At 39.9% G+C, this 72,089-nt stretch overlaps 1 long non-coding RNA gene across 4 annotated transcripts; it reads right to left on the bottom strand.

Moving 5' to 3' along the window:
• Window positions 1-28,615: 28,615 nt before the first annotated feature.
• LOC124248354 (uncharacterized) lies at window positions 28,616-46,025 on the bottom strand. Of its 4 annotated transcripts, XR_006890999.1 has the most exons (5): window positions 35,134-36,655; window positions 34,021-34,179; window positions 32,021-33,469; window positions 30,518-30,580; window positions 28,616-29,938 (listed from the first exon to the last, which is right to left on the bottom strand). It is a non-coding gene; the product is annotated as an uncharacterized LOC124248354 (long non-coding RNA). The 4 variants fall into 4 exon arrangements; XR_006891000.1 differs by lacking the exons at window positions 28,616-29,938; window positions 30,518-30,580 and adding an exon at window positions 44,743-46,025 and having other exon boundaries at window positions 30,677-33,469; window positions 35,134-35,491; XR_006890997.1 differs by lacking the exons at window positions 28,616-29,938; window positions 30,518-30,580 and having other exon boundaries at window positions 30,677-33,469.
• Window positions 46,026-72,089: the final 26,064 nt, after the last annotated feature.

The raw sequence follows: 72,089 nt of genomic DNA, 5'->3' as shown, positions 1-72,089 counted from the left end.
CCAGGGCTGGCTTTTGAGAAATTATGAGGGCTATAAACAGTAGCTTCCATAATTTTGAGATAATGATGATCAAAATGGTCATTTTTGTTCAATATTTTTCAGTTTTTATATCCTACAATAAAACTCTGCAGTAGTTAAGTCAGGTTTAAATGCCTAAGGAAAGGTTATACTAATTATTGGCCATAACCAACCAACAAAAAGAAAACAACTAAGAAAAATAAGTATTATCATCCTGTGCTTATCCAGTACTGAATTTTTCTGTGCTGAATCTTCCAGAATCTCTCATGACTCAAGTTGATTCTGAAATGCACTCATGTAACAGCTGTGTCTTGGGGTTTTGGAGCACACCTCCAAGCCACAGTTGCCAAGAATGGCCCATCCACAGAGAAGCCTGAAGGAGCAGATGCATTTAGTGTTTGGGTCTTTTAGGACCCCGAGGAAAGCACTGGGAGAGAGGACAATGGCTTTGTTGAATAGCCCCCACCAGCCAGCACCGCCTCATGTCTTGCCCGCCTTGTGATGCACCCATTGCTGCACAACCAGAGGTTAGGTTAACACCAGTGCTGGCACCTTTCCCAGGCTTGACAGTCCTTTATGCTCAGAGAAGATAACAGGAAAGTGACAGAGGGAGAGAGAAAGGAGTTAACCTAGACATTTAATTTTTATTCATCTCTTGACAAAGTAAATCACTTCTTAGTGTAAGAAATGGAAAGATAGTCATTGTTTTGAACCATTTTTGCCTGTAATTCCATGATGATAAATCATGTCCGTTCAGAGGACCCTTGATCGTCTTAGGAAACCTGGCCCAGTCCAGCCGTGTCATGAGGGCTCTGTCTTTTCAGTTTACAAACTGGTGCAGGAAATAAACAGGGACCATTAGTTGGAACTGCCAGTTTATTGAGGCTTTTCTTACTTGTGGAGGGTAACAAATTGACTGTGCTTTAAGTGAACGATGGAGAGCGATGGATGATTCAATAACTTTAAATTAAAAGAAGCTTTATTGAAAAGCGGGCCATGCCATAGCAGATTTCAGTCCCCTGTTAAGCAGCAGATGGAGGCCCTGTTAGTGCCCGAACGTCACGGCAAATCCAGAAGCGAGTCCATGAAAGGAGGGAGCCTCTGGCCTGACGTGGACTTTTCTTTGGAGCCGTCAGGATGCAGAGCACTGAGCCTGTGAAAGACTTGAAAGACTCTGTGAGAGAGGAATGTGAGTAGGGAGAAGAGAGAACTAACTACACTGTCTGTACCCTCCAAGATACAAGAGTAACAAATACGTAAAGGAAATTCACTGTGTTTTTTCTCTATGCTCAGAATACATCTGTACTCCAAATGTGTGAGTTTTCTACACCATCTGATTCTCCAGTTCTCAGAAGATGCCAACTGGGTGTCCTACAATTCAATTGAGTTCAGACACTAATGACCTGGGGTCGGTGCAGACCCCACAGGTTACGGGCTCAGTCCCACAAGACTGCCCCCGCTTCAGAGGCCAATCACAAGTCCAGGTTGTCACTTATGCTTCTGACCTACTGGCTATAAACTAGAGGCTACCACAGCCCCCTCCTCAGATTTGGTAATTTTCTAGGATGGCTCACAGAACTCAGGAAAACAGTTTATTTACTAGATTATGCGTTTATTTTAAAAGGATATAACTCAGGAAGAGCTAGATGGAAGAGACATGTAGGGCAAGGAATGGGGGAAGAAGTGCTGGCCCACTACCTGCCCCGCACCTCCATGAGTTTGCCAACCCAGAAGCTTTCTGAACCCCTTTGCTTAGGATTTTTATGGAAGCTTCATTACATATGCACGATTGATTGAATCATTGGCTGTTGGCGACTAAGTCAATCTGACCTCTCTCCTCCTTGGACACCGGGTGAGTGGGAATGAAAAATCGCCAACCCTCTAATCACATGGTTGATTCCTCTGGCAACCAGCCCCCCATCCTTAAGTGATTTCCAAAAGTCTCTTCATCAGCATAAACTCAGGTGTGGTTGAAAGGGGCTTGTTATGAGTAACAAAAGACACTCCTTTCACTTTTATTGCTCTTATCAGTTAGAAAATCCCAAGGGTTTTAGGAGCTCTGTGCCAGGAATGGGGATGATGATCAAACATATATTTCTTATTAGAAATCACAATATCACATATGGAATATTGTTAAAAGAGGGTAAAGACATCATTCCTTTTTATTTTCTTTCATTTTGTGGTAAGTCGTTATCATTTCAAAGAATGTACTATAGGAATATAACTGAACTTTTGAGCTATGTTTCTGGTCTGTTGGGGGTTGACACATGTCACTTAGAGTTCACACTTGTGGCTGGTCCATCTGGGAAATGAGCCCCACTCTCAAGGATCCTGGAAGATCTGAGGTTCTAAAAGCCCCCAATGATCTGAGCAGCTGCACCTTGAACTAGAAAGTTGTGGGCTGTGGGTGTACTCAGGCTGACTCAAAAGTGATCTGACGTGATCTGATCACTCTGTAACATTATTATTATAGGATCACACACAAAGGTGCACAATTTTTATATATGAGTGTTGGGTTTTCTTATTGAAAGAAAAGTTTCTAACAGATAGAAGTGATAATTGGCATTTAAGACATTCCAAGAATAATTTTGAAGATGAGAGTTTTTTGTTCCTTTGTTGTACCTGACAACTTTCTGCAAGGTAAGACACTTGTTACCCTACTGCTAGAGAAAAATAGGTGGAAAATCTATGATTTCTCTCTCCAGAGAAAGGGAAAGTCAAATGTCACAGTGGGATGACTCAAATGCCGGGGAACTCGTATCAGCTGTGGTCTGCACAATGGCCCCTCAGCTCTTTCTATAGAAAGTGAAAAAATAAGGAGAAAGCTCAAAGCAATGGCCTGGTCACAACCTCCCCAGAGGTCAGGAATGGCCAATAGTGTTTTTGCTTTCTGGTGCTTCTCTACATCTCGTGTACCAATTCTGATTGATTGGTAGTGGCTCCTTGGAGCACTATGTGAAGAAGAATTCTAAGGCGTGAAGTAAACACTCAGTAATTGTTTGCTGAATGTTGAATGAATGTCTGTCTTGGGTGTAGGGGAAGGGAGAGGTATTACATGTGCCCTAGGGTTGCCTGGTTGCAGCAAGATAATCCCAAAGATGTCCTAAAGAGGAGGATTGAGGAATGGCAGGTGGTATTTAAGGATGTAGTATTGTAGTTGCTGTTGGGGAAGAGGAAGGACATGACCCATCTTAGGTAAGCCAAAATTTCTGTTCCTTCTTATTCTCAGAACAAAGATGGGTGTTAAAGCTTGTGAGTTATTCTCCTAACAGATGAAGTCTGTCCAGACCTCAGACTTCAGGACAATTGAGTAGTCAGTTAAAGAATGCTACATTAATTTGGCAATGTGCATCTAAACTTTCAAAATAATGCATATCTTTTGACTCCACGTCCACCTTCACCCCACAAATCTAGTTCCAGCAATTTAACCTAAGGAAATAATTTAGGATGTGTGCAAAGACTTAGCCACAGCGGTGTTGTACAGAAAGATTTCTTAGTTGGAAAGATTAGAAGCCCATAGACACTAATTCAGGGTAAAGAGGTTAGCATAAAGCAGGGTTTCTCAACTTCATCATTATTGATATCTTGAGCTAGCTAATCCTTTGTTATGGGGCCTATCCTGTACATTGTAGGATGTTTAACAGCATCCTTGACCTCTATCTAGATTACAATAGCAGCCCCTCACCAGTTATGACAAACAAAAATGTCTTCAGACATTACCAAATTCCCCTGGGGGCAAAATCACCCCTAGTTAAGAATCGCTACTGTAAGGGTATAAAGGTAGATCATGGGACTCAAGAAAATGTAAATACTCAACACCTAGGAGCTGAAGAACTTGAGCATCTTGAGGGCCACCAACTCGCACATTCTCATCTCTCCATCTCCTGGCCTCCTGTTTGTTCTGTAGATCTGTTCCATTCGCTCTCTGACTCTCTTCTCATAACTACAACGTGCATGCAGGGCAATAATGAACATCCCACATCTAACTTTTCATGACCTTTCAACTCAATTATTCACCATTGACTGGTAACTTCTTTCTGTTTCTTAGTTTAAAATAAGAAAAGATGGAGCTGATTGGTTCAGCTTATTGTGAAAAGTCAGGCCAAATATGCCTTAGGTAACTGGCCACAGAACTTTATCTGGTTCCCAATCTGAGGCTGGTGTCCACATTTGACCCACTCAGTTGTAACTGGAGGAATATAGAGAGCTTCAAAATTCCAATGATAATGTTGCTCATTGCACTACGTTTTTCCTGCTTCTTTGTATGTCTGGCAACTTTTGATAGGATGCTAGACGTTATGATTTACATGGCTTAGCATGCTGGATCTTTTTATAATCCTATGAATTTTCTTGAGCTTTGTCCTGGGATGCAGTTAAGTTACTTGAAAACAAGTTGATCTCTAGCCCTAGACTACTCTAGTCCCACCCAGCAAGCCCAGTTTAGATGTAATTATTCCCCACTGCTGAGATAAGACCCTCTGAGTACTCTACCCAGTGCTCTGTGCATTATGAAGTTTTCCAATCTGCCAAAGGGAACAGAAATTATTTCTGGCCTTGTGTGAGCTCCAGCTACTGTTGCCTCTAATTCTTTTATGTGGTTCTTTCTCTGGACTTGGATGGTTTCCTCACATGCATCGTCTGATTAGTACTCTGCTGAATACTGGAGGAGGGCTCTGCAGATCTCCAGAGTCTTCTCTCCATGCAGCTCTCTCCTTTCTAATTCTATTCCCAGTGAACTCCAGCCACTTTGGTCTCCCTGGATGCCAACTCTTTTCAACTCAGGGAATCTGCCAGGCTTTGCCCAGGTTCCCCCTCTGCAACCATGAAATCCTCTTAAGATTGTAATCTTGGGTTCATCTTCTTTATTTCCATCTCTAAGAGATTGCTTTCCTTCACTGTGTGATGTCCAAGGTCTTAAAAAACATTGTTTCATATACTTTGTCTAGTTTTTATTTGTTTCAAGTAGGAGGGTAACTCTCATCACTGTTATTTCACCTTGTCTAGAAGCAAAATACCACAGTGCACTTTTTATAGAGAAAAACTAGAAACAGTAGAATAATTCAATCAACAACTAGAGTATACAACTATGCACTGGGGGGCTTTGAGGAGAAGGAGAAGAAAAAAAATAATTCAACCAAAGAGGATTGTGTATCTATAGGATATTGTTAGAATGAAATTCCATTCAGTCATTATCAATGATTCTGTAGGTAAATATTACTGATATATAAATATGTTGTAACCTTTTTTAAGTGAAAAATTAAAAAATAAGTGTATGTCCAGTTTGACTTTATTTTTGTATGCATGTTCATACATATATACAGACCATGCATAAATATTACATATATCCATATCCACACATATATTACTATACACATTTACATATCTCTTTCTATATACATAAAGTTATACATACATATATTACATCATAATTCCTACAGAAATGCTCTCTAGAGTTGAAAATAAATTTTTTTCTTTTTGCTAATCTTTATTTTACAATTTTCTACAATAAATAAGTATTACTTTATAATTAAATAAATAAATATTAATTTAAATGTACAGCTAGTAAAACTATATTAGTATATATGTTTAATAAAATTCTAATTTTTACTTTTATATTTACTTGATGTTTGAAATAAATTTATAAAAAGTCTTCCTACCACCACAGAATGAAAAGACAGCCCACCAACTGGGAGAAAATATTTGCAAATCATATATCTGATAAGGAGTTAATTTCCAAAATATATAAAGAACTCATACATCTCAACAATAAAAAAACAAACAACAGCTCGATCGAAAAATGAGCAGAGGATATGAACAGACATTTTTCCAAAGAAGATATACAAATGACCAACAAGCACGTGAAAAGATGTTCAACATCACCAATTATTAGGGCAATGAAAATCGAAACTACAATGAGATATCACCTCACATTCATCAGAATGGCTATTATTAAAAGACAAGAAATACCAAGTGTTGGGGAGGGTGTGGAGAAAAGGGAACCTTCCTGCACTGCTGGTTGGAATGTAAACTGGTACAGCCACTATGGAAAACAGTAGGGACATTTCTCAAAAAATTAAAAATAGGAATATCGTATGATCCAGCTATTCCACTTCTGGGTATTTATCCAAAAAGCAAGAAAACACTAATTCTAAAATATACATGCACCACTATGTTCATTGCAGCATTATGCACAATAGCCAAGAACTAGAAGCAACCTAAGTGTCCATAAATGGATGAATGGATAAAGATGTGGTATATATATATATATATACAATGGAATACTCAGCCATAGAAAAGGATGGGATTGTACCATTTGCAACAACATGGACAGACCTTGTGGGTATCATGCTAAGCGAAATAAATCAGACAGAGAAAGACAAGTACTGTATGATTTCACTCAATATGTGGAAGATAAACAAACAAACCTGCAAATACAGAGAACAGATTGGTGGCTACCAGAGGGGAGGGAGGAGAGGGGAGGGTGAAAGGGGTACAGGGGCACATTTGTATAGTGAGGGATGGAAACCAGACTTTTGATGGTGAGCACAATGCAGTCTATACAGAAGCCAAAATATAATGATGTACATCTGAAATTTACACAATGTTATAAACTAATGTGACCTCATCAAAATTTTAAAAAGCCTTTTTAAAATAAAAACTCAAAAGTCAAGTTAATTACTATAATAATAAAGCTTTGATAAATATTATTGGGTTTCTACTATTTTTGAAAATAATGTTTCCACCTTACATGGCTATGTATTTGAGTTATTACTCTAACTTATGAAATATTTGCTATTAAAATATTCTTAGGCTTTCTTCTGCATGCTTTCATTGAAATCAAATACTCGAATGAAGGATAAATGTAAAAGAAAATACGATGTTAATATATAGGTCCAGGCCATCTGAGCGAGCAACTCTGAAAGACTGATGCACTAAAGAGGCGGAAAGGATGGGAGGGCGTGGCCATTCCCAGCAGTTTAGAGAACTCTTAACACTCTTTGAATGAATAAACCTACCAGTTCTCACTACTCAGCAACCAGAGCTGATATATTTTCATCAAAAAACCAAACAAATCACTCGTTTATTCCTATTTTCGATCCCAGCAATTCTATCTTTTCATCACTACTCTCGGAACTGCAGAAAGGTGTATGCGAGTGTGTGCATGCGTGCATGTGAGTGGACACGCGCCCCCTGCAGCATCCGAGGTCTAGAAGGTCCCATCTAGCCTGTGGTGGGGAGCATGATGAGGGCTCCGTTCCTGTCTGCCTCCCACGGAGACTGCATCATCTGAATGGTGATTTTACAGTTGTTCCCAAAATAACACCCTCCACTGGGGACCTGAGGATGCACACCACAAAGCAGACCTCAGCAGGCCTGCACCGGGCACTGGGAAGGAACAGATACACAACAAAATTCCGAGCGAACTCATTGCACGGTGAACTCTGAGTACGGGACCCCGGAAGCACTGGACTGGGAATTACAATTCAGACTTCGATTTGAAACAGTTCCTCTTTCTACAAAATTCACTGTTTCCCATGTCAACAGCCAAGACTGCCCAAAACAATCACCATAAAACACAAGCCTGTTGAATATGTCTAGAAGTCCAAAATTTTGCTTCACGCTATGGAAAGTGATAAAGAGGTTAAAGAAATGGTGTCACTTCATAAGGAGATAAGCCTAATTCACAAGAAACAAATGGGACTATTAAGATTAGGTCCAAAAGCAAGCCCATCACGGGCACTGTGAGAAACACTTGCACATGTGTTTGTGCAGAGGTGCGTGCAAAAGCAATTCAAAAAAGAGGGAAATTGGTAATGGAGGGAAAGGAGTTAGAGTCCTCACGAAGGAGGAAAGACTTGAGTGGACCATGAGATATATTTTTAAAACTTTCATTTTGTGGAAATTTAATCACATGACAGAAAATTTAAAAGTTCAGAAAAAAAAGTCACTTCATTTCAACAGTCTTTCTCTACGTTCATCGAAGCTTTATTCGTAATAGCAGAAAAGGACAACAGTCCAAATATCCATCCACAGGAAAAGGAGTAAACAAATTAATAATATCTGCACACATCGGTACCCTAACTCCTCAGCCCTGAGGAAGAACGAACTGTTGATACAGGTGGCATTAGGGATTAATCTCGAGTACACCAAGCTGAGTGGAAGAAACCAGACAAGAAAGAGTACATTTAGGCAAAGTTCAAGAATGGGCAAAACTATTCCATGAAGAAGCGAAATAGTAGTTGCCACTGACTGAGGAGTGCCATTGCATGGAAAGGGGCACGGAGAAACTTTCTAGGGTTGATGTTCTCTATCTTGATTGGGGCATTGGGCACGTAAGTATATACATTTGTCAAAACTCATGCAACTGTACACTCAGAAGCTGGGCTTTTTACAGTATGAAATTATAAAGCAAAAAAAATTTATTTATTTTTTGTGAGGAAGATTGGCCCTGAGCACATCTGTTGCCAATCTTCCTCCTTTTGCTTGAAGAAGATTGTCAATGAGCTAACACCCATGCCAGTCTTCCTCTATTTTGTATGTGAGACAGCACCACAGCATGGCTTCATGAGTGGTGTTAAGTCCGTGCCTGGGATCCAAACCAGCGAACTGTGGGCTGCTGAAGCAGAGTGAGGGAACTTAACCACTACGCCACTGGGCTGGCCTCAGCAAAAAAAACAAATTTTAAATCTACTTCCCTAAAACTGTGTTACCCAGTCTTTTCAGTGTTTCCCTTGAAATGTACGTATATTTTCCTGGCTATAGTTGAATGTGGATAACTCCAACCTGCAGCGTGGACCTACGAGAGCCAAAGACAGGAGCACGTTTGGATCCTGTTGTCAGGGTCTTTGAATCAAGACGAGCCACTTATATTCACTCTGTGTTTTCGCACAAAGATGGCGGAAGAGTTATAGACAGAGGGAAATATTCACAGTTGCGTGACTGCACAGAGCGTCTGAATAAACAGTGTGAGATGAGGCAAGAGAAACGGGGTCAGTCACCCAAAAGGTTAATTTTTTTTCAATAAGTAGTGACCACTTTTGATAAGAATGACTCCAACTCTACCCTTTTATATCTAGAAATAGAACACCTCAACTGTACTCGAGAGTAAACGGAATCAGTGTCTGGAAAATAATGACTACTTGCTAACACTTATTTACTTACTACTCCAAGCCCGGTGCTTGCCATGTATTAATCATTTATCCTTGCTACAACTCTTTCAGGCAGGCAATCTTACCACTCACATTTTTTCAGAGCACAGATAGCTTTAGTGACTTGCCTCAGGTCACACAGCTAGCCAGAGGAGAATCCAGATCTAGGCATTAATTGGAATGAGGAATAGGGAAGGAGAAAGGAGTATGGAGATGGACAGATGGAAAAGAATTAAAGACTTTACTGGGGCGGGAAGTAATTCAAAAGGATATTGACTATTGTCAAGTGAGCTCTCATTACAGATAATGAAACTGAGGCCCAAACAGGCTATGTGACTTTCCAAAGTCACTCATCTAATTAGGGGCAGAGCTGAGACAAGAAGCCACATTTAAAAAATCCCAGCTCAGGGCTTTTCTATGACATCAAAAAAAAAAAATTAATTGATTTTTTTTTCAGATCATGTTCAATTTTGAAATCTACCCCCAAGGGGATTGTTGGTTAGATATTCATAGTATTATAAATTTGAGTATTGGAAATGGCCTGGAGAGATCAGACGGCCCTTGGCCCCCAATTTAAGCAGCATCACACTTAAACCATCCCGTCCAGATGAGAATCTTTCCCAGTTTTTAAAGCCTTCCAGATGTATCTCAAGTGGATTTCTTCATTTATTTACCAGAGCAAAAGAGCAGAATTTGGAAAACAGCCTGATATGCATAAGCCATTAATGGCTTCCCAGGAGAGAGATGAGCCCAAACCCTGGACGTCTCCAGCATTTTAATTCAGGATGCAGTGCCCCGAAGCCCTGGGGATTATTCTCATCAGAGTCGACTCTGTGAATATGAATTACTTTTCATGCCGGCCTCTTTTACCAAGAAGGAAATCTTACACAAGATTTAACATGGGAACAAGTATTAAAATTTAGGGAAAGAGGAAAGGACACTGGAATGAAGGTGAAAAATATTTCCACCTTTCCCCAAAAGACTTCAATAAGCTTTTCACGGCTTCCCCTTTCCTTTCCTTTCCTTGCCGTCCTAAAAAAAACACCCAATTCTCAATCCGATGTCCTTTGAGAGGGCCTCCAAATTAAGTCCCAGGTGAGTGATCACTCCTGAGTCTCCAGCTGGTTCTATTCAACAGCTGGGTTTGCTGCAATGAAAAGATGCTTGTTGAAGCTGGGACATCCGGAAGACCAGTAAGTGAAGGAGTAGTTGCTATGCATTGTCTAGAAACCACCATTTGGATCCTTCCCCACCCTTGTAGAAAATACTAAAGAGTCACTTTACCACTTATGAAAGGACTCAACAGATGATTAAAAAGACTTGACAAATAAAAGCAGAGAGTTATGATGCTATATGGAGTGATACAGAGCTGTCGGAGTGTAGCCCAAACAGGCCATGGCAGTTTAAAGCCAGATAACCTATCTGCTTTGGATAGAAATATTCCAGCCACTTGTGTATGCTTCATCAGGGAAGCGTCTTCCTCTATTTGGGAAGGGTGTTCAAGACTAGAAATGATGTGCACGGAATTTTGAGAGAGGAATCTTGCCTACCTATCAGATCAGGAAAATGACTTCTGTCAATAGCATAGTGACAGGTTACCCTCATATTCACTTTGGATCAGTCTCTGGATGCCTGTTTGCAAGCTCAGGTGGCTTGTCCATAGTACATAGCAGGCAAGGAACATTTCCATGAAGCAGCACGCCAGGTAATTTCCAGTTTCCAGGGTGATGAGCTGGCTTCATCTGCTGCCGGCTGACCATGTGTGGCTTGAATTGTTGGAGGAAGTGGTCAAGAGAGCACTCAAGGGCAGTATTTGGTTCTCGCAAGGGCTCAGGTAAACCCCAGTGTCTTGGTCTGCCATGTCCCTTCAGAGCTACCCAAGTTAACGGATTCCCTCAGCTGGCCCTTTATTCCACAGTTTGCTCAGTTCTGGGAATAAGCTCTGTGTGGCTCTTCAGGTGGAGACTACAGAAGACCTCTAGCATGCGCTTCGTGTCTCATATTCTGTCTCCAAAGGCTGAGAGCAAAGAGAAATTTGCAAATATTTATTAGAAACCTATTATGAGACTTCTGCTTCTGAGTAAGATGGAGACTTGTGGAAGACCAACCCTTCCAGTAAGAATGACGAGGTTAACCAGATGAAATCCAAAAATCCCTTGTTTTAAAGGCACCAAAGAGCTTCTTAAGTGATGCCAAATAGAGGGGACAAGATTGGGGAGAGGGGAGAATCTGCAACAGCTTTTTATCCCAGGGCACTGCGGATTCTCAGCGAGGGCGCACAGCCCAGTGTCTGCGCCATACCTTGGAAGAGTTACAGAACTAAACAAAAGCTCCAACATGGGATGGATTTCTCCTGAAGACATCCCTGAATTCTCAAACTGCACAGAGGAGGAAATAGAGAAGCTAAGCTGAAAACATCCGAGGAGCTAAGTGGAGTTTTCTGCAGTCTGGAGATGCTACGGAGACAAAGGTTAGAGTTCAGCACCCACTAGCGACAGGATCTGTGGGCACAGCAGGCTCAGTGGAAGCCAGAGGGCCACATCAGGGGAAGAGGGGCAGATCAGAGGAGGCTCACCAAAATGAAAATTAAAGGTGAAATAGAAGAATTTCCCTTTCAAGAGGTGGAAAGAAAGGATGCCTGCTCTCAGCATTTCTCTCCAATGCTGTCCTGGAAGTCCAAGCCAGCACAGTGATGCAAGAAAACACATCAAAGGCAGAATAATTGGAAAGGAAGGAATAAAACTGTCGTTAGACATAGATGAAATGATTTTATATGGAAAAAATCCAAAAGAATCCACAAACAAATTTAATAAATCTGTTTAATACAGTCTCTGGATTTAAGGTCAATATAGAAAATCAGCTATTTCTGTAGATCCTCAACAAAGAGAAAATGAAATCTTACAGTTATATCATTTGAAATAGCATCAAGAAACATTAAATACCTAGGAATAAGTCTTTTAAAAATATGTGAGACATGTATACCAAAACTACAAAGCATTTTGAGCAAAATTAAAGACCTAAAAGTGGAGGGACATATGACATTCATAAACTGCAAGACTCACATTGTAAAAAAGGGCAACTCTCCCTAAATTTGTCTATAGTTCATGTGATGCCAGGAGATTGCATGTGTGTGTATTTGGAAATTGATTAGCTGATTATAAAATGTATATGGACATGCAAAGGACCAACAAGAGCCAAGGAAATCTTCGGAAGAGAAGGAGGTCAAGGAATGCTTCGTGGACAGATATTTGAGTTAAGTCTTCAAGGGAGGGGATGATAAGTGGAATTTTGTTAGGAACTGGAACCATATCTACTTTGTTGGTACAATCCTAATGCCTATCAGAATGCCTGTCTGATGAAAAGCAAATGCTCAATAAATATTTGTTAAATGTACATATGAATGGATGGATGGATGGATGGACAGAAGGATGGATGGAAGGACAGAAGGATAGATGGGTGCTTGAGATAAGAACATTGCAGGTTAAAAGGACAACAGAAGCAAAGGTAAAGAAACATGAAAATACATTAAAGTGAGTAGTCAAATATGTCTTAATCTTGTGTGTGGGGTATCAGGCAAGGAGGCTGGAAAATTAGGATAGGACCATGCTGTGTCTGAATGCTAGGCTTATAGGATTTGGACCCTATTATTTAAGCATTTAACAGTTTAGAAGAATGTAAAATGGTTGAAAGATTGGAAGACGATTGGACCAGTGACAGCAGAACACATGAAGCCTACCGTTCACTTCTCTGAAGTACATCCTCTTTGCTTTCTGTATCAAGCTCTGGTAATAAAATTGGAATTCTCTGCTAAGGTGATTATTCATATATTTAATATAAAAGCATCCCTAAATGCTTAAACTGATAGCCACTCAATTAAACAATCTAAGCGCTCAATCACAGCCTTGAGTATGCCAAAAGCAAAGAACTGTGCTATCAAGAATGTAGTGGGATTTCCTTACTGCAGTGCCTTTTCAAAAACCATTGTAACAACGGGGGCTGGTCCCGTGGCTGAGTGGTTAAGTTCACGCGCTCCGCTGCAGGCGGCCCAGTGTTTCGTTGGTTCGGATCCTGGGCGCGGACATGGCGCTGTTCATCAATCCACGCTGGGGCGGCATCCCACATGCCACAACTAGGTGGACCCACAACGAAGAATATACAGCTATGTAACGGAGGGGGCTTTGGGGAGAAAAAGGAAAAAAAAAAAATCTTTAAAAAAAAAAAAAACCATTGTAACAACCACCACTACTTCTCTGGAGATCCTTACATTCTGCCCTAGTGATTTTTTTTTTTTTTTTTTTTTTTGGTTAGGAACAGAGGTCAATGACTTCTGCTGGTCCATACCTCTTAGGATGGGGTTCAGCTGTATGTACAGAAATTCCAAGTAGCACTGTTTTAGATGCACAAAAGTCTATTCGCACATCAAAGAAGTCTGAAGTAAAGTGGCTCACGATGATTATGGTAGTTTCATGCTATCATCTCCTAGTGAGCAGCCCTTCTAGAAGTTCTACTCACATCTCATGGCCAGAATGAGGTGACATGATGCCTAGTTTCACCAGAAGCTGGGAAATGAAGCGCATGGATGCTCCAAAGAAAAACAGGGCTTTGTTAATAAGGAAGAGTATTGGTGACTATTGATAGGCAACAGGCAGTTATTGCCACCTGATCCATTCTTCCATTCTAAGACAGAGCCATCTTAGAGAAAGTGAGAACTTTGAGAATTTCTTCTCTGAGAATTTTTGTTGTTGTTCTTGCTTTATTATCCTCTTTCTCTCCTAAGGAAGGTTGTCTGGGGAACTGGAGTTCTTTGCTTCTGAAGCTGGTTGAAAAGATGGCTTAAAGTCTGGACAGCAGAAAATAATTATTTTTCAGAAGAATAAGGGGGAAAAAAACCCCAGGAGGGCATGAGAAGGAGGACAAGCAAGACCAACCATCCTGTGGCTGGATGGAGGGAGCGTGTGACAGGGGCCTGGAAAAGGGAAAGGTGGTCTGTTAACTGCTGCTCAGAGGAGAGAAATCTCAAACGAAGTCTGAACTGAGGGATGAAAACACCTTCTCTACACCAATAAGACATCTTCATTACGTCTTGACACAAGTCTCATGCAATCGGTGCAGCTGGCTGCTTTTTGCTTTTGCTTCATGGTTATGATTGACAAGCAGTGAACACTTTGACCTTTTCTTGGGACAGTGAACATATGGGTTTCCAGGCCAATCAACAACAACAACAAAAAATCAAAAATTGTATCAAGTAAGAATTTACTCAAAGAAACCTTGAAATGCATCATAAAGCTTGATTACATAGAACACGGTCGTACTGGTTTAAACAACCAAACAGACCAATGGTACAGAAGAGAGAGCAGTGAAACAGAATTTAATGTGTGGGTGAAACGAGCACATGAGAAGTGAAACTCACATGTGGATCTCTGAGGGAAGCCTCGTGCTACCCCCAGTCAAAGTCAGGCGCCCCCATTATTCTCTGTCTCCCCTATTCTTTGCTTCCACAGCACAAATTACAATTCACAAATATATATTCATTCACTCAATATTTATCTCTCCTATCAGGCTATAAGCTCATGACGAAAACATTCTCTGTTTTTTTTATAATTTTTATATTTTGGTTACTATGTGATCAGAGCCTAACACAGTGCTTTGCACATAATAGGCATTCAATAAATATTTGCAAAATAACTGAGTTAATGAATTACTCAACAAGTGTACTCAATAAAATTGTATGTTTGCAAAAACTTAGATTTCTCACTTTCCATCACACAGGACACATCAGATAAATTTTAGATGCATTAAATATGCATTAGAAATCACAGAATAAATATTTTTAAATGTAACCGTAGAAAATAACAGAATATGGGCAAGACTATTGCAAATACAAAGCCAATAAAAACAGTGACAAAGGCAAAGAAATATATATTTGACTTCCCAAAACATTAAACTTGCGTACGTAAAGTGACGTCATGAAGAAAATTCAAATGACAGCAGCAAATGGGGAGAAATACTCATAATAAATATGAAAGGAAAAGTTAGTATCTTTAATGTGTTAAAATTCTTTTCAAACCAATAAGAAAAGAACTAATATTCCTAAAATAAGATGAGTAAAGTACATGATTAAACAGTTCGCAGAAGAAATACAAATGACTCAAAATTATGATAAAATAGTATCCTAGCTAACTCTGCTTTTTTGTTTTAAATTAAATTGTAAAATATTTAAATAACTATAACACTCAGTACTATTGAGTTTGTGGCTCAGAAGAATAATTACCAGACCTTTTCTGGAAAGAGATTAAAAGCACATGTAAAGAACCTTCTAACATTTTTAGCATTTGACTCGGAAACATGACATTTAAAGAACTTTACTAAGTGTATGATATTTTCACAGATCATGAAATTGAAGGGTGCAAAAAAAAAATAACCACAAAACCCAAACACCTCTTTTATTTTTCTGTGACTAAATATCTTTCTGAGTTCTCATAGCCCCTGAAATCAGAAAATACAACCCAGTCAATTTCAGTTAAAACCTGTCACTCTGCTTTTCAGGCATTTTGGACTTAAGCTTATTGATCCAGGAGTTTTGCCTGTTCCATTCCCCATGGTAAAGCATTTCATCTCTGGGAGGGGGACAGGGAGAGGTAAGAGGCAGCAGGACATCGGGAGAGGGGCCTGGGTGCTTGGACATGGCCTTGTATCCTCAAGGCAATCTGCTGTGACCTCCATCTTACCCTTGATCTCTGATAGTCAGCAGCTTCCCCATTGACTTGAGCTGACATGTTCTGACCAGTCGAGTCTCCCAGCAGTCCTTTCGCTTGGTGATGGCATCAACCGAGCTGGTACAGCACCCTCTCCAGGACAGCAGACGAACGATCTACATCACTCCTTCTGCCATGACATCCTCCCAACCGATGCGGAATAGTCCTACACACCTGCTGCCTCAGACCCTCTCAGCCGCTCGGTACCTCCATCTACTAACCACTCCCATCCTTCTGGAAGGCCAGCACTCCACAGGGCCATGCTCAGGCCCACGTGCATAGGCAGCACAGCCTGCACTCAGGTACAATGCCGGGCTTGGCTTTTCCCCAAGGCTCACCCCACTTGAGGTGAAAGCCTGGCAAGTGAAGCACACATTTCCTCTATTTTTAACATTCTCCAAGTGTAACTGGAGTGGAGGTAGGGTAGCATATGTACTACTTGCTTCAGACACAAACACACCCCCCAGTGGAGGAAGATCTCCTTTCTCAAGAACTCACCTCCAGTACCTGCCTCTATTTCTCCCGAGTCTGATGCCTCCCTCAGCCAGTCAATCTACCTAGTTTTGAAGGAGAAGCCATCTGCTCTTCATCGCCAGCAGCTCCTAACTCTTTTTGTGTCATGGACCCCTTTGGTGGTTGGATGAAGCCTGTGTGCCCTTTCTCAGAAAAATGTTTTAGATGCAAAAATAAAATACATAGGGTTACAGTGGGAAACAAATTATACTGAAATCTTGTTCTATTCGCAAACACTAGGCTAAGAACCCCTCTTCCAATATTTTATTTAAGACACAAAGTCTGTGCCTTCATTCCTTTAAGGTTTGACTCTTTGAATATAAAACAAGAAACAAAAACTCATCTGTCTCAAAAAAGACTGTTCCTGAAAAGCAAAAATATAGATGTTCAAAACTAGGGTTTCTGCTGTGAATTTTAAAACTTAAAAAGCAAGACTCTGCCTCTGCTCTCTGTTTATGGTTTTGGTTGTCCTCTGTGGAAATGCGTGATGTGGACAGAAAAGAGGAAAGAACGTTGGATACCTTGAAGGATGAAGAAATTTTGTTAATTTTCACCCCACATTATAAGAAAATAGCAGTGGGGCCCGCCTGTTGGCACAATGGTTAAGTGCACACGTTCCGCTTTGTTGGCCTGGGGTTCACTGGTTAGGATCCTGGGTGCGGACATGGCACCCCTTGGCAAGCCATGCTGTGGTAGGTGTCCCACATATAAAGTAGAGGAAGATGGACACAGACACGGATGTTAGCTCAGGGCCAGTCTTCCTCAGCAAAAGAGAGGAGGATTGGCAGCAGATGTTAGCTCAGGGCTAATCTTCCTCAAAAAAAAAAAGAAGAAAATAGCAGTGCCCAGAGAAACTTATGTACAAGGACAGTCATTGCATCGTTATTTTAAATTAAGAAGCAGTTAGAAAAAAATCCAGCATTTTGAAGTATTTATTTCATCTTTTTCTAAATATAGTCTTGTTTTTTATTTTTTATTGAGATATAATTGACATACATTATATTAGTTTCACATGTACAACATAATGATTTGATATTTGTATACACTGTGAAATGATCAACACAACATCTCGTTACCATTCACCGTATGTAGTTACAAATGTTTTTTCTTGCGATGAGAAATGTGGTTTTTGTTTTTAAAAACAGTAATAAAAACAACCATTTGACATTACACTTTTTATTTATTTTTGTATCCTGCTGTGGTTTACCTTAACACATTAAGAGCAGGGTCAAATGCTGTTAAGAATTATTTGAAAACATAATTTTAATGGCTCTATTTTTCTGATTACTGTATCATTCTTTTATTTGAAAGAGATTTTTTTTTTTCCCCAAGGAAGCTTCACCCTGAGCTAACATCTGTCGCCAGTCTTCCTCTTTTTGCTGAGGAAGGTCCGCCCTGAGCTAACATCTGTTGCCAATCTTCCTCTTTTTGTATATGACCCACCACCACGTATGGCCGGTGACAAGCGGTCCAGGTCCCCACCCAGGAACCAAACCCAGGCCGCTGAAGCGGAGCGCAAACTTAGCCACTAGGCCACAGGGGCTGGCCCTGAAAGGGATATTTTTAAGTAAAGAAAATTTGCTGGAAAGTTGAGGTCTTTAGAGGCCCACAAAGGTAGCCTATAACAGATAGCTGTGATTACGGAAAATAACCAACAAACGTTGCCACAGATTACCCTAACAAGAAAAAAAAGACAGTCAAACGTTCACTCCTGATTTGCTTATACCCTGAGTCAAATCTTGCCGCGGTGTGTTATGTAGCTCCGTATGGTGCATCTGGCCATCACACAGGAAGGCCCCTCTGGGTGTTACCCTACACCAGCTCAATTATTGTTTCTGAGCATTGCAAACCACAGAAACTATATTCTACTATTTTTCTCCAACTCACAATGTGTTTACACCACACATTATGATACCGCTATTTCATAGCAGCAACTTGGAAAATTCAAATGAGCACAAATTTTAGCACACACTATTTTGAATCCAAGATTTGAGCGTGTTCATCCCCGTCGGCTTGGATCCTGATGTAGGAATGTAGGAGTCAGAGAACTCTTGGTCGGGGCTCCTTTAAAACCTTTGCATCAGAGCCAATAATCTCAGTGATGAAAGGTTTTCCATAACTGTAATTTGGAGAAGCAGGCTGGGGTGCCACATGTTTTCTTCCATTTGAACGGAAAAACATTTTTTTTTCTAAAAAGTCCTTTGAGGGTAAAATGCGTAGATTTCAAGGAGCCAATGTCACCCAAAGAAAAATGAACAGTGTTTACAGTTAAAACTGCCAAGCCCCCCACTCACATGGCCTTAAAGTTTGTCCGAGAGGTTCATGAAAGCGAAGAGAAGAAGTTCTTACATACAGATTCCCCGATCTTTCAGGAGACACTCGGATTAAAGTTTCTGCCCTTTGCTGAAATACAGACAGGTGTTTTTGACAGATTAACGACAACACTTTCAAAGCCTTCCTTGTGTGGGTTGTGTGGTTTTATTAAAATACACTGTGTGGTGTGAAGAGGAGGGGGCTATAATCTCTTGGAGTTTTTCTGGCTTGGGTTAATTTGTATTTTTTTCCCTATGATTTACTAGTTTCAAGGCATGAATGATAGTTGGGAGCTGGGTCTGTATTTTCCTTTTTCATATTCGCTGTGGCCATTCCACTGCAAGGATTAAATTTGCCTTCTTTCATGAATGAAAGTAATTCTTTGCCACAAACAACTGGACAATTGTTTGTGCAAGTCTTCATATTTTTAAATAAAATAACTGGATTGACAGTGCCTTTTTATTTTCTGTATTTTGGATGCTCTGATGTCTGGGTCCTTGCTGACCCTGGGGGACTGCCCTTCCCAGGGCTGGCTAATTCCTAGAAATAGCAAATAACTCGCCTGGGAGTGCATCGTTCAAAAGCAAACCAACCAAGGCAGGGTACACACCCCAGCCACGCCCTTTCTCAGGCTCTCACATTCAGGGCCACTCTACACCTGCTCTGATCACCGCAAAACTGGGTACCAGACAACTAGGGACAGCTCTCATGCCCAAGAGCCCACTGAAATTATTCAAACTAGCCAATCCTCAGCTTGTTTATGCTGCCTCACCCATTCCTTCCTACAGAAACCACAAGGAAGCCTCTTGCCTACATTTTCCCCTCACTCCCTCTGCCTCCCGACCATCCCTGGTCCAGCCCCATGTGGCCCTGTGTAGCACGGTGTGCCCCCTCCTCTTGAGAACTGTAACAACCTACCTTTCCAATGGCAGACGTCTCCTGATCTATTGGCCTCACCATACCTGAATAATAGTAAAGCCTACATTTTAAAACCATAATCTGCATCAAGTGCCTGGTATAGTTCCCGGTAAGGAGCAGTGCTGAATAAATGGTGCTTATTCTATCTTTATCGCTAGGGTGTGTTTAGGACTACTGGTGATGTTTCCCTTCTCCCCTCAAACCCCACCCCTACATGAATTCTACAAACTTGGTGACTCTGGCTTTTGTGCCCGAGTTCACCATAAGAGGTAGGAAGGACACAGCCTACTTCTCAAAATGTTAACTCTGCCACCTGAAGATGTACCAAAAGCCATTCCCATATTCCAAAGTCTCCCTTGAAAGTTTAAAATTCTGGGACTGGTCATATTGCCCTGCAGTATCTTAATAATAAATTAGGACCTGATACAATTTGGTTGGCACCTAATTTTATATATGTAGATATATACACATACTATGGATTGAATGTTTGTGTCCCCCACCTCCCTAAATCCATATGTTGAAGCCCTAACCCCCATTGGGATGGTATTAGGAGGTGGATTTTTGGGAACTAAGTAGTTTTAGCTGACATCGTGAGGGTGGAACCCCCATGATGGGTTAGTGTACCAATATAAGAGGAAGAGCCCCCTTTCTCTCTGCCACGTGAAGACACAGTAAGAGGGCAGCTGTCTGTGAACCAGGAGATTCTCACCAAGACGCCAACCATGCTGACACCTTGATCTTGGACTTCCAGCTTCCAGAACTATGAGAAATAACGTTTTGTTGTTTAAGCTCCCCAGTGCAGGGCGTTCTGTGATAGCAACCCAAATGGACAGAGACAACTCATTTCAGAAAAGGTGACTCATAGAGAACAACTCCTGGGGGAAACTGGGGCAGAAGAGAAGAAATGCCATTGGGAAAGTAGCTTGAACTCTGCCAAGAATCTGCTTCATTGGCTTAAAAGCTTTGCCCAGTCACTCAGAGCCAGTTCATGAGCCCCAACAGCCCTGAGAATCACGAGCCAGTTGAGTCTTTCAACAACCATTTGGATGTTGAATTACTCTAGGAAATTGGGACACTGAACAAGATAGACAGGGCTCCTTCCTTAAGGTGTCAAGTAGAGCTAAGGAAAGGAGATGATTGGGAGTGTGCATTTGTGCGTGTGTGTCTGTGGTTGGTAGGGTTGAGGAGGGGAGACCGCACCATTTACGAAGATAATCTGAGTTTGAGAACCTTTGAGAAGTTGAGATCTGAACCGAAGGAAGTTGGAGACGGCAAACGTGGTGCATAGAGTCAGTAACACAAAATCTCCGGCTTGCCAATCCAGGTGCTGTGCCTTCCCTCTGCACCCCATCTCCTCCTGCATGTTTAGTTATTACTGATCCTTTAACCACAGAGCAAGTTCTGTTTTAACAAGATTATTCTACATGGCTCCCAGGATGTGATAATTTAGACTGTACAAATTTTAGAGATGCATCTAATCTGAGGGTTTGTAAACATATTTTTTAAAGCTGTAGAATCATTTATTTAAAAGAAAAAACCTCTCAAGGGGAACATAAATAAAAAATGAGTCCTCTCTGGGCAAAGCCAGGAGTCTCACCCCCAAACCAGCACTCTCCAAGGCAGATCCTGAAGGCCCCTCCTTGGAGCACACTTGAAAGGCATGCATTTACTCTAAGCATATCTGTCTATGAGAAAATTGATACCCAGACAGGTCAGATGCCTTGTCCAAGGTCATGGAGAGCATAAATCAGTCTTCTTCTCTACATTTCTCCTTCCACTAAGAAATGTCACCTCTCACATTAAAGTATAAATAAATCTTTGAGATAGAAACAACAGTCTTTCTTGCAAGCAACTTACACACTCAGTTTCAAAAGTCCTGACATTTTGCACTGTAGTATATTGCTCAGAGATTTATGATGGCATTTTTCTTAGTTTTCGATCATTTACAACAATAAAGAATTTTCTTGGCAGTGAAAGAATTAATTCTTCCCATTTCAATCTGCTGGAACGTCCCTCTGATGGTAGTAAATGATTGAGAAAGGTCTTGATGATTTCAACTTTTAAAAGATTGACCAATAAAATTGGACGGAATTAGATGTTGGACCCAGGTCAGAATTAGATGTGCAAAACAGTCTTAACAAAATAAAGCTCTGATAGCATAGGTTCACTTTACATGCTATTAAAATCTTAAATCAAGTTCTTTGGAAAATTCTTTAAGACTTATAAATGGTTGTATCGCACCCAAAGTGGAGGAGTTGGATATTTAATCAATAGAGCTACACAAATTGAGTAATTTAGGTACAAAGTGGATGAGAATAGAAGTGTGGTGGGGCGGCCTTAATTATCTTGTTTAGCAGGTCAGGTTGATTAAATCAAGTAAATCATAGTCTATTCTCCCTTTACATCAGAATATAAAGAAATAGGGCTAGGTTTTTTCCACTTTGGGAAATCTGCTTGCTCCCAGTGGGACCATCGGAACAAGGATGGGCTGATGAGCACTGCTTCTTCATCAACCATCTTGGGAATTGCTTTATTAATTCAAGAAATTAATCACCCCTCTGGCTTCAATGATAACTTTAACGCTGTGTATTCCAAGTCTTGACACCCAGCTCTGCTCCTTCCCTTGACCTCTGAAATTTCCAGCATTCTGCTGCATTTCTTAGCTACCCATCTACCATCACCTCAAACTTAACTTGTCCAAAACTAAACATCACTTGCAACTCCTTGATTTCTCTTAATAGAGCTAACATTCCTCTAGTCACTCAAACTAAAAACCCTGGTGTCCTCTTTGAATACTCACCACAATAACTCCTACATTCAATAAATTACTATGTTCTATAAACAGGTGTCACACTCATCTTTTCTTTTCGATGACCACTGTCAACACATCAGTTTGGGTTGTAAACTCTTACCTGGACAGAAGGTGCAGCGAGGGGTTGGGGCGTGAGTTGTATGCACATAAGCAGTTATATTTGTTATGCATCAGTGTGACAATTAAAATTCCATGGAGAAAAGCACCCAAACTATGTCCTACTTGTCTTTTCCCCACTACCTACACATTTTAGTTAAGTTATACTAAATTACGGCTACCATCTGAACTACTCCATTCATCTCCCAATTCTCCTCTTTGAGATTAGTTTCCTCATAACCCATTTATATACTGCCGTCGGATTCATTTTCTTTAATGAGGAGCTCTGATGCCTCAAACATGTGCCAGAAGTAGAGACCCGTCCTAGCCATCAAGGCTCTTCAGAAGATGACCCCTATTTTCTTTGGTAAATTGTAAAAGGCTGTACAGATATGTATCACCTTTGCTATCATCATCATAGTCCTCCTTTACTGTTGCTCATGAGGTCCAAGCAAAACTTAACCCTGTTTTCCATATCTTTCCTGTAATTCCCATTACTACTTCCACCTCAGTAACTCAAGAACTTGCTGTTCCTCCCAATAGACTAGAGCTTCCTAACACTCTTTCTGTCCGCTCCATCACCATCTTTCAACCCACTTACACATTACTTCCAGATTCTTTTTTTTCCCCAGACACTGCTCTGATTATGTCACTGCCTTGCTCAAAAACAATCTTTCCACATTACCTAATTAAGGACAAATGTCCTTTCCATTCTTCCCTCTCACTAATTCCTTTTACGCATTCTGCACTCCAACCAAAGTTCTAGAATGTACTCCTACTTTCTGTTCCCACACCTCTGGCATTTTCCCACTCACCATCCTTCCCAGAAGTATTGAACTCCATCTAATTAAAGAGTCCTTTCCCTGTCTCCCCAACCATAGCACCCAGTTTAGAAATTCTGTGACACACTTTTCATGTTCATTTGTCCAGTCATTTATTCATTGAGCACCTCAGTTCCTGCCTATGAGTTTATTCCCAGAGAGAGAGATTAAACACTATAAAGTACTTCCACATACAATATTTCTAAATGGTCCAGTGGCCTAAGTAGTCTTATTATCCCCATATATCATTGAGGAAACAGACAAAGAGAGTTAAGTGACTTGGTGGAATTCAAATCCAGTCATCTAATTTAAGAATCAATTACTTTTTATGATTATCTTATTATAAGTTGTTCTTGCCTTCTTTTATGAATTTTCCAAATTATCCCTTCTAGGTATCAGTTCTTTGAGGTCAGGAGCCATATATTAGAGCCGCTTCCACAGTGTATTTGCATAGAATGTTTGCTCAGCGAATGCTTGTTGCATTGAACTGAATTGTATTGATTTGATTTGAATTCTGGAGCTTACCCTTTTTTAACGACATGTTTTCTAACCTAGTCACAATCTCTTCTGATCTTCTGTTCTTTGTATATTTGCTAGAAATATTTCTGCTAAATACTCTTACCCTCTGGTGTGGATTGGCCGCATGTCTTTCTATCCGGTCATTTGCTTGGTATCTCTGACTAGACTTACTCTTTCAGATATTTCTTTCTCTGAACAGGCTGCTTTTTGTGCTTAATTACTTTACACATCATGCCATCCATCAATGTTGCATCCTTATGAAAATATTGACTAAGCAAATTCTAAGATGAGATACAGTGTAAATAACAGCAAGAAAACGACCATCACTCATTTCAGATTCTGAGAAACTTTCAGGGCTCTAGATTAGAGATAGAACTATTTGTAAAATCAGATGTCTGTCCTCTTGAAGCAAATTTATAATAGAAACTTAACAAGAGACTGTAGTTTGGGCTCAAAAGTACATATTTGAGAGACACATCTATTAGTGTGAACATTTGCTAGCCTGTCCCATGATTCCTAATTGGTCCAGCCTCAGATGGACTTAGATTTACAGTCTCCATAAAATGCAGATTAAGTCAAATCTATCTAGAGTCATCCATAGTGTCAGAGATCATATCATTTTTAAATCTCTCGAGCTGGCCTTAATTCAAGGACAATAAGCAAGGGTGTTGGTGAAGAGGTTATAGCTTTGGCTAGATAGTGCCAGAATCTGCAGAGAGAAGGGCTTTATGGAAAATATGCCTGAATTCCAGCCTCGTGGCGTCTCATTGTACTTCAGCTTTTTTCAAATTCATAAAAAAAAATGTGATTTGTATTAACAAGACATCAGCCAACACAATTTCAAACAAATTAAACATATTTTCTAAGGAAGACGAAAACTGCAATATTGTGAGTGTATGTTGTTCAGTGAACAGATGTGGCGAGAAAACTTTGATGGCTGTGTGGTTGGGTGGAAGGAGGGAGCCAATGTCAACAGTAGTAGCTTCTGAGAGAGAGAAGCAACTTAAAAAGGACAATCGTTTGTTCTATGCCTCAACTTTATAATCCCAAACAGAAAATACTCCTACTGAAATGAATGGGAAACGTGAACAGTTAGAGAGTGTGGAATTCAGCCTTTGATTCGCTTTCCCTTTGATATATAATCATCATTGCCCACAGCAGGTATGAACTTTATTAACTTAATTTGCCATTAGTTCAAGAAGTTATATGTTTCCTCAAAATAAACTCATTTTTAAAGCTGAAAGAACATTTCAAGCCTTAAAAATGCAAATATGTCATAGTTTGGCTGCATTCAGAATCAATCAGCTGAAAACAGAGTAATGCTATTACTGAAGAGGGAACTGAAAGCATGCAAATTGAAACCAGGATAAAAAATAAAACGTAAAAGAAGGATTACAGAATCTACAGAAGCGTCTTTCTTGTATGACTATGATAGTATAGTAAGTTAAATATAAAACATAAATAATATTTATATGTAATATTACACTATTTTTCTTGACATGACATAAGACATTTAAACTAGTCCAGAGATGAGCTTAGTTTATTAAGCAATGCATATCCTGGATCTGGGTAAGTCAGGATAACAATAATTTACAAGCAATAACATTTTCTATTTTACAAAATGTTTCATTTTACACACACACACACACATACATACCCCTAAGATGTAAGTGGCATAGATACAATTATTTTCATTTTGTAGATAAGGAAGCGAAGGTCCCAAATTGAAGAGCCAGTGAGAGGCCCCTGAGAACTCAGACTGCTCCACGGTCCTGAAAATTGCACCGCACTTTTCCCACCACCTGCAGGAGACTAGAAAACAGGACACTCTCTGTTTAGGATGTGGCTGCTTCTCTGGCTTCATGGCCTCACTCAGGCCCCACAGCTCTGGTTGAGGTGTGATCTTTCCCAACCAAAACACGGATTATCCAGCTTTTATGGGTTTCAACTGCTCACCTTGTGGCCTCTCAGATAACCTGAAGATTATTACTAACTTGGAGGCGGGCATGTGGAAGGAGAAACAATGGCCTTAGACTCCTTAAAATGAGAATGATCTGGCATCATGGTAATTTACTCAGCTTCATTTTTTGAGTATGGTGGTTAAGAATTTGGACCCTGGAGTTGGGAAAGCATGGTTTCCACTCTCTGCTCTGCTATTTCTGAGCTGGCTGAACTTGGGCAAATTACATAACCTCCTGACCCTCACTTTTTTCATCTGGAAACAAATTATCAGACAAATCAAGTGGAATGTTGTATCTAAAGCGTGTTGCACAGTGTTAGAGACCCCAAGACTATTAGCTGTTAGGAGTTCTCCATCCTTTGGAAATTACGAGACAGGCCAATGTCATGTTATCTTTGGTGGGAAATTGAGTGGTTCTTGGATATAAAGTGAAACTTTCTGTCCTGTGAGTTTGTCTATGCACAGAGCACTCTGGGCTGACAGCGTGTGTGGATTCTCACAGGAGCTACATTAGAGTGAGAAGCTCCAGGAGCAGATGCATTCCTACCTCTGTATCCTCTGTGCTTCGGAAAACCACAGGTGCCTGGGAGGAACAGGAGCAGATAAACAGGTTGCAGAATGAAGTACAAAACTGAGCACTAAAACAAACACCGAGAGAGTCAAGGGCCTGCGCAGAAGTTGCTAAATCAAAGAAGACTCCCTGTAGGAGATGACATGAGAAGCTGACGCAGAGCTCCCAATGTGCATCTTTACGGTGCCATGTCTCTGGCAGATGTCGTAGGAGATTCCCAACTCAGTGAATTCTCACATCACTCGCAGAGGTTGAAAGACAGGATTCTCCCGCCAAATGACAAAATGCTGGGAAAGCCCCTCCCATCTCCCCCACCCCTGCCGCCACAGGTAGATAGAATCCATAACGTGGTATGTGCCAGATCTCCCTAATTTTATAGGTAGCATTATCTTACCAGAGTGTATACAACGGTCTTCCTGTTACCATTTAGAAAGCCCTTTCATACAAGCAAACAAGATTGCATTTAAGGGGTGATTAAAACAGAATGGGGTGTGTGGTACTTGTCTAAATGTAATCTAACTGCACTATTCATTTAGCGAGGAGTATAATTACTAGCTCCATAATTACACTACTCAAGAAAATTGTTTTAGTGATGGTTTTATTAAACTAACTTGAGATAATTTTTTGCACCAACATGAGCAGAACAAATGGAATTTAATTTCAAAACAGGGGCAAAGGAAGGTTACCCTGGTGAAGAAAACCTCATGAGCTGGACTGTGGATTTAAAAACTGGTGCAAAGTGCAGTTGGAAAAGGAACAGGCGAGATTTAGGCAGCCATTAAGCAAAACTTCCTGACTCAGATTTTCAAGAAAAGAATTTCCAAGGGAAGCTTCATAAGTTCTAACTCTCAGATTTAAGTGGCTCTACAATGATTCTTTCTTGCTCATTCTACATGAAACCCAACTCAAAGTGGTGGGGTGGACCAGGCCAGCAGCGTGGAAATAACCTGGGAGTGTGTTAGAAATCAGAATCTCAGGCTTAATCAGAATCTGCGTTTTAAACAAGCTCTCCAGGTGAACATATGCGCACTAAATTTGAGAAGGACTAGTGTAAATGACCGTCTTGCGGTTGCAAATTGAAATTTTAATTTTTTTCTGTTTTTAACTGCAACATATGCTCAGTAAAGAAAAAACGTGCGTGATAATATAAAAAGGAAAAACATACCTGTAATCTTACTTCTCCGAGAGGACACCTGTTAAAATTTTGGTTATTTCTCTTCCAGGCTGTTATGCATATTTTTGAACATTTTAAGCTCAGCCTATAAATACAGCTTTACTTTTTTTTAATTGAATGCTGTAAATGTTTTCTATATCCCATTAAAATCTTGTTGACATTTGTCTGCATTCTACGTTGTGTGCTAATTCATTGTTAAAAATTTATAGCCTCTTTTTGTTGTTGTAATTATAAATAATCACTGATGAAAGTTTAAATTTAAAAAGATAAAATTTTTTATCATTTCATAAGAGTAAATTCCTAGGATATAAATATATTTAAAGCTTTTAATAGTAATGATCTCTTCTAATCATAATATTTCTTGAAATAAGATAAATTTTGTTTTAAAGATTTTATTTTTTCCTTTTTCTCCCCAAAGCCCCCCAGTACATAGTTGTATATTCCTTGTTGTGGGTCCTTCTACTTGCGGAATGTGGGACGCCACCTCAGCGTGGTTTGATGGGCAGTGCCATGTCTGCGCCCAGGGTTCGAACCAACAAAACACTGGGCCGCCTGCAGCGGAGCGCGCGAACTTAACCACTCGGCCACGGGGCCAGCCCCAAGATAAATTTTTTAAGAAGCATTTGAACGCTTAATTTCCTGGATTTTTTGGAGGTGGTGAGAGGGTGCTAATTTGTTTAATTTTGGGGGTTCCTGACAAAGTCCATTTTCACCAAAGATGATCAGCACTTTGAACCATGGACCATCCTGTTTTCTAACACTTTAGGCCAGTGGAACAGAGGCATCTAGTGCTAAATTACCACTGTTGAGTAAAAAGCCGTCATCGACTTCACTTTGTAAATAACCACTCAGTTTCTCATGGGATGTGTCTGTTGCATCAATAGGATGATCACTGGTTTAAGTTCTGCCTTTATCCCAAGGCTGTGTGACATCACATAAGTCATTACTTACCCTGTTTGGACAATAATCATCTCATTTATAAAGTTTTGTTAATAATGCCTCCTTCACTGAGTTAATCAATGCATCATAAAAGAGATGTTAAAGGCCCTAGCACAGAGCATAGGGTCTGCCACAGAAAACAGTTTAATAAATGGTAAATGTTATTCATTTCCTCTTTTACGTACTGGTGAGTTGACCCCATGTCAGCCATTTGAATGATAGAATCACCCCTGAAAACCATGTCTTTAAAAATGTGTTGAACTTTACTTAGGGAAATTCAGCTTGGTTTCACTTTCTTCAATTCATACAAAATTCACCTCCATTGGCAAGAACATGGATAACTCATCCTTGAATGCTTTCCCTCAGTTGATGGAATAAGCCCCTTTCAGTCAGACTAGAATGTTCAAGGGGGCACAGGTCGAGGGGACAGGGACCATCTTACATGGACTGGTGGCCTCAGCAAGCGGGAAGAATTGGCATTCTCAGGCACGGGGTTCTTACTTACCTCCCACTGACAATGAAATTCACTTAGTGGTGTGAATCAAGTTTTGTCTGACTCCTTAGAGCTGTGGGTTCCTGACTTATGGGCATGCTTGAATTTCAAAAGCTTATATCTCTCATTCGTAATTAATTAAGAATTGAGCTTCAGCTGATTTTTATATATATTTGTAAATAATAGACAGAAGTTCACAATCTGTGTTAAATTAAAAATCATGGACATATATATACATTGAAATATCAATAGGGAATTTATCTGGGCAGTGGAAGGGTGGGCAATTTGTTATTATTATTATAAAAAGTTATTAAAATCTGTATTTTTTACTTTTCTCAGACAACTATGCATGACATGTGTAATTAAAACATAAAGAAGATGTGATGGTTAATTTTGTGTGTCAACTTGAATGAGCTAAGGGATGCCCAGAGAGCTGGTAACATTATTTCTGTGTATGTCTGTGAGGATGTTTCTAGAAGAGATTAGCATTTGAATGGGTAGTAAAACAGAAGGCCCTCCCCAGTGTTCCGGTCCATTGAAGACCCCAATAGAACAAGAAGGTGGAGGAAGGGCAAATTCACTGTTTCTGGTGAGCTGGGCCATCCATCTTCTCCTGCCCTCAGACATCGGAGCTCTTGGATCTTGTGACTTCACACTCAGATTAAGACTTACACCATCAGCTCCCAATTCTCAGGCCTTCAGACTGGGTTGGAATTACACCACGGCTCTCTCGCTTCTCCAGCTTGCAGATGGCAGATTGTGGGACTTAGTCTCCAGAGCTGTGTGAGCCAATTCCCATAATAAGTCTCCTCTTATACAGCTCTATATATCCTATTGGTTCTGTTTCTCTGGAGAATCTTGACTGATACACAAGCCAAGTGACTTAACTGAAATTAAGAAAGATAACCCTTTATGATAGAATTGTAAAGAGAAGTTCTATGAATTTGTTAATGAGTCTTTGCACTGATTTTTGATCTTTAGCCAAAGGGCAGACCATTGAATCATCAGAAAAGAAATCTCCTCTAAAATCTTTTTGTCATGTGTGCCTGTGCCAAGCCCCCAATTCAAAGGTTGGGGAGCAGCAGGTTTCCCCAATGATGCTGGAAGGTGGATGAAAGGCACTAAATTACAAAGATGACATTCTTGTTAAATTATATCTCCTATACGCATAGGAGCTGAGGGAAACCAGCATCACTTGCCAACAGAAATTTCCCTGACAAATTAGTTTTGAGGTACACAGCACCTGTGCAGTGACAATGCTTCTATTCTGGCAACTCCAGCACTATTCTCTCCGAAACTTCAGTGACACCTTAAGACAAACACCAGCGTCCCAGCCCAGGTATGAGGCCTCTTCAGGAGAGACTGAGCCCACCCACCAGAGTCCTTCCTCTAGCATTTAAAGCACGTTTATTTTATCATGTGACATTCATTAGGGGTGGAGAACAAGAAATCAAAATGAAACGGACCTCTGTCAGGAGCTCAGCCGAGCTGGCGGGAGATCAGGAACTGCCAGGCATTGGAGCAGTCAACTAAAACCAAGCCAATATAGAAGAGTTAAACTTTTAATCATTTACAGTAATAATATAAGCAAGAAGTGAACACAAGAAGAGATGCCAGCTCCCCCTTGTTCCATTTCCTCACGCCCACCCCACCGCTCCGTAGAATGGCATGCTGGCGAAGGGTCAAGTGCGGACAGGAGAGTCATCTCATTGATGAAGAACCTGAAACAAAGGCTTGGGCAGTTTTATGAACCCTGAGGCTAGGGGATGAGTGGGGGTTGGGGGAGAGCTAGGAGTGGCACAGGGGGGCCCAAAGAAGACCTTGGCCAAAGGTCCAGATAAACAGACCCAGAAATGAAGATACCCGAGTTAGGGGTGCAGTTATGCATGAGAGCATGGCTACCCAGAGGGACCTGAGTCCCAGACTGCAGCTCTGTTCCGCCTGGACTGCTCTGGCTGTGCATGAGTTTGATGTGGAGAGGGCAGCTTTCCCCCATGAAGCCTGCCGGGTAAGCCTTTGTAATCGTCTATATTTGGGCTTCCAAAATCGCATAGGATTTGGGCCCGAAGCTGGAGGACTCAACCTCATTGACTAGCTGTGTGATTTGGGGCAAGTTACTTAATTCCTATGTACCTCTGCTTCCTCAGTCTGTAGATTATGGATAATATTGATTGCTTCATAGGTGTTGCAAATATTAAAGAAGTTAATACATGTGAAGTTCTTTTACAAGCGGATCTCGAGAGCCCACGATGAAGCTTGGCCATGAGTGGTAGCCCTCTTGATGATGTGATAACATTAGTTTGTGCATTTTCTTTCCTCCATGTTTCCTTCATCTCTTTCTGGTTTTGATGAATAAATAGAGGTTTGGGGCCTGTTTGCTTATTTTTCGTTTTTCCCTCTGGTGTGGCTATTCTCACTCCTGCCTACTTCCGAGGTTCTGGAATCTTGCTAATCTGACTACGAGAGTTCATCCACTTGTGTAGCCATGTTCACTGAGAGTCTTGACAAGAGATTTCACATTTTGAGGTACATAGGGTAGCTATTCTTGTTCAAAACTGATTCGGCTTGAACTAAAGAAACCTGACTTATGGCCAATCAAACATACATTGTACATCCGCTTTAACCATTAGAGTAAAGAATGCACTCTCTTCAGATAAGAATGCATACTTCCCCTCCTACAAGCCAGTACTGGTAATGCCCTATGGCTACACTGTATTAATACTCTTGAAGATAAGTTCCCTTTCCTGGACATCAGGGTCATGTTGACCTGCTAATTTGCAACTGAATACCTCTTTGCAACTTTGATGAGTATGTATCCTGGGTGTGTTTAATGTGTGTTCTTTGTTCTAAAAAGGTATAAAACTGTACTGAAAACCAGGCTTCTCCGGAACACTTTCTTCCTTTGAGAAACTGCCTTCCTGGGTTGTAATCCTTACTCTGACTCAAGTAAAACTCACCTTATCTCTTACCTATAGAACAGTTATTGGTTATTTTGCATCAACAGTCTGTGATGGGCTGTAATCCCAAGTATGCTGGTTCTCTTGAGCAACCACACACATGTATTGATTTGCTGAAGGAGTGTGTGATGAGCCCCCTGTGTTTCTATGTGTTTATCTGAGACCAAACACAATAGCCACGTTATGTTTCCTGGGTGAATACTTGAATTGGTTTCCATTTCTTTTTCAAAGGAATACAAATAAATTGTTAAAATGTATTTGGGAGCTCCTAAGTCTGGCATAAACTCTCTCTCAAGGTGCCTTCCTGGATATCCGAGAGAGTAAATGCTTTCCAATTTACTTATCTTTGAACGTTTTTCTCTCTCAAGCCAGTCTCTTTTGTCTTTTTAACTGAGGCCTGTTTCTCCTCAGGTGACCACTGCCGAGGGATTACAGTGGGTTCACGGTGATAAGAACAGAAAGACTTTTTCTTTTGTTCATCCTGGTCTCTGTTCTGTCCCTTTGGTTCCTCAGGGTCGAATGCACGTCCTGTGTGTGCTCATGACATGGATTCCCTGGCTCTTCTGTGGTACGTTTCCATCCTACCACTCCCAGCAGTGGTTCCTCCAGCCCAATGTTGCTGCCAGATGCCCCTTGATCTCTCTTGTGGGCCATTTGGTTCTGTATACGTATCTGTAGTCAGGACGAGCTACGTAATTTGTAGAGCCTGGCGCAAAATTAAAATGTGGGCATCTTGTTAAAAAAAAACAAGGGGCTGGCCCAGTGGTGTAGTGGCTAAGTTCATGTGTTCTGCTTCTGTAGCCCAGGATTCACCTATTCAGACCCTGGGCATGGACCTATGCACTGCTCATCATGCCATGCTGTGGTGGCAACCCACATACAAAATAGAGGAAGATTGCCATAGATGTTAGCTCAGGGACAAGCTTCCTCAAGCAAAAAGAGGAAGATTGGCAATAGATTTTAGTTCAGGTCCAATCTTCCTCTCCAAAAAGAAAAAAAAAACTGTTCAAACTTTCAAGATGGTCACAGCAGAGCATTCAACCAAGTACAAGGCCATTCTAAGCACACTGCACAAATTGCACGCCCATGAAGCTGCCCTGTCCACAGTTCTTTCTCATTCTTGAGTTCTGGCGCCATCGATCTCTTGGCCATGAGTAGGATGTCCTCTGCGCCTTCCACTGGTTTGGTGGTCATTGCACTGAAGTGCAAAATTTGTGCTCTGCACTACTTGCATGTATGAGGCCACACAGCAGTGTTCCTTGTGCCTTCGGTTTCTTATAATTTCACTGTCTTGGACCAACCAGCATCCCTGGGGCTGGGGTGGAAGCAGCTCATACTGTGCAGCCCCAATGATTCCACGCCCTTCTTAACAGCCTCCTTTAGAGCAGGCTCTGAAGCCTTCCATCCTTGTCAAGAGGTACCATCACCTGAAGCTGTTCCCTCCCATGTTAGGTTGTGTTTCTGTGAGGAAAACAAGGAATATTAGTATATTCTTTGTATACCAATCAGAACACTATTCCTTGTTTAGTAACAGGAATATCAATATTCAACAAATAAAAAGTATATTTGGAAAATCTTGTATTCCCAGCATAATGCTAGGTACTCGAATAATGACCAAAAAAGGATAAGACAGAATCTGTGCCTACATGGATCTCCAGAGAACCTTTAGTGAATACCGATATCAAATAAAGGGAACACAGATGGAATGTAATCAGCTTGTAGGCTTTATAGACTATGAGATTAAGAGAATTCCTAGAAGATAAAATTCATTGTGAGTGAGGATGGAGAAGGGAGCATCCTGAAACTATTCACAAACGAGATAAGGTTTGAAGTGGTCTTGAAGGATGCGGGATAATTAGGTTGCAGAAAGGAAAGGAAGATGCAATATACTGACATATAAATTCAATTTCAGCTCCGAAATAGGACAACCCTGTGTCTTGTTATAAGGAGTGGCGCTACCACATGAGCAGAGTCAGGGACACAGTGAGTTAAGAACTGAAAGGAGAAGAGACCTGACGGATGCTGAAAAGGTCAAAATGAACTGGAAGCCACTTCATAGAGGGTCTTGAATTCCAGGCTGAAGAGCTGCACACTCCATCCCGCATTTTCAGGGGACACCTGCAGGTCGTTGACTAAGATGGTGACAGCCATGTGGTGCTAGGAGGGTCATGCTTTGGAGGAAAGAGAAACCTGGATCAGGGAAGCCCGTATAATGACATTGCAGGTGGCCCAGGAGAAGATTGTCAGGAGAGGTTACACAGAGTTAATAAATAGATCCAAGCCAGAGTTTTCCTCTTCCCCTTGTGACTGTCCAGGGCAGGTCTGGGTCATTCAGCACAGGAGGGAGAGCATGGACTCTGTCATATATACAGGGACTTGGGCTAGGGGTAGCTAAATATTTTTCAATTTTAGGCAGTAAAGAATGCCAGTGGAAGCGCTAGCTGGAGAGGTGAACCTTGAGCTCTTCAAATCCAGCTCAGTTAGCAGCCTACGTGTTGAACCAAACACCTTCCCAAGCCAGCTGAAAGCCTTTGGTGACTCTTTTTGCTTTAAATCAAGGCCAAGGGAAGACTGGTGAACTTCAGGTATGGACAAAATTTATTTTTGGTATTTTAGGCTTGAAAAAACCTGAAAAAGAGCTTATACAACAGATGTTAGTTCAGGGCTAATCTTTCCTTGCAAAAAAGAAAACGATGTAAAAGAAAAAGGCCACTTAGTGGATGGGGAAACTGAGGCCCAGAGAAATGAAAACCTTGTCCATAGTCACTCACTGGTGCCCAGTGCCCTTCCAATGTTTTCATCCTTCTGCTCATTAAAATGCACACCTGGTAATTTGTCATGTTGAAAATAATTCGAGCTACAAAAATCATAACCTCATGTTAATGATTTAAAACAGGAATATTTTTCATCTTTAAAAATGAAGCTCTAATGGCACTGTTTTAAGCATTGTTGACAGGTCAAAAGAGGAGGTATTTATGGTATTTGGTGGAGAGTATGAGGGGGACCTGGCTAGTTCTTGACAATCACATAAGGTAGTCAATGCTTTCCAGCCTTTTGCTCATCATGGCACCCATTGACCATGGAACGCTTTGTCAAGCACATTGGCACAAACTGAGATTTCTTACCGTGGAGACAGCTGTCTGGGGGCTCAGATTGTCGCAGGTGCCTCTTGGCTGCTCTCTGCAGACACATCCCTTCTATCCAGAGCACACTAGTGGGAGGCTCCAAGGTAAAGCGCCCCCTAGTTGACCTGCCCATCAGGCCCACTTTGTTTGATGATCTAAGGAAATCCCACTTGTGGCTGTAACTCCCGGAGGGATGTGACCCTTTGCTGTTACCTGGAACTAAACACTGAGTTAGTTGAGTTGAGAAATAATCCAACCACAGCCATAGCCCGCCTGCTCGACCTACCCGCAGGACTGTTCTCAGAGATCATGGGTGTTCATTCCTGTGTGGACGCTCTTCCGAGAGACGTATGATGATCTGAAACGAGATTTATGAAGCATAGAAATTCTGGGCTAACTGGGTCAGCTCCTAGTGGAGAGTGCAGAATTTTTTGCTACCATTTCTCCCCAGCTTTCTACCTTGTTCAATTTTAAATTACTGAAGAGATGGTGAAATGAGCTTGTCATAGCTGCATAGTCCTGCATGGAATCACATGGCGGGGGCGGTCTGACCCGCCTGCCTCAAAGCAGAGGAACAAAAGACAAAAATGTAAATACAAACAGAACAGATTCCTGGAAAAACGACAGTGAGTGTTCACGTGGTACTAAAAGACACCAGACAGATGTGGACTGCAAATAAACAGAATTGTGATCCTGAATTTAGCTTAGTACTCTCAGTACTCAACTCAAGATCCACTAGGAAGTCACAGTCAGTCTCAGAGACTCAGTCAACAAGTATTTATGATACTTGCTTTTATTTTACTAGTGTATTTTTATTTTACTAGTGTATTAATTGTTCTTAAGTGCAGATTATGTTCCTGAGTGAAATTACCGTGCTTTTTATACAGCTTTGGTGTTGGTCTTTTTTTCGCTTGGAAAGATTCGCCCTGAGTTAACATCTGTTGCCAGTCTTCCTCTCTCTCTTTTTTTTTCCTCCCAAAGCCCGAGTAATAGTTGTATATTCTAGTTCTAAGTCCTTCTAGTTTTTCTACGTGAGTCTCCTCCACAGTGTGGCTATTGACAGACAAGCGGTGTGGTTCTGTACCCAGGAACTGAACTCAGATCACTGAAGTGGAGCATGCAGAACTTTAACCACCAGGCCATCAGAGTAGGCTCAGTTCTACCCAACGTCTTTAGAGGCACAAGATGTAGATGTTTTTCCCAGGGAAAAATAGCCACAGGAGCATAATATCCTATGTTCTTCGGCTGCTGTTAGCTCACTCGAGTGTTCACACATCTCTCTGCACCAACTGACTTTGAAGTCCTTGTGGGGACCAAGGATGATGTTTTATTCACCTCTGTGTCCTCAGAAACCTGCACAGCTCCTGCCAATGAGAGCATTCAAATGTTGGTTGAATAAATTAATGAAAGAATAAGTGTTCCAAAGAATTGTCTTTAAAAAATGCACCATATTTTAGGGATGGTAAAAGAATCATTAGAGAAAAATTTCTAAATGCTATTTTTAAATCATGGAAGCTTAGGAATTGGGAGGACCATTTCAAATTCCCCTCCTTAAGCAAAATCATATTTATAAGAAATAGAAGCAATGTTTGGCTCTCCCGTTTTAAATGGTTAAAAGTTGTCAACATAAGTATAAGATAAAAATTAAATTTGTAAGATCTGAGATATACGTATATGAGGTATATGTGTATACACATACACAAGTCCTTTTTGCATACAGGTCAAAAATTAAAATTATTTCTGTCCTAAAAGTTCTTTTTAACCAGAGCTGGAAAGAGGGCCTTACTTAAGGGTACTTTTGAGAATTTACTAACTCAGATAGTGTAGTATAGATGAAAAGACCTGAGTTAGGGTCAGGAGACCAAGTCTCACTATAACCAACTTGTTCTGTGAGCTTCTATCTGTTCAGTGTAATTCAATAACATTTAACAGATAGTTATTACAGCAAATTGTGCAAATATTGCACAAAGCCTTGTGCTCAGTGGGTCATTTAACCTTTCAGCATCTTGGTTTTCTAATCTGTGCGAAGGTATAATAACACCTGTCTAGCTCATCCCAGAAGAACGTTTTGAAGTGATGTTGAAGCATCTTACAAATAATATTGCTAGTATCTATACATAAAAGACCAGCATTATTATTAAATTGTCTTGAACCTTACTGAATGATCTGATTACTTGGGTAAGAGTTGGGTGGAGCAGAAGGATGCTGGCACAGCTGTTTTTCTCCGTTCATGAGCTTATTTCGTCTCAAGAGCGCTTCTGATTTTTCATATTAACTACAGTGACTCAGATGGGTTGACAATTTTTCCAATTAGAAAACTCATTTTTCCTACCTACTAGATTTATTCTGGTCTGATGAATTCACCCTAGACATGTAGGACCGCATGATAAGAGAATTGGAAAAGAGCTCATCCGTCTGGTCCAAAATTGCAATGAATTAGTGGGTCGTGAGATCTATTTACGGGTTGTGAGAAACATTTAGAAAACTGACTGGTTCAGAAAATGTCAGAGTTCATTCCACGTAGTAGAGCAAATTGTTTTGTTTCAGTTACGTATGTATGTCACAGTGTGAACTATGTTTTTGACTATCAGATATTTTCAAAAAAACGCAAATAGTTCCATTTCTGTATCTGACAGATGAAAATAATGAAGCCCAGAAAAATCAAGTGTTAGGTCATCTATTTAGAGACATCCAGGATAAAAATTTTAATGTCCAAACTTCAGAAGACTTGGCATGATACAATAGAAAAAACCGTGAAAGACACAGGTTCAAATCTGCCCCTTAAAAGCTGTGTAACTTTGTGCAAATTGCTAACTCTGTAGGCTTCATTTTTCTCATCTCTCAAATAGGGTTAATAACATCTGTCCATTTCCTTATTGGATAAATGGGAGAATTATATAATACAGATGAAAGAAAAAAATTGCAAAATAAAAAAAACTACAAGTCAACTATATATATATATAAAATTTATATATTTATGTAACATATTCACATTTATATATATCTATATATAAAATTACTCTCTTCTCTTCTTTCCCCCAGACACAGTTTTTTTCATACTTAGCTTCCCTGTTTTTTTTCTACCCCTTAATTTGTTTCTTGTCTAAGTCATTCTTTCACTCACTCATCATTCTCTATCTTTGAACATTGTCCAGATAGGAACATCATTATTTCGCATTTGCTAGCATGTCATAACTTTAAAAGAATTTCTCCTTAGATTATCCTACTTGATAATGCTTAACAATTCATAATAAGTTGAAATAAACTCAGTATACCATATACGTGAGAAAAGAATGAGACAGGATAGTTTTGGTCAATCTATTATTTCAACAATTTCTTGTCCTATCCAATTTGTTTTCAAAGTAATTACTTTTGACCAAATTGCTTTCAACCTGATTATTTCTAATCAAATTGATAATTCTAATCCGATTGATGGAATCTACTCTAAAATCAGCGATTTTTGCAGTCTACACCTGCTGATTTACTCAGTCACCTTCTCTCCTGTATTAGTTTCTTCAGCTCACAGGGAAATTGGTCAGGACTATTGCCTTCAGGTCAGCCTTGCATCCCTCATCTGGCCTTCTGCAAGATGTCACCTGCCAGATGCGGTATTAGCCCCTCAAGTCCAATATGGCAAGGAAGACACTCCACTGCATTTCATTAAAGAAAAAAACCAGTGGCTTCCTCCATCTTCACCAACACAGAGCTGCAGAGTGTTCTCTGTGCTCAGCTTTCTCTTTGCCATGACTCTCCCACTGTTGGCATCTTTCCAAGTCTGTGCTGTGTTGAGATTGTGAAAGTGACTTAGTGACAGCTCGGACAGTATTATGATTGGCAGCTGCGACTCCAAGGAAATGTTCGGAAGCCCAGGCTGTCGTTTTGGATTAGGCCCTAAGAGACTGCCATATCAAGGGGAGGGACCTAGAGCAACAGTCCGAGATTCTGATATCCCTGGAAATATAACAAGAGGAGAGGATGTTCCGTCCTAGAACAGCACTAATGTATAGTGCGAAATAAATGCATCCCCTGGGTGATGGTAGGGGGCTGGAATGCTCCCCATTGGCCAAGCTTTGTAAGGCGGATCATTTCAGCTAACAGGAGGGCTCATGTTCTGCAGATTGGGTATACAGCTTTGGGGTGCAAGCCAAATTTTTGAACAATGGAGAAGCCAGTGAGAGAGACCACCTGTGGGCCTCTCCCCATCCTTTCCCCAGAGAGCGCACGATCCTGCTCCCAAATAAATATCGGTGAAATACTCTATGAATGTGATTTTAAAGAAACGCCAAATTATCAGCTGTTCAGAGTACCCAAATATGTAATTCTACTCTGATTGCTGATAATTATTAGGAAAAAATAATTAGGGATATCATTAGACCTGAATCTTTCAGCTGACACTTTTGAACACACTTTATCTCAGTTTGTATGTATCTGTTCACTCATGTGAAAAGCACTTATACCGTACAATGGAGTCACATCATACCTGCGTTTAATTGACAGCCTAATCTTCGCACGCAATCAAGGTAGAGGTGACTCTGCTCATATCCTGTTTAACACAAGGAATCTTATATTTAGCTTAAAGATGGAATGGGTCGAATGCTCAGATGGCTACATACAGATTTTCCTTTTGCTCCTTCCTTTAATCTAGGTCAGGATGCCTCAATTAGTTGGTGTGTAAAAGAATTAGCATATGTGATTATACACACAAAACCCTGAATTCTGTAGTCTATGAGCATTTCGAGGAATTTTTCAAGAATATTTGATGTCCTGGCTTCAGTGTCCAATCTCTGCTTACGCTTAAGATGGAATATACTGGGTTTCATTGGTTCATTAGTTGAATAATACTGAATTAATATTATTCAACTAATACTTTCTAATCGTTTAATGTGTCAGAAATTACGCAAGGTCCTGGGAAAGCAAGCACATGAGATATTGCCCCGTTCTCATGTTGCTTGTTTTCTAGTCAGGGAGCCAGGCTTGTATCTAAGACTATGCAACCCATTGGTAACAGCCAGCTGACTTTTCATTGCGTGTTCTTCATGGAGATGGCTGTGGGAGCGGTGGGGGTCATAGGGTAGGAGTCACCTGGGGCAAGGTCGATACCTCATAGAGGCCAGGGGACACTGGAACAAATGTTCCAGCCCTGGCCCCTTAAGCCCCCCGATCCATCCACTCATCACACACCTGGTTCTCCACACAGAAGAGCTTCCCATAGGCTCGTGGATGAAGCTATTGCCCAGAACTTTCATGTGCCCAGAATCTAATTTCACTCTGTTTTTCTGCCTTCACCTCCCTCCAAACTCTTGCTCTGTGACTTCCAGCCTTGAGCTCACCTCTGACTCGTTTGAGTGTTGTGTTTCCATGGTCGTAACACGTGGCCCCTGGTTTCCAGCCACAGCTGTCCACTGTGGACTTTAGTGCAGCTCACCCGCCCAATTTTCATGTTTCCTGTTCTCTTGCTGCTTTAGGCAGCTTTTGTTGAGTTGACAAGCAACTTGGATGTCTTTAGAATATTCAAGATATTTAGATATCTTTTATTTTCCCAACTCAGACCTTGTCTTTTAATTTCTTCTTTAATGTCTTTTATCCTCCACAACTCTGATGGAGTCAAATTTGTTGATATTTTTCTCTATATTTTTAACTTTCTGTGTGTTTTTTTTTATAGCCTGTCGTTTTGTTTCTTTTTTGTGGCCTGTTTAAGGATTCCTTCTCTGCTCTCTATTGTAAACATAGTCTCTTATATTTACATTTCTTTTGCAATTTTGCCTTTATTCCAACTGGAATTTATTTTTGTGAATGACAGGTGCCAGCATGATAGATTTGCCTTTAATCTTTGTTCTTTTAAGCAGATGATCAATTACCTCAGAATCATTTATAGAATGATCCATCCCTTCTCGAAATGCCACCTTTTTCGTTGTCTGATTTCTCTTCCACCTAGGAATCTGCTTCTGAACTTCCAGCTCTGTTCCATTGATCTAATGATGTGTGGTTCCAGCAAAGCTTTATGGCTTTATCATACGTTCTGATATCTGGTAGGGCTATTTCTCTTTTTTGTATTGGGTATTTATTTCAGTTTGTCAAATTCCTCCCAAAATTGTGTCAGGATTTTGAATGGGATTTCACTGAATTGATTTGGGGCAGGTTTGACACTTTACGATATTGAATTTCCCCTTCTGTGACTGATTCAAAAATTTAAAAATAGCTTCATCACCCTCAATTACATTCTCTCTTTATTTCCTTCATAGCACTATTGGTTTACATTACTGTCTTAGTAACCGACTTACTTGTTTGCTGTCCGCATCTCCATCTAGAATAAATGCAGGATTTCCCAGGCCTGGAGCGTTTAGTATGTGCTCAGTAAATATCAGCTTAAAGATTGAATGAAGTAACCTTGGGTTTCCAAAGGCGTCTAGACCTCAGATTGAGAAATTCAATTTCTTTGATTTCTTATTGGTTATTTGGTTCTTCCCCCACTAGCAGTCCACCCACTGGTTCACCAGCCTCGGCCAGCCAAAACACTGGGTCATCCAGTGTGCACTTTCTGTGTTATTCTGCTTGGCTTCGCTTCCACCCTCTGCATTCACCCCCCAGGGTGCCCAGTGTGTCCTGCTGTTTACCTCCCGCTCCCCGCAGCATCCTTGCAGGCCCTTTGAAGGCTGTCTTCCTTCTTCCCAGGCCTGAAGTGCTGCTTCTGGGGGAGAAGCTCATTCTCTGCTCCTCCTTTTTCTGTTTCTTGCCTGAAACCTTTGATCTCAACTTATCACTTTGACTTCCACCTAGATACTGATGACTCCCAAATCTATTTTCCTGGGCTGAATCTCTTTTCTGAATCCAGACACATAGATATAACGGCTTGCTGGACATTTGCATGTAGAAATCAGAAGGGAGTCTTCATAAGCCGTATGTACAAGGCAGACGAAACGCCCCTGCCAAGACCACATCCTCCTTCTGCTCCTCTCTTCTTTTCCCATTAGTCTCTCCGCATATGAAAGCCACTTCGCTCTCCCCAGTCTATTCTCAATACGAGAAAACTGGAAACCGGCCAGAAGGTGCTTTCATCCTCAGTCCATTTCTCACTAGCTGGCCTCTCCCACAGATTTCTCGGTTTCTCTCAAATACATGCCGCTTCCCCCGTCCACACAGCTGCTACCGTGATTTCTTATTTCTCCTCCAGATTTCCTCAATAACTTTCTAACTGTTCCCTTTCCGTGTCAAGGAGCTCCCTCTGATCTTCCCAATCTTACCATGTCACCTTTTCCTGAAATCCTGGCTGCCCATGACCTATAGTCCTGCTTCCCAAGTGTATTCTCTGCGGGCCCTAACATGTTAATGTTCCTCTTGAATCTACTTCAAATATAGTTATTTTAGAGCTGGTATCACCTTCATCATGACATGAATACTTACTAGAGACACATAATGACTTGCAGCCAAGGTACCTGGCATACTCCGCAGACGCCTGGCTAACTGCCTGCTTGTAGATCACCTTGTTCGTATTTTTCTCATTTGGCTACTGGATCAATTCCAATTAAGAGTTTAATAATGAACTAACTAATGATTTAAGCAAGTGTATAAGGTTAACACTGAACTAATGATTTTAAGTCAGTCTAAATACATAAATCCCCCTAAATTATTAATTTATGTTGCGTACTAAAGAGAGTATTAAAAACAACATCGAGGAAATTCTTCCACCCCTCTGTAACGGGAGTGGGAGCTAGAAGCCCTCGTTTCAAATCTGAATGATCTCCCGCCCCTGACCACGATGTTAAACCAGTCATCTTGACTCTCCTTGTCGATTTTGCCCAGGCATCAACTGATGACAGCAAAGCTTACCTGGGCCTACACAATCATATATAAAACAGGGTCATAAAATCTAAACTTGAGGAGTTCTTTAGAATTGACTAACTTCAGTCAACTTTCATCAAAATCTTGTTATGTTAGGAAACAGAGGAAACTCGATTCTGTTTTATCTGGGAATGTATGACTGTGTTATTTTTTCAAGAATCTAATTTACTTCCTAATGACGGTTTCTTTGGGTTACTGTGAAATTTTGCTAACATTTTTTGAATAGACTCTCACCGATGATCAAGTTGTAAAGTCAGAAGTTACGCTTGACCACAGAAGATGGTAAATCTTAAATGAGAAAAGTCCACAGGTGGATAATTGATTTTGGTGCTATGGAATGATAATGAATTCTTTAAAAATTTAAACGAGAGCAGTTGCCCCAAGTCTTGACAATATCTTACTCTCTGGGAGCGAATCAGTTTGTCGTCAGCCAAGATACACACTCTATATTTCCTACCACTACATCTGCCTTGCAGGCTGATGAAACCCAGAGAAAATCAATCACAAGACTGGAGTTAATCCAATAGACTTCCCTTCAGCTGCTGGAAATCAGACCTCACATCTGGGACGATAGTGCTAGTTCTAACAAATGAGATCACACATTTGACCATTTTATTAGAAACCCTCTTCTAATGTTCACAGGCGAAGAGGGAAGTTGAGTTGAAATTGAATAGAAACGTCCTTCCCTCTGTCCTGATTGCAATGTCTGATAATAGGCCCAACTTTCATGGTGCAGATCAATTGCCTAGTACTCAGAGCCCGGCTTTAATAGGCAATAACTGTTGTAATTCTGGGGAAGACTCAGTGGCAGGAAAATAAATGAGATCAACAGTATTTGACTACAGGCCATACCCATCAGTTCCACTCCAACCCTCGACCAGGTTCTAGGAACCAGACTCAGAAGCAGCATTTGTTTCCACTAGTGGTAGTGGGCAGTGCCATGAGGCCCCCACACTTGGCATTTGCAGGTGGTCTCTATATAACTATAAATCAAGAAGGTGTACAACTTAGGAGAAACTCACCAGCCCCAAAAGTCACTTGTTTCATCATGTGAGTGGAGAAGCCCAAAGGAATGAGAAGTTTCCAGTATGATATCATAATTCTCTTTTGTTTCTGCTAATCCTAAATTTACATAATATCTAGTACTTCGTGCTTTTCAGAGAATGAAGAATATGCCTATGAATTAACACATAGATATCCAAGTTATGTCTCATGATCGTTAACATATTGATTTTATGCAAATAAATTCTCCAAACTTTTTAAATTAAAACCCTTATCAGTGGCAAAAGTAATAATAATTATCATTAACTGAAACTTCCCCTGTACAAAACATTGCATTTGTGTCTTATCATCCTCTGAAACTGCGAAATTTTACTATCTCTGTTTTATAGATAAGGAAATTGAAGGTCAGTGACATTAAATCAATTGCTCTAAGTCACCCAGCTCATCAGTGATAGAACGTAATTGACCAGGACAGTTGGATTTCACATTATATACTTTACACCATGTTGTAGATAGAGGTTTTTAATAAGATAATATACTTATAGTTCCTGCTTCTCCTGGGTTAAGTCATGACCATCATAAACCTAATCTGTCACTCAAAGCAACAGCAATTAAAAACCAAAGATTCTTGATCTCTGGGAGCAAGGACCAACTCAGTTGGGTCCCCAACACCAGCCCATTCTAGGAAACGTGAATCTTCAAAACTAGAATGACAAAGCCAAGACCAACTTTGCCAGAGGGAGGCAGCAGAGTTCAGAGGATCCTTACTCAGAGCAGCGCAGTCACAGCCAAGGTGGGGCAGCTTCTAAGCAGTGGGCTGGCAAATATGCCGTGGCAATCCAGGCACGGGAAGTTGATTCTCAGCTTCAGTCTTCACCAAACTGAGGTTGGAGACTTGGAACAAAGTCAGTGAGAGGCTATTCGGCCAGGAATGAGAAGGAAGAGTGTCCAGGAGGATCTCAGGAATCAGGAGTTCACGTGAGAGTCAAAGGGATCGGAAGTCACAGACAGGTTGGTGGACCCCAAAGAGAGGCCCGCCGCGTGGCCCCCTAGGAGTGGAGTTTGGGTTGCACATTATACAGATGTTTTTCCATTTTGGGAAAGTGTTTTAAGTTGCTAACTTTCTGTACACCCACTTTAACTTTAATATATATTATTTCATACATATTTTGCAATCACAGAAGAGATTAGTGCAAAAGCCCTAGCAAGAATGTAGTTATAATCTTCCAGCTGAGTTATCCTCCGGGAGCACAGGGGTGGGAATCTCATCCAGTCCCATAGTATACTATAAGGCAAATAGCTCGTTCTAATTAAAGACAAACCTTCCATTAGCATTTACAGGGGAGCACATACTGCCTGGTAAGGGGAGGTTACTAAGGAATACACTGGAAACCATTTTAACCACCCCCTCCTCACTCACCCTCCATACTTGGTTCAGGAGAGAGCTGGAGCCAAGAATCCACTTGCAGAAAATGAGAAATCACAGAGGTGGAAAGGACTCCAGGGATCGCCTAGCTCAGTCTGTGTGCTTTGCAAATGTGGAAATAGAAATGCTTGCTACTATCAATTCCCAGTGATGTCAGGACAGGAACACCAGAGTTTTGACTCCCCGTCAAGTTCTTTATCTCCTACATGAGAACACGCTAGATTCTAGTGGTGTGGAAAGAAGAACACCAACGAAGAAGGTTTTCAGTAATTCTCTAGAAAATGTAAGAGGGGAAAGGACTGAAACTCACTCCTAAGACTTTAGGTATATCAAATATAAGTAAAAATAAGAAATTTGGAATTTAACTCAATTAGGTAGATAAGGTCATTTTAGTGTAGCCAAAAAACTTTGTAACACAAACAAATGACTAAGATAGAGCAACGTAAAATGTGCCTATCTCAAAAACAACAACAAAACCAACTAATATAAGATGAAGAAGAGAACAACTATAAATCAAGAAGATGAACACCTTAGGAGAAATTCACCAGCCTGAAGCCATAAATAGCGTGGGGAGCATTTGGTTGAGGACAAATGAAGAGAGGAGCAGAACTGAGGTAGTTTTAAAATTGAGGTTATGGATGATGGTTTCCTGGTACCCAGACCTCATATCACAAACCTGACAGAGAAATAAGATCTAGTAGTAGCAAGGAATTCTGACTCCTGGATGTTTGCTAGAAGTCTCATTCTGCTGGAAACAGAGCATCTAATAAATTCATGGCTTGTCTCACTGACCATTGAATCTCTCAGAAAATTGAGGTAGCAAAAAGGGAAACGAGAGTCTTGAATTAATACAGGAGTTATCCAAAGTTTGTTTTATGGTGGTGTTTCTTGAAGTGTGATCCATGGGCCACCGGGGGTTCAGAAGTTCAAAACCATTTTCTTAATATTACTAAGACATTCTTTGGCATTTTTCACTGCTTGACGTTTGCATTGATGCTGCAAAAGCAATGGTGGGTAAAACTGCTGGCCTCAGCACAAATCAAGTAGTGGGACCAAGCTATCTGGTAGTCACTTTAGTCTTTACCACCACACACTCAAGCCAGTAAGTAAGTAAATTAATTAATTAACAACATCAATATCATTTAAGAGTATCCTGAGCCAGCCCTGATGGTCTAGTGGTTAGAGTTTGGCGTACTCCACTTCGGCGGCCCAGGTTCAGTTCCTGGGCACAGAACCACATCATCTGTCAGTCAGTAGCCATGCTGTGGTGGTGGCTCACACAGAAGCACTAGAAGGACTTACAACTAGGATGTACAACCATGCACTGGGGCTTTGGGGAGGAAAAAAAGAAGATTGGCAGCAGATGTTGGCTCAGGGTGAAGCTTTCCCTGCAAAAAAAAAAAAAAAGTCCTGATGAAGCATTAAATTATTTTATTAAATATTGATCCTTGAGTACATATCTTTGAATATTTTTTATGGCAAAATGGAATGTAAAGCAATTCTCCTGCATATCAAACTATGGTGATTGTCTGGAGGAGAATCACTTGTGTAATTGCTTGAGTTGCAAGCTGCACTAGCCACTTTTTTCATTTTTTTTTGAAAGAACTACTAACTAACTATATTTAGGCAGACTTGGGCATTTGGCAGATTTTCTTAAAATAAATGAAGTGAGCATGTCATGTCAAGGGAAAAAATTGACAGTATTGGTCATTGATAATAAAATGTGAGTTTCCAGATGAAATTAGAATTTTGGAAAACTTATACTCATTACCGTGAGTTTAATGGCTTCCAATACTTGAACGCTTTTCTGTTGAGGCTGATGGTGATATGAAGGAATGTGATTTTTTCTTTTTTTGAGGAAGACTGGCCTTGAGCTAACATCTGTGCCCATCTTCCTCTACTCTATATGTGGGACGCCTGCCACAGCATGGCTTGCCAAGGGGTGCCATGTCCGCACCCAGGATCCGAACCTGCGAACCCCAGGACGCCAAAGAGGAACGTGAGAACTTAACCGCTACACCATGGGGCTGGCTCCAGAATGTGATTTTTTCATACTGTGTAATTAAATGTATGAACATTTGGAAGAGCAAATGCCTGATGTTACAAAACCATGCATGATTGAAAGGTCCATTCAAAGTGAAAGATAGACCAGTGGATTTTAATACAATGAAGAATGCAAAGTTCATCGACCTGGTTTCAGATGGTTTCAGATCACATATTGCAGGTAACCTGTAAGAAAGTATCACTAATTGAGTTTTGTTGCTGTTAGCATCACAGAAGAATATTCACAGTTAACTGAAAGGTTACTAAAACAATCTCTTTTCCAAACACATATCTACGTGCGTTTAGATCTTCTTATACTTCAACCAAAGCAATTTATCAGATTGAATGTAGAATCAGATATTAGAAGCCAGATAGCAAAGAGATTTACAAAAATGTAAGACAATGCCACTCTTTTCATCATTTTTTAAAAGGTGGTTCTTAAAATAAAATAAAATAAAATTTAATGCATTTACTGTTATTTTTAAATGAATTAATAAATATTCTAAACATATGTTTATAAATGGCAATAGTAACTCACCTAAACAAAAGTTCTTTGGGGACCTCCATAATTTTTAAGGATATAAAGGGGTCCTGAGACCACAATGTTTGATAACCTCCGTTTTATGGAGCCAACCTACCCTACAATCCCCAGCATAACCTGTTCGCCTTAACTTGCTTCATTTTTCTCTGTGGTATTCTGCCTCTCCCAAGATATTTTGATTTGTTTTTCTGTTTAATGTTTCTCTCTCCCAACTAGAAACTTAACTCATAGGGAAGGGACTTGTCAGTTTTGTTCTCTCTTCTATCCTTGGTGCCTAAACTATCCTAGCGTGTAGTGGGCACTCAATGACTATGTGTTGAATGAATGAATTAGGTGAATGATTAATAATGCACATCCTTACAAGTCTCCCTACGACCAACCCTTCCCATCTTTACACAGGGGTCTTGGTGAAGGTCCCTAGGGCTTTCAGTTAGCATGTGTTTGAAGTTGAACAGACCCACAGTTGTTACCCAAGACAGAGTTTGGCCTTACCTGTTTATTCTCCTGCAGGAGACCTCCATGCAGACTTTAGATGACTTTACCGGGAAAAGCTCTTTAATGTCCAGAACACCATCTCAATCACCTATCCAGACACCTGATAACTGAAGTATTCCACCTCTTTTCAGTAAAGCTATAGAGCGACACTTCTGGCGCTACCAGACCCCGTGGTGGTCTAGAACATCAACCCTTCAGTTCCCACTCAGTTCACCTTGTTTCAAGGAGGGAGAGTTTAGGCTTCTCCACCTAACAACAGCATTAATTCATAAGAACAAGAGAGTAGCTTAAGAGCAATTCAAAAGAAACAGGTCTTCAAGTATTATTAATTAACTACAAGTTCACTATGGGCCAAAAACGACACGCTGCCATCTCATGAACAATACTACCCTGTTCATCAGGGGTAGTATTTGACAAAAAAAGTGTTTTGCACTGGTGAAGCCACATTTCCAAAAAGGGTGAGGCAAATGAAAATATGTCTTATAAGGGCGATATGAAGGTGAACAAGGAATGTTCTGTGTGAGAGTGAAGACTTAGGTGTGAGGCGTGAAAGCTGTCTTCCGATATTTTAAGGACCTATTCCCCATGGCTCTGAGTCAACTCTAGAAAAACTGGCAAAATGGAGGCAGTTTTAACATTACCATAAATAGCTAATAATTTTAGGTTTTTGGAAATGGGATAGCTTCCCTTGCCTGGCAGCAAGCTTGCCTTTCTCTAAAGTTTTTAAGAACGCATATTGGCTAGCTGCAGGAAAGAGTCAAAATGGGGATTTTAAAATTGGCTTGGCTTGGGAGAATGGATGGTTCTCAAATGTCTTTTGTAACTTTTTTCACCAGTAAGATTCTGAGTCTAAAAATTAACTGCGTTCCTGTATTTTTATACTTTGATGTATTTCTGTATTTTTCATGTGCTACTTTTTATGACAAATTAATTCATAAAATTTAGAACATTTACACTTTATTTCAATCACTTTATGAATTAAAAATCTTCCCCCATAAATATTCATCAGTTACACTGTTTAAGAGAAAAGAATGAAGGCCAAGATAAACTTAATGGCATAACTAACTCTTAATCCCTAAGTAAAGATATGATACTTTTCTTAATTTTACATGAAGAAAATACTTCATTAGTCCCTTTGCTTATAGCACAGAAGGGGAGATTGGGCATGAACTCTGTAAGATAAATTAACCTCATTGAGCCTTTCATCACTAACAACTCCAGAGTCAGGTGAAACGTCTAGTTTGTTAATTAAGACGTAACTGAGTTCTAAAGAATAGTTAAAACTGCCTTAGCATATCTTTGAGATACACACAAAAGATCATGGATTATGAATTGACAATAACAAAATAACCAGCCTATTTAGTAAAACATTAAGGGAATCCAAGAGCATAGAAATAATGTAATCAATTGATTGAATGAATTATTCTTAGTTTAACTCTTTGAGTTACCTAGACAGAACATTCAGAGAGGTAGCAGCTTGCTACAGAGATTCTAGCAAAGTACGGGGTCACCTGTCAGATTAAAAACAGCAACTTTATGTACAAAAGTCAATTGTGTTTCTATATACTAGCAATGGACAGTTGTTAATTGAAATGTTTAAAACATTGCTATTTGAAATAGCATTAAAAACTTAGGGATAGTCTAACAAAATATGTGCAACATTTGTAGGCTGAAAACTATGAAACTATTGATGAGAAAAATCAAAGATGGCCTAAATAAATTTAGGGAGATACACTGTGTTCATGGGTGGAAAGCCTGAATGTCGTTAGTATGTCCATGTTCCTCAAAGAGGTCTATAGATTCACTTAATCCCAACCAAATTCTTAGAAGCCACTTTTTTGGTGGAAATTGATGAACTGATTTTAAAATTTATGTGGATAAGCAAAGGACTGAGAAGAACCAAAACAATTTTGAGAAAAAAAAAACAAAAGTGGAGGACTCAGTCTACCTAATTTCAAGACTTACAAAAGAGCTACAGAAAACCAGGTAGTATGGTACTTGTGAAAGAAAAGATGTATAGATCAATGGATCTGAATAAAGCTTCTAAAAATAGACCTACACATCTATGGTCAAGAGACTTTTGACAATGTTGACACTCAATGGAGAAAGGATAGCCCTTCAACAAATGATACTGGAACAATTGTTCATCCACATGCAAAAAAAAAAAAAAAAGAAACTGAAACATACCTTACATCATATACAAAAATGAGCTTGAAATGAATTGCTTAAATGTAAAATCAAAAACAATAAAACCTCTAGAAGAAAACAGGAGAAAATCTTTTTGACTTTGGCAAGTTATCTTAGGACAGAAAAGGAAAAATCCATAAAAGGAACAATTTGATAAATTGGACTTCATCAGAATAAAAAACTTTTCCTGTTTGAAACACACAGTTATAAAAATCAAAAATGTAAGCCACAGACTGGGAGACAATCTTTGCAAAAAAATTCTGATACAGGGCTTGAGTGAAGAATATTATTATACAGAACTCTTAAAATGTAATAATAAAGGAAACAGCCCAATAAAAATGGGCAAAAGACTTCAATAGACACTTCACCAAAGAAGATACATGGATGACAAATAAGATGTTCAACATTATTAATTGTTGAGGAAATATAAATTTATACACAATGAACTACAGCTACATATTTATTAGAACAGCTAAAATAGAAAAACCTGATAATACTGAGTGCAGATGAGAATGTAGAGAAACTAGAACTCTCTTGCATTGTTGGCCAGAATGCAAAATGATGCAGCCACTTTGGAAAACATCTTGGCAGTTGCCTTTAAAATTAATCATATAACCTAGCAACCCCACTTCTAAATATTTACCCAAGATAAGTGAAACATGTCCACCTAAAGACCTGTGTGTGAAAATTTATGGGAGCTTTGTTGATAATAGCCCCAAACAGGAAATGATCCAAATATCCATCAACAGATGAATGGATACACAAATTGTGATCCATCCACAATAGCAAATGCAATTAGCAATAAAAAGGAACAAACTCTAATACAATCAACTACATGGACAAATCTCAAATGCATTATGCTAAGTGAAGGAAACCTGACAAACAAAGCTATGTGCCGTATGGATTCCAGTTATATGGTATCCTGAAATGGCAAAACTTAAAGGGATCAGAAATCACATCAATAGTTACCAAGAGCTGGGCTAAGGGATTGAGTAAAATGGGGATAGTAGGAACACTTTAGAGTGCTGGAATTATCCTATATCTTGATTGTGGTGGTGGTTACACAACTCTACATATTTACCAAACTCATAGAATTGTACAATTAAAAGGTTGAACTTTACTGTATATAAATTTTTCCTAAAAATGTAACTTTATCTGAATATACTTTGACAAAAGTTGAGAAAGTATCAGAATAAGTGCCCTCTCCCAACTCACTGTATGAACACAGTGGTTATGTAGACAGATCATAGTCAAATGACCATATTGGATTCACTGGAATAGTCCATTCAGCATGTTCTGTAGCTGATTTGGATACCCACATTGCATCCAAAGCCACATAGACGGATAAGTAGTGTTTTGGGGGGTACGATTAGAAAGATAATTGCAAGTCTGAAGTTGGATAGAATTTACTAGATCCAGTTCTTGGCAAAAGCAAATTGTAGAAATAACAAACTAATTTTAAGAGAAGTTGAGTGTGAGGACAGCTAACCAGCTGTCCCTGATGTACCTTCTCAGAAATACCTATGAAAACGGGAAAAGATACAAGCTCTTGATGTCTCAGCAGTACTGGAAACAAGGGGACTACATAATTTGCTAATCCTTTGAAAGAAGTATCTCTAACCATGGTGAGGATGACCTCAACTGAGAAAAAATCAACTGTCGGTCATGCTTATGTCTGGAACAATGACAAAGCCAGACAAGGAAGGGGTTTGGCAAGAGAACTCTTGCCATGAATCCCTATTTCAGAGATATGGAGGCTCCAAAACTTACTAGAAACTCTTGCATTCACCTCTATACTAAACGCCTACCCTCACTGATAAGTCACTTTCTACATCTTCAAAAGTATAATTTCCAGTGCCATGGGATATTATTTTGAGATATCAATTTTTTTACCATTACATTTTCCCCATTCTCATCCCTCAGTCAAGTAGAAATTCACTCTCTGATATTTTGGAGCTTAGTGTGAACTGGTAACAAATAATTTTAAGAGATTTCCTAGAGCCTTAGGGCTCCATAAGGCCCCACCAAGGACCCCTTTATTCCCTGGGGGAAGGAGGGGGATGGTGAGAATCCTCAAGTATGACTAAAAGTTAATTATCCTACTTATCCAGTGAGAGGGTGGCTCAGAGTCAAAATTTAGTTGAATTTTTGCTAAAAAGTATTATATCTATTGCAGATCTCAGCTTGTAGACTAAGGTTCATAACCACTATATCAATTTTACCACACTGCACCCTGATATGTTAAATAAAAACTATATAAGGGATGGAGAAAGGAAAAATACACTGCATATTGTCTTCTGGGAGTTATGGTTCTCCATCCACCACTTTTAGCAACTTCAGGTTGAAAGTGGCAGTTAGCTGCAGCACCTAATACAGCCTAAATTCTTTCTAAAATACCTATGATGATGCAGAAAATGAGGAAAATGCTCACCACTTCCAAAATAAAGTCTTGAGGATAACCAAATGCCAGAATCTTGGAAAGGATGACATGAATTATGAGGTAGAGACAGGTAGATTGGGAGAAATTTTCCCAGTTCATGAGCCAACAACTTCCTGAAAAAAAAAAGATAACAAGATGTACTGTGGCTGTGCCACACTTGTTCTTGACAAAGAGACCCAGAATCCCATGGAAAATTAAAACTGAGTAGTTGAGACTGTAGCATCTTGAGCGCTGGATGGAGAGTATTGTCCTCCCAAATTCTTACCCTAGCATCATGCTATATCCAGACAGAACCTAAAATTCCCAGAAAACCAATAGATATGAAAGATAGTCAACAGAAGTCCAATATACAATAATTACTATTTCTAAAGGAGAAACTAGACCAAGAAGCTTTCATCAAAAATATAATAAGTAAAATCTTTGCTGAACTGAAGACCTGGGTATGTTGCTTGCAAAGGCCCACCTTGTTCAAGAAAATTAATAGAGATACACATAAGTATTATGCTCATCTAGACTGATGCTAGGGAAAGACTTCGAACTAGAGTAAGAAGTAAAAAACGCAAAAAGAAACAAAAACACGCCTGGTGATGGAGTTCTCTACCAATGACACTCGATGTCAGAACTTAGTAAAGCAACATACACAGAGTTATTAGGTAAAGAACTGTGAGCTAAGGATGTCATGGGATGACAAATGGTCTTCTATGAATAAATTTAGTGGAAAGATTTCCTCAAATGTGCAAGAGTTCAGAAGACATAACACATATTGTCTTCTTGGTAAAACAAGCAGTTAAAGATGTGCTTCAACCAACCAAGAGAACAGGTAAAAGTAAGAACATAAGAATAGGAAAGATGAACAAACTATAGGAAGAAAATCAGAAAAGCCACAAAAATGTGATTAAACAAAATGCTACTGAACAACGATTGGGTCAATGAAGAAATCAAAGGAGAAATCAAAAAATACCTGGAGACAAATGAAAATGAAAATATGACATGCCAAAATCTATGGGATACAGCCAAAGCGGTTCTAAGAGGGAAGTTCATAGCAATTCAGGCCTATCTCAACAAAGAAGAAAAATCCCAAATAAACAATCTAACAGCACATCTAAAGGAGCTGGAAAAAGAAGAACAAACAAAGCCCAAAATCAGCAGAAGGAAGGAAATAATAAAAATCAGAGCAGAAATAAATGAAATAGAGACTAAATAACAGTAGAAAAACTTAATGAAACAAATAACTGGTTCTTTGACAAGATAAACAAAGTTGGCAAACCTTTAGCTGGACTCACCAGGAAAAAAGAGAGAAGCCTCAAATAAGTAAAATCAGAAATGGAAGAGGAGAAATTACAACAGACACCTCAGAAATACAAAAGAGAATACTATAAAAAGCTATACACCAACAAATTGGATAATCTAGAAGAAATGCATAAATTCTTAGAATCAGACAACCTTCCAAACTGGATCAAAAAGAATTAGGGAAGTTAAAAAGACTAATCACCAGTAAGGTGATCGAAATAGCAACCAAAAACCTCCCAACAAATAAAAGTCCGGGACCAGATGGCTTCCCTGGTGAATTCTACCAAAAATTAAAAGAAGAGTTAATACCTATTGTTCTCAAACTCTTCCAAAAGGTTGAAGAGGAGGGGAGGCTTCCTAACTCATTCTACCAAGCCAACATTATCTTGATATCAAAACCAGGCAAGGGCAACACAAAAAAAGAAAATTACAGGCAAACACCACTGATGAACATTGATGCAAAAATCCTCAACAAAATACTAGCAAATCAAATATAACAATACATTAAATACATCATGATCAAGTGGGATTTATACCAGGGACGCAGGGATGGTTCAACATGCGTAAATCAATCAATTAACAAAAGGAAGAATAAAAGTCACATGATTGTCTCAATAGATGACGAGAAAGCATTTGACAAGATACAGCATCCATTTACGATAAAAACTCTAAATAAAATGAGTATAGAAGGAAAATACCTCAACATAATAAAGGCTATATATGACAAGCCCACAGCTAATATCATTCTAAATGGAGAAAAACTGAAAGCTATCCCTGAAAGAACAGGAATCAGACAAGGATGCCCACTGTCACCACTCTTATTTAACATAGTATTGGAAGTCTTAGCCAGAGCAATCAGGCAAGGAAAAGAAAAAAATGGGATCCAAATTGGAAAAGAAGAAGTGAAATTGTCACTATTTGCAGATGACATGATTTTATATCTAGAAAACCCTAAAGAATCCACAAAAAAATTTTAGAAATAATAAATGAATACAGTCAAGTCGCAGGATGCAAAATCAACATACAAAAATCACTTGCATTTCCATACACTGACAACAAAGTAGCAGAAAGAGAAATTAAGAATACAATCCCATTTACAATTGCAACAAAAAGAATAAAATATCTAGGAATAAACTTAACCAAAGAGGTGAAAGATCTGTACACTGAAAACTATAAAACATTGTTGAAAGAAATTGAAGAAGACACAAAGAAATGGAAAGATATTCCATGCTCTTGGATTGGGAGAATTAACATAGTTAAAATGTCCATACTTCCTAAAGCAATCTACAGGTTCAATGCAATCCTTACCAAAGTTCCAACAACATTTTTCACAGAAATAGAGCAAAGAATCCAAAAACTTATATGGAACAACAAAAGACTCCAAATAGCCAAAGGATTCCTGAGAAAAAAGAACAAAGCTGGAGGCATCACACTCCCTGATCGCAAAAATATACTACAAGCTATAGTGACCAAAACAGCATGGTACTGGACAAAAACAGACACACAGATCACTGGAACAGAATTGAGAGCCCAGAAATAAACCAACACATATATGGACAGCTAATTTTTGACAAGGGAGCCAAGAATATACAGTGGAGAAAGAAGAGTCTCTTCAATAAATGGTGTTGGGAAAACTAGACAGCCACATGCAAAAGAATGAAAGTAGACCATTATCTTACACCACACACAAAAATCAACTCAAAATGGATTAAAGACTTGAATGTAAGACCGGAAACCATGAAACTTCTAGAAGAAAACAGAGGCAGCATGCTCTTTGACATTGGTCTTTAGCATATTTTCAAGTACCATCTCTGACCGAAGAAGGGAAACAAAAGAAAAAATAAACAAATGGGACTCTATCAAACCAAAAAGCTTCTGCACAGCGAAGGAAACCATCAACAAAACAAAAAGGCAACCTAACAATTGGGAGAAGAGATCTGCAAACCATATGTCTGATAAGGGGTTAATATCCAAAATATACAAAGAACTCATATGTGTCAACAACAAGAAAACCAACAACCCAATTAAAAAAGGGGCAAAAGATCTGAACAGAGATTTCTCCAAAGAAGATGTATGTATGGCCAACAGGCACATGAAAAGATGTTCAACATCTTAGCTATCAGGGAAATGCAAATCAAAGCTACCATGAGATATCACCTTACCCTGGTCAGAACGGCTATAACTAACAAGACAGGAAACAAGGGTTGGTGAGGATGTGGAGAGAAGAGAACCCTCCTACACTGCTGGTGGGAATGTAAACTGGTGCAGCCACTGCGAAAGTAGTATGGAGTATCCCCAGAAAATTAAGAATAGAACTAACATATGATCCAGCCATTCCACTGCTGGGTATTTAACCAAAGAACTTGAAAACACAAATGCATAAAGATACAAGCACCCCTCTGTTCATTGCAACATTATTCACAATAACCATGACTTGGACGCAAGCTAGGTTCCCATCAAGGGTCAAATGGATAAAGAAGATATATATATATACACACACACAATGGAATGCTACTCAGCCATAAGAAATGATGAAATCCAGCCATTGTGACAACATGGATGGACCTTGAGGGTATTATGCTGAGTGAAATAAGTCAGAGGGAGAAAGTCAAATACCATATGATCTCACTCATGAGTAGAAGATAAAAACAACGACCAACAAACACATAGCAACATAGCAACAGAGATTGGATTGGTGGTTACCAGAGGGGAAGGGGGGAGGGGGAGGGTGAAAAGGGTGATTAGGCACATGTGTGGTGATGGATTATAATTAATCTTTGGCTGGTGAACATGATGTAATCTACATAGAATTCAAAATATATTACGATGTACATCTGAAAGTTACATAGCGTTATAATCCAATGTTACTGCAATAAAAAGGAAAAAAAGAACAGGAAAGATGTGTCAGGAAAGAACTGGCCATCATCAGTTAATTCAGTTCAGCCAGAAATAGCAAATTTTAAAGTATATGTAGAAATAATCCTGTTTTAAAGTCGAAGGTTATGTTAACGAAACCGAAAACTAAGAGGGTGAAGTGACCTTCTTGCCTCAACTAGAAGATAATTGGAAAAGATTCAGTCAGATATTGGCAAGATGATGGAACAGGTGGTCCGCAGCTACAGTCTCTCACGGAAAGACTAACTAATAACTATCCACAGACAAGACGCCTTTGTGAAAATTCTGGAACATGGGGGTGAGGCTGAAGCACAGCCCTGGACTGCAAAAACTGGGAAAAACAGCATTAGAAGAGGAAAAGGAGCTGGTCCACTCTGACCACACCTTCCCTCCCCAGGCCAGCCCAAGGCAACACCAAGACAGTCCCCTGGGCCCACGTTTTCTCCAGTGGGTAAAAGAGAGCCCCAAGTGGACAGCCAGCTTCCCCAGCATATGTGGACGCTTCCTGAGGGGCCCACTTAGGTCTCACATCAGAGGGATCACCGGTCAGCGGGGCTGGACCACCAGGGCTGACTTCTATGTAAATCCTTTTAATCATTTATACGCATAGAAGCACATCCATACATACACACATTACTGCAGAAAAGAGAAAACTAATTTAGAAGGTTTCTTCTCATGTTCAAAATACAGGAAAATACGATTCTATGAAACAAAAGGTCAAAAGTGAGAGGAAAAGTGAACTGATGAAAATGAAAATTTTACGTGAAATTTTCATTTTAGATGCTTTCGATGAAATGCTTTTAGATGCAAAGCAGAGAATTTTTTTTAAGCGACAAGACTAAAAATACAATAACATAGTTCAAATCTGCTCTGGAATTAGAAAACAGTAGAAAAAAAGCGTAAAATTCTATCAAGGTAACAGAAAACAAATTATTCGCTCTCAAAACATGCAAAGGAAAGGAGAAAAGAAGAAACAATGAGAAAATACAATAGCTCGGTAGGGTAGAGAATAAGGCTGCACCTGACCCTCAGCATTGTTTCCGCCGCAGAATAAATGGAGCAGGAATACCATTATTCATTCAAGAAATCCCGAGTCTATGCCATAAAAGAACCTTCCCCAAAGTTAGAAACAGCTAGAAAACTGAGTTTGAAATTCTGAAGAGTTTACTATGGTCCAAAAATATAAAAATAAAAAAGTTTTCGCTTAGAGCCTGACACAATTTTTCCATTTTGAGGATTAAGAAATAATCCCACAAGCATACGAACAGAAAAAAAAAAAAATCTAGAAGTGGCTCTGAACCCTCTCACTTGCCACATTCCAAGCTTCCTTCCAGAAGAGTCAAGTGCAGCTCTTCTTAGGCCCCTCGCTCCTCTGCTCCTGCTGTCCAGAAGGCGCCAGCACTCTTCTTTCTCCTGACACTTGGGCCTTCCTGTCTCTTGTGCCTCTCCCTCCCTTCCCTGCCCCCTCCCTGTCCCCTCTCTTCCCCTCCCTCCCCACTCCCTCCTCCTTCCACATCCTCCTCCTCTTTCTTCTTCTTCTCTCTCTCTCTCTTTCCCTTTCTCTCCTTCTCCCTTCCACTCTCTCTCTCTTCTCTTCCCATCTCCTCCTCTCCCCTCTCCCCTCCCTTCTCTTCCCCTCCCCTGCCCTCTCATCACAAAAAAATCTCAGAGCTGGCCTGGCAAAAATCACACTCTCCTATTGGAGAAACTAAATAGTTAAAGATAGAATTCTCTTTAGTTATGGTGAGAGAGGAGGGATGGAAAAGAGAATAAATACTCTAAAGACTAACATATTCATGAATTTTGTCCCTGTCATACTTATCAATGCAATTCTACAAACATTAGAATGCCAATTATATAAATACGAGTAACTTAGGCATTATTTCAATAGCACTTTTAAATGATGTTGTTATGTGCCGAGCCTGCTGAGGATGCAGCATGGAGCAAAACAGACAAGAGTATGGGCCAGATAGATGTGATTGCAGTGTAAGTGGGAGAGCCAGGTTAATTCTTCTTCAAATAAATGATCTCTGAACATCTACCAGGGAAACTGTTTTACCTGGAAACAAGCTGGATCTTTAGAAGAGATCCTGGTGCAGGAAAGGAAGGCTTTTCAGTGGGTTTTTCATAAAATAGGTAGGAGTTAAAAGGGACCAAAGACAGAAAGATAGACCAGAAGGTACCGCAGATGACTTCCCGGATGTGACCTCTGGGAACAAGTCATCCCCAACTGTCCGGGTGCTCAGTCAATATTCACTCTGAGATGTGGGGAGCCAGCATCTCCCAAAGAAGCTGTGTACCTAGAGATTCCCATTTTTAGCACCTGGAAAAATTCTTTATGAAAGATAGTGAAAAAATTGAACGAAACTTTACTGAGGTTTTCTGGGCCTGTAATGGAAATTTTATTTTTTTTTAATATTTTATTTTGAAATGATTATGGATTCACAGTAATTTGCAAAATAGTACAAAGTTCCCATGTACCCTTCACCCAGTTTTCCCCAAAGCTTATGTCTTGCACAATTATAACACAATATCAAAAGCAAGAAACTGACGCTAGTACAATCCACAATGAATTTGAAATTATTCAGATTTCTCTAAGATTGTGTGTTCTTCTATATGTGAGTGTGTGTGTAGGTCCATGCAATTTTATTGCATGAGTAGATTCTTGTAACTACCACTGCAATTAAGACACAGAACTGTTCCATCACCAAAACATCCCCCACACCCCTTCCCCCCACTATCCCTAACCCCTGGCAACTGGTAATGGTTCTCTATAATTTTGTCATTTTGAGAATATTATAGAACAGAACGGAAGAGTTATGTATATCAAGAGCGGTTTTTTTAGTGCATATTAAATGCCAAAGGAATGTCCTATCCATGCATGCTGTTAAAAGTTTTTCTACAACTAGATATGACAGTGTGGCTACAGTCAATGATTCTTAACAGAGCAGGATAATTGACACTTACAGGTAACCAATAGCTGCTGTTTCCTTGAGACAAAAGAGTTTTTCCAGGATTGTTAAGAACTAGGCAAATACTCCACTTAAAAGGCGTGTTGTCTTTTGAAAAGTCCAGACCAAAAAAGTTTTTCGTAAGCTTCTTGGTTCAGAGTTACGGAGACTCAGCTGGGTGCTCATGCAGGATTTCGGGCCAATTAAAAAAAATAGTTTGGCTCTGAAGCAAACTTTCTTCCCTGGAGCTTGATGGAGGTGGAGCAGCCCCACTTTGGAAGATCACATGAGTCAGCAGCTCTTAGATTTCATGGTTTCACGTTGACATCCCTTCTTGAGCATCTAAGGTCTACCGTAAGTTGAGAATCTCTGTGTCTCAGTAATAACCTGAGAGTGAAACCTCAGATTGACTTCTACTTAACCCATGTCAAAAATGCAGTTGAGATAAATGGTATTTGAGAGCTAGTCTAAGGAGAAGATCAGCATCCTCATTAGACACACGTGCCAAGCAGAACGTTAGAATGTAAACTGCTTGGTTTATATTAATTTAGCCCTCACAGAATTGCTTTCCCTGGACTGAGATTTGTGACTATGCTCCCAGCTTTCATCAAGAGCTGGTATAAAAAAATGCCTTCACAAAGTGCATTTATTTATTATCGGTAAATAAAGTCTATCTTTTTCTTATATAAGTAATTTGTACTCATTGTAGACAACTGGAAAATGGGGGAAAGTAAAAAAGAGAAAAATATCACAGATAGTCTCATTTCCCAAACAGTATGGTTTATTTCCATTCTGTCTTTCTTTGTTCTATGATATTATTTTTAGAACGTTATGACAAGATAATAAACATAATTTTCAAAGTATATTTTTTCTAGAAACATAGTTCTAAGACATTGTTTATGTCATTTTACCTCCTTAATTTAAGAGTCTACACAATTTCCTCAAGAATTCAAAATCAGGGGAAAAGTAGTTTCTTCTGACAAGTCAGTATGGTTTCTTTTATCAGACCAAACCATGTACAGTATCGCCTTATTTCCTGACTTTGCGACAGGAAAAACAATTTTGTGCTCATTCACAGTGATTCTCCCCTAAGAATTCAAATCTTCTTCTCCTTCTCTTTCCATATGCTTTCTGATCTCTCTTTTATCTTTATTTTAACAACTCTGAGTATAAAATATAAATGAGCCTTTTTTTGTAAAAATTATCTACCAAATCCTTTTTGAAGAAACTGAGATGCCAAGAAATAGATAGATTGACAGGAAGGGAAAAACATAGGAACCTTTTTACTTCTTTTGTGATAAAAATGCAAAGAATAAAGCCCAATATTAGCCTGAGCAGAGGAGACAAACAGAAAGAGTTAAAGAGAAAAAAATCATGTATATATATACATAGATAAATGACATAGAGCATCTATAAGCTACACAATTAAACCTATATTGCTACGATTTGACTGGATGCAAAAATGCACACACAAAAATAAAAACATTTTTAAACAGGAAAAATAAGCAAAATAATGATCATTGAGGTAACCTTACTTCCTATACATGTTATGTCCTGTTATTTCCCATGCAATTCTCACCGTCATCTAAGTCCCCTTTTCCTTGTAGATGACATTTGGATACCAAACTATAACTACTCTACTACTCGTGTGTGTCCCGTGCTACTGCTCACCTGAAGAGTCCATGCAGCATGGAAATGCAAAGATGAGCACTGCTACCATTTGGGTGTCATATCCAGTTTATTTCCTAGATGTTTTCATACATGACTTTTTTTAAAAAGTTGAATATATCATACATAACTTGGTTTTTCAAAATGGGCAACATATTGTAAACTTTTTCCCATCTGCAAACATTCTTCCACAGCACGATTTGTTTTATTGTGGTAAAAAACGCGTACCATGAGACCTACCCACCTAACAAAATTTTCAGGGTATAGTACGGTATTGTTAACTATACGCACTTTGTTGTACAACGGATCTCTAGGATTTTTTCATCTTGCATGGCTGAAACTTTATATCCATTGAACAACAGCTCATTTCCACCACCACCCACTCCCCAGGCCCTGGCCTTTACCATTCCACTCTCTGCTTCTGTGAGTTTGATTACTTTGGAGATCTAGAGTAAGAGGAATCATACAGTATTTGTTTTTCTGTGACTGGCTTATTTCATTTAGCATAATGTCCTCAAGGTTCATCCATGTTGTAGCATAAGGCATGACTTCCTCCTTTCAAAGGCTAAATACTATTCCATTTTATAGATATAGATATATGTACATATATTTACTATATTTTATTTGTCCGTTCATCCATCAATGGACATTGAGGTTGCTTTTATCTCTTGGCTGTTGTGAATAATGCTGCAATGAACAAGGGAGTGCAGGTATCTCTTTGAGACTCTGTTTTCAACTTTTTGGATAAGTACTCAGAGGTGGGATTCCTGAATCATATGGTAATGCCATTTTCAATTTTTTGCAGGACCTCCATACTGTTTTTTATAGCGGTTGTACCATTTTGCATCCCCATCAACAGCACACAAGTGCACAGTTTCTCCACATCCTCAACAACACTTATTATTTTCTCTTTTCTTTTTGATCATGGCCATCCTAACAGGTGTGAGGTAATATTTCATTGTGCTTTTGATTGGCATTTCCCTGATCATTAGTGATGTTGAACATCTTTTCGTATATGTTGGCTATTTGTATGTTTTTGGAGAAACGTTCAAAGACCTTTGCCCATTTTTTAATTGGGTTATTTGGGGGTTTTTTGGCATTGAGTTGTAGGAGTTCCTTATATATTTTGGATATTAATTCCTTATCAGATATATAGTCAGCAAATATTTTCTCCCATTCTATAGGTTGCCTTTTCACACTCTTGATTGTTTCCTTTGCCATACAGAAGATTTCTAGTTTGATGCAGTCCCACTTGTCTATTTTTTCCTATTGTTGCCTGTGCTTTTGGTGTAATATCCAAGAAATCATTGCCAAGACCAATATTATGAAGCTTTTCCCTTATGTTTTCTTCTAGGAGTTTTATACTTACAGCACGATTTTAAAAGACTGTCCAATAAGCCATTAGATAGAGCTACTATAATGTATTTAAATAATGCTCAGTTGCTAAACATATAAATTGTTTCTAAGGTTTGGTTAGTTCAAATGTTATCATCTTTAAGTATATGTTTAAGTATAAACACCTTTGCATGTAAGTATCTTTGCACCTATCCATGAATATTTCCTTAAGTTAAATTCCTGTAAATAGAATTGATAAGCCAAAGACATTAAAAATTCTAAATCTTTGCAGATTTCTGTATTTTCCTCGCAATATGTCCCTTGACCAGTGCTAGAATATGAAAATATTTAGGAGGAATAGCAAAGAAAGAGCATGGACTCCAAATTCCATGGTTTATCACGTATACACCACACTTAAGATCCAAATAACCCTGATGAGGAAGAACCGGGAGAGTTACAAAAGCCCCGTAACAGGTGTCACAGAAGGACTAACGCTGAGCGATGTAAAACATGACAAGCAAGATACCTAGTGAGGGACTCCTGCGGAAGAATGGTACAGTCTAAAGGACCAGTCTCAGAATGAGCAAAGTTTTGTGAAAAATGCAAAAGGCAACAATAATTGATACCGGGCAAGGGCTTAACCTGCTCACCACAAGATAAAAGGCCAAGCAGGAGGAGGTAGAGAAAGAACTTCAATAAGAGAGAAGCTAACAAATCAGAAGATGGCAGACTATCGTCCAGAATAAAACCATCTTAAAGGGGAACTGATTTGGAAATGACTTCTGTAAGACAAACAGGGCTGGGGAGGGGGCTCAGAAATGTCAGGTGATGGATGACCACAGAACGTTGGGTGCCTGTCCGTAGCAGACCTGCCTGCTGAACGCAACATTCTTGAGGAATCTAAGAAAACCTCCTTTACTTCTTTACCTGGGGCAGAGGGAACAGTTTGGACAGAGGGCACAAATTTTCTGCTAACAAGTCATTCTTTCTACTGGTTATGGATTAACTTGCCTATGTGCATTTCTAAGTGTTTTTCCAAAGCACACTGTGAGAGTAAGATGGGGAGGAGGAGCAGGTGGCCTTGGGGCTGAGGTTCTAAGAGTCCTCTGCACAGGGGTGACTGTCTTTCATATTTCTTCATGAGTCACATGTGCGAATTCCAGGGGTTTCTATGTGTTGCATGCAATGATTTTTAGTCTGTGTTGTGGAAAGCTTACGATCAGTCATTTTAGCTTCTCAAAGCTCCTGCGAGATGCTTAGTCAGGCAGAGGCTGTCAGCAAGCTACTCTCTTAGCCATCCTCCTGCTGTTCTGCAAGGCAAGCTCAGAAACTTTGGTTACTTTGTTTCCCATGTTAACCTTGTGTGTATAGGCACAGTTGCATCCTAATCCAGGGAAACTTTAATTCCTTTGTGTCCATTTCATAACCACAAAAATGTTTGCAAGTCAGGTCTATGCGGGAAGGAGAGCAAGGTCAGGATAGGCCATGTGTTTGCAGCGATCGCAAAATATACACAACAGAGAAAAAAGCATACATACTCATGTCCCCTCTTTCTTCTTTTTTTTCTGATTATGACAACTGATCTATAAGTGAAAAAGGGTAAGGATACTGCAAGAGGACATCCAACTGTTTGAGATGACTTTTAGCCTTGAAGCTCAGCTATTCTTCCCCAGGGCGGTAGAAGAACTTGTGGATGGATGTGAGTCTTTGAGAACTAACGTAGACAGTAGAAGCGCTGGAAGTCTTGATGAGGATATATTTTGAATGAATATTCAAAAAATGTATGTGTGGGGGGTTGGAAATCAGGATACAATAGACTTGTAGCCTCGTCATCACTCCAAGGAAAATACTCAGGCAGGTCATTAAAAGGGTGATTCTGGAGCATTCTTTAGCAAAACAAGTGATTACTAAGATCATGAGAAATGGGTCAGGCTAATGGGGCCACAACCTCCCCATGGGGCAGCTCTGTGTGCATCAGATACAGCTTCCCTTCCAAGCTAACACAGTCCTGCAAGCCCATGTCTGAGTGGACACTGTAAATTAGAAAAGTGTTCCTCTCCCCTCCAGCAGACACAATCCTCCATCACAGCACCGGCTGGATTTCAGCTCCCACTAATTGCCTTGGGCATCTGCTCTCGTTTAGAGTCGAGAGGCTCCATGACGCTAAACTAGAATGGTGTAGCATCCATGATGAAGACCTTCGGAGTCAGACGAGCTTGGATTAACTCCAGGTCTACCCACTACCAGCTTTGCGACCTCCCTGACACATTTCCTTTCTCTAAGATTGATATAAGAATGTTGTCTTCCTTGCCTTTCTTGTTTGAGAAAAAAGCAGCTAGATCACTAGCGTAAAAGATTTTGTTTCAATGCAAGGAAGAACTTTCTTTTAAAAAATCATCTAGGGGCCACCCTATGGCTGAGTGGTTAAAGTTCCATGTGCTCTGCTTTGGCAGTCCAGGTTCACAGGTTCGGATCCCAGGTACAGACCTACTCCACTCGTCAGCCATGCTGTGGAGGCGTCCCATATACAAAGGTAGAGGAAGATTGGTACAGATGTTAGCTCAGGGCTAAACTTCCTCAAGCAAAAAAAAAATGAGGAGGGTTGACAATGGATGTTAGCTCAGGATGAAATTTCCTCACACACACACACACACACACACACACACACACACACACACACGATCATCAATCAAACAGAATGGGCCACCCCGCCTGGCGGGTCCCAGGCACAGGTACGTTGAAACAGAGTGTGGACTGCTCTTGTCTGAATATTATGGCAGACAATGCAGACATCTTCTCTTTTATGTGTGCCTTTCCACTGACCCAGTTCTAAGAGTCTGAGAAAAGATTATATTCACTTTTAAAAGCTATGTGAACATGTGGTGCCAGGGTGAGCAATGGATGGCTTGTGTTTTTTACAGGAGAAACCCCAGGAAGAAGTAGAATATTAAAAACAGGCAGACAGCTGACTAGGAAACCTTCTGTTAGCCCTGCCCTGGTCACATTTTGCTACAAACACTAAAGTCAAATGGAATTGCTTAACGGCTGCAAAGATAAAAGATACTTCCTAATAACCAAGGGGAAGGGGGAGTGATTAAAAAATTGGTGTCAGCTAAATATTTCTATTGTCTTACGTGAAATGACCCTGTGAGCATCATGTTTTACTATTTTTTCACCAGGGGATCCATTTAAATTTGTTATTACTCAAATGAGTTCAGATCATGGATTTTACCAACATACACAATTAAAGGCCTCAATTAATTATGTTTCCACAATAATTCTCTGTTTTCTAAGTTTCTATAGCTTAGGCTGCAGATTTGGGTTAGATAAGACATTTCACTAAAAAGTGTAAATCCTGGACTAGCATTGGAGATTTTCACTATGCACAAAATGAAAGATTAGTCATTAAAAGATAAAAGTCCTTTGCTCAATAATAATGTCTATTTGTTTGAAGTTTTAATATACTCTTAAAACATTTCACATAACTTGCTACCTTTAAATGACAAATATTTAAAAAGGGAAATAGGGTTGCAACTCTAAATCTAGAAAGAGCTTATTTTTAGAGCAACAGTCTGGGCATAAATTACTTGTAAAAAATTAGCTGCATCTAGGAAAGTGAGTAAATAATTTACTAGTTCAATACAGAAGCTTGCTATTAAAGGAACTTGGGTGAATTCTTTAATAAAACAAAGAAGCAGTTAACGAGTAGATTAGCATTCGCTGACCCATGTATGTTATAATTTTGCACGTCAGTTTCTCTCGAAGTGTATAAAGCTAACAATAGTAAGTAAGCTATATTCTTAAAATCTGAAAACTCTTTAACAGGCTTTATCTTATTTTTCCTGTATAGGAAAGAGTTTGGGGAAGTGGGCACCTTGGGTATGCATAGTTATGAAATCATCAAACTGTGAACTTGGCCAATGTCTCTGGGTCCCATTTTTCTTATCTTCACAAAGGAGGAAATTGGGTTAGATTAGATGTTCAACGCTAATATCCTTTGTCTTTTAATAAGTCTGTTAAATTTTAGAATACTTTTAGTTTTTAAAAAAGTTGCAAGATAGTACTGAGTTCCCATACACTTCTCACCCAATCTCCTCTATCTTTAACATCTACGTTACTATGATACATTTGTCAGAACTAAGAAACCAACAGGGGTACATTGTTATTAACTAACTTCCGCACTTGATCTGGATTTCACCAATGTTTTCCCAACGTCGTTCTTCTATTCCAGGATCCCATCCAGGATACCACACTGCCTTTAGCTGTCATATCTCCTTAGTCTCCTCTAGTACGTGACAAGTTCTCAAACTTTCCTTGTTTCCAACGACCTCGGCCATTTTGAGCAGTGTTGGTCAAGCGTATTATAGAATGTCCCTCAGTTTGGATTTGTCTGATATTTTTCTCGTGATTACCCTGCGGTTATGGGTTTGGGGGAGGAAGACCACAGAGGTGAGGTACCATTCTCATCACATCATATCAAGGGTACATGCTATTAAGATGGTTCATCACAGAAGATGTTGACCTCGATCAGCTGGTCAAGGTCATGTGTGCCAGGTTCCTCCACTGTCAAGTTACTTTTTCCCCCATTTCATGCTCTGCTGTTTGGACGCAAGTCACTGAGAGCGGCTCACTCCCAAGCAGGAGGACAGGGACTCAGTCTCACCTCCTACACGGAAGATTATCTACGTGAATTATCTGGAATTCTTCTGTCAGAAGGATTTATCTCTTCTCCTCTATTTATTCAGTAATATATTTGTATCAGTATGGATTCATGGAATTTTTTATACTTTAGTTTATAATCTAATGCTAATTTATTTTGTTGCTCTAATTGATCCTGGTTTGGCCATTGGGAGTTTCTTAAGATTGGCTCCCTTTTGTTTTCTGAGCACTTTTTACTTTCTGGCCTGTAAGATAAACCTTTTTTTTGGTAAATTAAAACTTCTTTTTCCTTTTTTTCTTTTTTTTTTTTTTGTGAGAAAGATCGGCCCTGAGCTAAAGTCTGTTGCCAATCTTCCTCTTTTTGCTTGAGAAAGATTGTCACTGAGCTAACATCTGTGCCAATCTTGCTCTATTTTATGTGGGACACTGCCACAGCATGGCTTGACAAGTGGTGCTAGGTCCAAGCCCACGATCCGAACCTGCAAACCCCAGGCTTCTGAAGCAGAGCGCACAGACCTAACCACTACCCCACCGGGCCAGTTCCAAGACTTTATTTTTTTTTAGAGCAATTTTAGGGTCACAGCAAAATTGAGAGCAAGGTACAGAGATTTCCAATATACCCCAGGCCCCACACATATAGCCTTCCCCATTATCAAAATCCTTCCCAGAGTGGTACATTTAGTATGATTAATGGACCAACATTGACACGTCATCATCACCCAAAGTCCACAGTTTCCATCAGGGTTCTCTCTTCGTGTTGCACATCCTATGGATTTGGACAAATGTGTAATGACATGTATCCATCATTATAGTACCCTACAAAGTAGTTTCACTGCCCTCAAAATCCCCTGTGCTCCACCTGCTCATCCCTCCTCTCCAGCCCCTGGCAATCATTGATCTTTTTACTGTTCCATAGTTTTGCCTTTTCCAGAATGTTATATGGTTGGAATCCTACAGCATGTAGCTATAATGGAAAAACTCAGCTTTTTCCTTCCTATGTAGGGAAAACCCAGTTCTTCCCTACTGTGTGTGTCTCTCCTATGTGTCTCCTTTACCTTCACAGACAACACTTCACTTCTGACATTTCTGGTGACCAAATGTATGGTAGTATTCCCCCACAACAACAAGCAAGTCTCCGACACCAGTGGGTGTCCTACAATTTGACTCAGTTCTGACACCATCTACCCAGAGGTAGCTCAGTCCCACCAGGCCGTCCTCCCATCCCCACTTCAGATGCCACTAGCAAGCTCAGGTTATCACCTGTGCTTCTGACCAACGGGCTGTAGATCAGAGGTTCCAGTGATTCCCTCCTTGTGTTCGATTAACTTGCTAGAGCAGCTCACAACTCAAGGAAGCACTTAGGTTTACCAGTTTATCCCATCAAAGGATATGATAAAGGATACAGATAAACAGCCAGATGAAGAGACACACAGGGAGAAGTCCGAGAGGATCCCTGGCTCAGGAGCTTCTGTCCCCGAGGAGCTGGGGTGCCTCACCCTCTCGCTGTGGATGTGTTTGCCAGCCTGGAAGCTGTCTGGACTCTGCACCTTTGGGATTTTGTGGAAGCTTTCTCATGTAGGCATGATTAATTATTGACTCCATTTCCAGCCCCTCTCCCCTCTCTAGAGAAGCAGAGGGTGAGGCTAAAAATTCCAAGCTTCTAATCATGGCTTGGTCTTTCTGGTGACCAGGCCTCATCCAGGAGCCATCCAGGAGACCACCCAGAGTCTCCTGATTATAACAAGAGATGCTTCTAGTGTTCTTTTTGCTTAGGAATTTACAAGGGTTTCAGGAACTCTGTGTCAGGAATCAGAGGCAGAGACCAATATATATATTTTCTATTATCTCCCAGTAGCCTTTTCAGATTGGCTTCTTTCACTTAATAATATGCATTTAAGGTTCTTTCATGCCTTTCCATGGCTTGATAGCTCATTTTTTTAGCACTGAATAATATTCCATTGTCTGATGTACCACAGTTTATTTATCCATTCACCTACTGAAGGACATCTTGGTTGCTTCCAAATTTTGGTAATTATGAATAAAGCTGCTACAAACATTGATGTACTGGTTTTTGTATGGATGTAAGTTTTTAACTCCTTTGTACAAATACCAAGGAGCGAGATTCCTGGAACATATGGTAAGAGTCTGTTGAGTTTTGCGAGACACTGCCAAATGGTCTTCCAAAGTGGCTGTACCATTTTGTACTCCCACCAGTGATGTATGAAAGTTCCACATCCTTGCCAGCATTTGCTGTTGTCAGTGTTCCAAATTTTGGCCTTTCTAAAAGGTGTGTCATGGTAGTTCATTGTCCTCCATCTTTTTTTTTAATATTACTTGCCCAAAATTACATAGTAAGCCTATAAATGTTGCTGTGTTGTAGTATACACACAAAACAATGCCCATTTCCAGGCCTGCTTCTAACCCCATGTAGATCTCATTAGAATATAAATAACTTGAAGGAGAGACCTCTTTTTTTATCTTTAGATTCTTGTGCAAGTCTAAGTACAGCGTAGATCAGAGACCATTTAGCCCTGGAGATTCAGAGACAGGGCTACTGAGACCACGGCTTAGGGTTCCACGCCAGCCTGGAAGTGTTTTTGCTGCATTCTAGACTTCCTTACTCTTGCTCAGGGACCTGCAGATATGTGCTACTGGTCGTTGGTTTGAATGAGTAAGAAACAAAGATGGTTAAACCCAATGCGGATTACCCATCAACGCTATGGTGGGGAGGGGAAAGGCAGGAGGGAAGAAGGCTTCCCAGAACGCTATTTGAAAACTCAACCACAGAGATTCATCATCAACTTTCCTTCTGACATCAAAGTGAAAGTTTGACTTTTGGTTCCCGCTAAACTGAGGTGGATGTGATTTGGAAATGATTTAAATTGGGGAGGAGAGGGGATTTTTCTAACCTCCCATTCCAAAGTTAAGTCATTTCCACTTAAGGATATTGGACACGTACATACAATTAAGGAAACAAAGAAGATACCTCAGCTTGGAATGTCAGCGAACCTAGACATGACCTACCCAAATTACTATTTGTCTGCACAAGGCCACCTTTCTAGACCACAGTATTCCGCATGTAAGATCAGATGCTCAGGCTGGTGAGTGGAAGGCGTTTGAGCCAGAACATTTTCTTGTTCCATTCATTCATTTATTCAGCAGATGTTTATGGAATTTGATTTTGAGCCATTCTCTGTGCTGAGCCCTGGGAATAAGGCCATGAACAAGACCAATCTGAGCGTTTTAATTAGGGGAACACAGGATAGTGTGAGTTAAGTCGGGAAAATGGGGTTTCACTCCTACCATCCTGCTGAATAACGTGCATCCAAGGTAGCTTTTTGCTTCTGTTTCACCTACAACAAAATAACATTATAACAACCTTCCAACCCACCCATCTACCCATTTCAATCATTGCAAGCATGAGGCAAGACCACCAATAACAGTAGAAAGCACGATAATACACTTTTTTCTCTTTACCCAAAATATAAGAACTGGGACGATGTATTTCCTATTCTAACAGAATCAAGTATTCTATTGCCATTTTCCTATCTAAAATATCTTTGTTTTTCCTGAAAGAGTCCACCATAATTGGAAAAGTGAACTGCAACAGCCTAGTGCAATCTATTAACACTGTAGCCTTGAATCCAGAAATGTCATTTGTACCAAACTGTATTAAGAACGGTGAACCATTATCATGACCCAGTCAACTGATGACATTTGCGTTATGAGCCCCAGACTTTAATTATCGCCATTTCTAAAGCCTGCAGAACAACTGGAAACACTTTGCTTTCAGTAGGTTGCTTACACCAAGGACGAATCATACGCTATTACTACTTCTGTTATTCGTAGAATTTAATACTTAGGGTGGTTTTACATATTTTGTAAATGCATTCTTCATACAGAATTGCTACAAGAAATCTATCTTCTCTTCAGTAGAAGGAGCATTGCATAATTCTAAACCTCATAGATTCAAATGAAAGTTTAATTTTTATTGATGGCAGAACTGGGGGAGGATCATAGGCACTTGCTCTTTCATCTGAAGTAATCCTGAGGTTTTTGCTCTGAATATTAAATTAAACATGAAAGAACTTTGTAAATAATGAAAAATGATATAAATATTTAGTATTATAAGTGCCCCTCATTGAAAACTAGATATTCAATGAATAGAAAGTAATTGCCTATAAA

This window comes from Equus quagga, chromosome 12 (assembly GCF_021613505.1).
Source record: "Equus quagga isolate Etosha38 chromosome 12, UCLA_HA_Equagga_1.0, whole genome shotgun sequence".
NCBI classification, from domain to species: Eukaryota; Metazoa; Chordata; class Mammalia; order Perissodactyla; family Equidae; genus Equus; species Equus quagga.
The sequence above is the reverse complement of the archived record's forward strand: the minus strand, read 5'-3'. Positions and strand labels throughout refer to the sequence as shown.